The sequence below is a fragment of the Callithrix jacchus genome, chromosome 5 (assembly GCF_049354715.1).
Source record: "Callithrix jacchus isolate 240 chromosome 5, calJac240_pri, whole genome shotgun sequence".
Classification (NCBI taxonomy): Eukaryota; Metazoa; Chordata; class Mammalia; order Primates; family Cebidae; genus Callithrix; species Callithrix jacchus.
In genome coordinates, this window is record NC_133506.1 from 127116597 (window position 1) to 127188685 (window position 72089).

A 72089-nucleotide genomic window follows, 5' to 3' on the forward strand; every position below is an offset into this window, starting at 1 on the left:
GAAATCTTTACAATATTAAGGGTTTACTCCATGAACACTGTCTGTCATCCCATTTATTTATTTTTTTAAAAAAATTTCTCAGTAGTGCTATCTATTTTTCTTAGAGATATTTTACTTGTTTGTTAGAATTGTTCCTTAGTACTTCCAACTTGTGATGCAATTGTAAATGGCATTTCAATAGTGTATCAATATAATATATGTCCAGAATATACATTCAAATATAATATACATTCAGAGAAATAAATATAAGTTTATACTTGATGTGTTTGCTCAAACTAAGTACACCCAGGAGACCAGCACATTTGTTTTTCTGTCAGTCACTACCCAACAAAGGTAACCTGTATTTTAACAGCATATTTTTTTTTTGCCTATTTCTGAGCTTTCTATAAATCAATTAAACCAAATGAGCTGTTTGAGTCTTCTTTCAGTTCTTTCATTATGCTTTTCAAATTCATCATATTGTTATGTGCAGTAGTTGTTAATTGCTTATTCTAATCGCATAATATTTCATTTTATAAATTTACGTATTTAAAACAATTTATTTAACTGCATTTTGATAGTTTCCAATCTTTGGTTATTGGGAATAGTGCTGCTAAGATTAATATATATATTTTTCAAATATATGTATGTACTTCTGTTGAGTACATATATCTGAAATTTGAGGGAAGTGGTAAATGTGTACATTCAGTTTAATTAGCTAAATCATATCATTTTCCAAAATAGTTGTGCAAATTTACACCCACATCAGTTGTATATGAGTATACAGTTTCTTCCACATTCTTGCTTATACACTTGGTATTTTCTATGTTTTCATTTCGGCTATCCCTTCAGGTGGCTAGTCTCAGCTCCTGGTGGTTTGGGTTTCTGTGTCCCTGATGACTAATGAACATTTTTTCCTCTGTTTTCCGGCCATTTTGATAGTTTCTTTAATGAGTTGTCTATTTAAGTCTTTTGATCCATTTTCTGTTCAATCGTCTATCCTTTTCTGATTGATTCATAGTTATTTTAAAATATATTCTATATGCAAATTCTTTGTCAATTGTCAATTTCTGTATTACAAATATATTCTCTCACTTTGGAGTTGTTGCTCCCTATTTTAGTAGTGTCATTTGATGAACAGCAATTATTTTAATATAGTCCTACCAACCCTGAGGTGGTATGTTTTAGCAACTGTTTACAGTTGTTTCTTGGGTGCTTAACAAGCGTATGAATGCTTCAGTTCATGGCAATATTCTACATGTGTTTATCAAGTGAGATTTGCTTATCATATCACTAATATCTGCCCTGTTGTTTCTGATGTCATTGTCTTCATGATGTAGCAGTTATTGCAATAGATAAGCAATAACCTCCCACTATAATTATGGACATGCCTATTTCACTTTTATCTGTGTTTGATCTGGTTTTAAGGTATCTTAAATCTATATCATTTAAGCCATAAATCATTTAAACTTAACATTTTTTTTCTGGCAAATTGAATCTTGTATCATTGTAAAGTGACTCTCTTTAACACAAAAAGTATTACTAATATAAAATCAATCTAGTCTATTTCTGTTATTTTTAAATTTATTTACATCTTTCCCCTCTTATTTTAAACCTTTATGTGTTCTTATACTCAAAATATGTACCTTGAAAACAATATATAATTTGCTTATTTTTATAATCTGGCCTGATTATCTTTGACTTTTAATGGAAACATTTTGTTTGTTTATCAAGACACGATTACTGTTATATTTGAATTTCAAAATAGCACCTTATTTTGTCCTTTAAAAGCAATATGTGGGCATTCTTGAGTCATAGGATGAGAATTCACTTTAGGGATGCAGTACAAAGTTGTCCAGGCTGTGCACTGCATGCAGGTACCACATCTAAATGGGCCACCAAGCACTTTACAGATGCCTTAAATTCTTGTACTTGTACATTAATTTTTGAGTAGATGCTAGGAATGTCTTGTGGGGGAAGAACTTTTTTAAAATTGGAACTCAGATACCATATGGGTAAGAATTTGCACTTGTTTCTGCTCTGTACCTGGAGTCATTCTAGCCCCAGATAGCTTCAGGCTAAATTCACAGCTTAAGGTCCCTTTTCCACCTTGGTATCTAGAAGCTGGATTGCAAAGTACTGTGAGAATCAGCCCATGACAACATTTTTTCAGAAATATTTTTTTCCTTTCAGTATCAACTACCCTACTCTTCCTGACTAAGGTGATCTTCAGCTCCCTGGGGGTTGGGAAAGGGCTGGTTTACATCTGTTTATGCTGCTCTGCATTGTATAGCCTGGGAGGTTCCATATTGATGTGAGAAATTTCCCTATTTGACTTCCTACTTCGGGCAGTAGGAAGGCTACTGCACCTTGACATCTAATACCCTTTCCCTGCCCCCGGGTGGTTGCCAAAGTTAGAGACCAAGTTTGCTAATGTATGCAATTGCCACGGCAAATGTGGATCCTGTGTCCTGGTGATTTGCATAGCTGTCTTGGCTCCTGCTTCTCCATTAATTTTGGTGATGCCACTCCTTATTATCTTATCATTGCTGTTCTGTTTTCAAGGACAACTAAAATAGTTATGTTTCTTCATATGTTGCTTTCAGCGAGTGATTTAGTCTCAACAACATAGCCTATTAATACTAGAAATGGAAGTCCACATTTAAATCTTTAATCTTTCTACTACAACATTTTACATATGACATAGAATAGAAATACTGTTTCATTATTTTTCATATGGGAAGCCAATTGCTTAGTGCTGTCTATTGACTAATTCCTCCTCCCAGGAACTGGCCAGGTCATCTTTGTCAAATATCATGATTCCGTATACAAGTTGGTTTGTTTCTTCACTCTACTTGTTCCATTGCTGAAACATATGTGATATGGTTTGGCTCTGTGTCCTCACCCAAATCTCACCTTGTAACAATCCACACATGTCATGGGTGGAATCTGGTGGGAGGTAATTGAATCATGGGGTGGGTTTTTTTCCTCTGGTGTTGTTCTCATGATAGTGCCTAAGTCTCAGGAAATCTGATTGTAAAAGGGCAGTTCTACACACACCCTCTTGCCTGCCGCCCTGTAAAACATGACTTTGCTCCTCATTTGCTTTCCACCATGGTTGTGCGGCCTCCCCAGCCATGTGGAACTGTGAATCTGTGAAACATCTTTCTTTTATAAATTACCCAGTCTTGGATATGTCTTTATTAGCAGTGTGAAAACAAACTAATACAATATCTCAGCACATTGCAGTGCTGTTAAGATATTAAGGAGTGACTGTGTCAAAATTCACAGGGAAGATAAACCAAGATAATTATCAACAAAGCCACTGGAATGCTAGAATGCGTTGCTGATGGCATTTACCTACATTGGCAAACTTGGCCTCTAGCTTTGGCAACCACAAGGGGGCAGGGAAGGGTGTTAATTCAGTAAGAAGTTAAAACCCAAAGCCTGTGGAAGGTAAAAAGTCAAATAGAACTTCTCTCATCAATATACAACTGCAAAAGGCTGTATACTCTGAGACAGACTACAGCAGATGTAAACCAACCACTTCCCCAAACCCTACTGCCTTAAATAATGTAGCTTTATAATAAATTTATATGTCTTTCAAGACAAACACTTATTCCTTTTCATATTGTATTATTATTGTTACTCTTGATTCTTTTTTTTACTGCCATTGAGTCAGATCGCCAAATTTTATGAAAACACCTTGAGATTTTGATTGAAAATATCTTGAATATATCTGAGGGAACTTGAAATCTTTAAAATATTAAGTTTTCCTCACTCTCCTTTTATTTAGCTTTTCTCAATGAAGTTTTATAATTTACTATTAAAAGTCTTCTGCATCTTTTATAGAATAATTTTAGGTTGTTAAGGTAAATAGGATAACTTTTTCAGAACTCTCATTCTTTGTTTCTAGTGGCTAGAAATGCAAATGATTTTTGTATATTAATCTTAAATCTTTCAAACCTGCTAAGCTCAGTTACTCCTAATAAATTTTTTCATCTATGTTTTTTGGACACATGTATGTGAAAGATAGTTCTGTGTGTTTTTCTAAATTGTATACCTTACCATTTTCCTACTTGTCTTACTTGTGCTATGCTAAAAATGTTAAACAAATGTGGTTGTGACGGGCTTCCTTTCTATACCTGATTTTAAAGAGGATAATTTGCATTTTACCACTAAATTTCTTTGCTATTACTCTTGATGTGTTTTAGTAGTTCTGTATGTCTATCCCTACCCTTCATCATTTTAGGGTATCAGTTAATGGAAGAGTGATTTTTAGGACATCTCTTTCTAGCATTGTAATTATATGTTTGATTGTCATTGTAAAGGGTCTAACAGGAATATTGGTATGCAGTAAGAGGAACTTTTAGAAACAGACATGTAATTATAGGGTCATTTATATGTTGCTGAATATAATCAATGTACAATCAGACTTTATTTTCTATTTTAGAGAGTTTTATATTCTTAACATTTAAATATTTCATACATGTCAATTTTAATTATCAAGCAGTATACTGTCTTTGGCTCAAGCAATTGTCTAATTATATGAAATTTCATTTTTCCTTTTTTTTAACTCTCCATTCTATAGTTATATATAAAGGATACAGTTCTATGTATTGAGAACTTTCAGAATTCTCTTCTAGCTGTTTGAAATGATACACTAAATTATTGTTAACTAGAGTAATTCTACAGCCCTATAGAACACTAGAATTTATTTCTCCCATCTTGCTGTAATTTTGTACCTGCAAACCATCATTTCTCTATCCCCCTGCCCCCACAACACCCCAACACCTCTTTTTTCCAGCCTCTAATAATCACAATTCTACTTTCCAATTCTATGAACATAACTTTTTAAAGCTACCATGTATGAGTGAGAACATTCAGTATTTGTCTTTCTTTGACTTATTTTATTTAATATAATGTTCTTCAAGTTTATCCATGTTGCCATGAATGACAGGATTTCATTCACTGATGGCTGAATAGTATTCCATTGTGTATATATACCACATTTTCTTTATCCATTTATCTGTTGATAGACATTTATGTTGGTTTTATATCTTGGCTGTTGTGAATCATTCTGTGATAAACATGGGGTAGAGATAACTCTAACTCTTCAACACACTGATTTTGAGCTATCGGTTTTAAACATATAATTTAAATATTTTATAGCATTTTAGAAATTTTGTCCTGGGCTATCTTAAATCTTAATGTTTATTAACTCTTTAATCGTTTTGTTGCCTCAACTCAAACAGAATTTTCATTTCAGGAAGTCTTGTGTTTTAGTCAAATCTAATTAATATTTGGAGTTCTAAATAAGCTACAACTAATATGCCAGTTATAAAAATATGTTATTTTTACTTCTTAGCCAAGGGGGAAAAGTTAGTCACAGAACTGTGGGAAGAAATGTTTTCTGTACATTGAAAGCAAATAAATGAAATTGAATATGATTCTTTCAGCCATAAAATTAGCCATGTAGCTTCTGAATACTTCAGCCATAGAGTAAAACACAGGTGTTTTTGAAAGGAAGTCAAAATATTATACCAGTTATATCAGCCTGAAAACAAAATCTGATAAAACGCCATATTCTTACTGTCTGAATCCTCATCCAAAGAAGCCATAAAAATCCCAAGCCTCTACTGGGGATTCTATAGAATATGGCTAAACATTTATAGATATTGAAGAGTTTTGTATGAAATTAAATTTGCTACTGCTTTTTAAGACAACGTTTCATAGAAAATTGTGCTCCATAGTTAAAATTATAAATTAAAATTTCTCAACTTAAATTGAAACATTTAAACTTGATGATCATCGAATCAAGTCCTTGATTAATCTATCTTTGCATTAAGAGGGAATTTTCTTTCCCCACATATGTGCACCTATCTAGACTTGCTTCCTTGGCCTTATTTCAACTTGTTTCTATTCAGTCAGAATATAAACTAACACTGTTTTGAGATTTTTCTGTTTTTTTTTTTCTGATTTTCATACAATACTCAGCTGGTTGTGGAGGAGAGTGAAGATAATGTATGAGATCATCGCTAGGCTATCGTTCAAATGATGCTTTCAAAAATCCTGAAAGCTTACATTTCTAAGCCCATTTCCTTATTCTTGATCAATGTATCTTTCTTTTTTATGATTCATGACAGAAACAGCATCTATATGAATGTTGCTGTTTGCAGAAACTTACATATACTTCATTAAATAAATTATACATTACATATACAACAGAATATTTTGTTTTCATGTAAATATTTCCACACAGATGTTTGCGTGGAAATAAAACAAGAAGAAAATAAATTATACACTTCGCTCATTGACGAATTTATTTTATTGCTACCTTATTTTATTTATGCGCAGACCCAAGTTTGTTTTCTTGGCTAAGTTAAAGGAACTGGACAAGTAGTTCTCTTCAGTGGAAATTTGGTTTTGCTTACGTGATACCACCCAGATTCCCTTCACCTCTTCTTTCCCACCATTGCTCTACTCACTTAAAGTGAGCTAAAAGATTTAATGGGTATGAGAGTAAGAACTCTATTTTTTAAAATTTTGTATAAAATAGCAGTGTAGTATTGGTTATGATCAACAGTCTAAGACTCCTTTGTAACCACTAAATCTAAGAAAAACCACAAATTACCATTGGAATTGAAGAGCAGTTGGCCTTGGGTTCTGGTTTCAATGGTCCCCTCCCCCTTAATTAAAATATCCTGCATCTGTGTAAATAAACATCTCTAGGTATATGGTAAGGCAATATTTAGCACAAATATGTTTCATACAAAATTAGCAGCAAAGAAAAACTTTAAACTTGTAATTACATGAAAAAATTAAGCCGTTAGTGTAATTAAGATGTTCCTTCTTTTTCCCTTAAACAGGTAGAGCAGGAGCAATCACTCTTTTGCATGAGTACTCTCATTGATGGAATTTCCAAAGCATTATTATTATTTTCTCTTTCTTCCATGACAATTTATAATGATACTTTTATTCTGGCAAGAAACTAAGTTCTAGCACTAAATGTTTATTGGCTCAATTAATGTTTATAAATGCTAAATTTAGAGTAGTATTTCTGCCCATGAGATGTAGGAAGTCAACAGATAAGCTTCTTAAGAGATAGTAGCTAAAAGTCTTATAATCTATTCTATTTATAGAAGTCAAGGAAGTGAATTCAGATGAGATAAAAACTGAGTTATTTAGCTCCAGAGAGTCTGTCTCTAGTTGTCACCCTCATATCTCCTGTCTTGATCATTGTTTCTCTCTTTCCAGTTTCCGAAGTCAAAATTGCTTTTTAAAAGCAACACAAAATTCTAGCATGATGGTTCTATTAGTAAGGCAGTAACTCATAAAAGTGTGTTTTCAAGGAAAATGCTCATGGGGGTATTCTACTCTGCCATCTTTCTTCTGAATTCTTGGAAATAATTATATCTTAATATCCTTAATGTTTTGAAAGTAATGAACAAGTAATTTAACCGGATTTTGGACATTTTTCCCTAGAGAATTCAGGAACCCATTGTCTACAGGTTTCTACTGCTATTCATGGAAGAAATGGCAGTACATGTTATCAATCTCTATTGCTAGAAGACTTTCAAGTTGTAGTGCTGGCGAAATGTATGAAAAATTTCCAAGATTATAGGAAAACCAGTGAGACTCTAGTGCTCTCACCTGAATATACAGATCACTGACTCTTCTTGGATCACCAATATGGTCAAAGCCTTCAATGGCTTCTTTTTTGTTGTTCGATAAGTAATGATTTCATTTTATTTTAAATTTTTCTATTTGTTTTATAAATTATTTCTTTTTCAAGTGTCGAATGTTTTTTATATTTGGTGTATAATATACTTTTTAAAACATTTAGATTCAGGGGTACATGTGCAGGTTTGTTATATAGGTAAATTGTATGTTGCAGGGCTTTGGGGTACAGATTATTTTGTCACCCACATAATAGCATAGTACAGGGTTTGGACATTTTCAGTCCTCACCCTCCTCCCACCCTCCATTCTTAAGTGGGCGCTGGTGGCCGTTGTTTCTCTCTTTGTTCCTGTATGTATTAAAATTTTAACTCTTATTTATAAGTGATAACATTCAGTATTTGGTTTTCTGTTCCTGTATTAGTTCACTTAAGATAATTACCTCCAGCTCTACCATGTTCCTGCAAAGGACATTATCTTGTTATTTTTTATGACTGCATAATATTCAATGGTGTATATATATACCACAGTATTTTTTTAATGTAATCTGCCATTGATGGGTAGATTCCACGTCTTTGCTATTGTGGATAGTGCTGCAATAAGCAAATGTATGTGTGTACCTTTATGGTAGAATGATATACATTCCTTTGGGCACATGCCCAATAATGGGATTGCTAGGTAGCATGGTAATTCTGTTTCAGTTCTTTGAGAAATTGCCAAGCTCTTTTCCACAATGGCTGAAGTAATTTCCATTTTCATCAGCAGTATGTAAGCATTCCATTTTATCCACAACCTCACCAGTCTCTGTTATTTTTTGACTTTTTAATAATAGCCGTTCTGACTGGTATGAGGTGGTTTCTCATTATGGTTTCAATTTACTTTTCTCTAATGATTAGTAATGTTGAGAATTTTTTCATATACTTGTTGGCCATGTGTGTATTCTTTGGAAAAGTGTCTGTTCATGTCCTTTGTCTACTGTTCAGTGGGGTTTTGTTTATTTGCTTGTAAATTTGTTTAAGTTCCTTACAGATTCTGGACTTTAGATCTTTGTTGCCATCAGCAGAATCACAACTGATTACAGACACACAAGGCTATGAAGGTCTTCTGCTCTAACCTCCTTATTTACAGGTGAAGAAATAATTGAGTCTCTAGATGGAAAAGTGGAGAGGGAATCACAGTTGGTGGCAAAACCAGAACTAAGACTCAATTCTTTTGATGCATAGACCATTTTTTTTCTTTCACATTTGTTAAACCTGTTTGGCCAATATACCCTACTGTTTTTCACATGGCCCTACGTGTGTTTCAAGATGCATCAAAACCTTGCTCCATCACTCTATTTTCTATTAGTCTCATAAAATGAAAATTTTTTGAGCATCAACTAAGCTTATTCCTTCTCTTTACCAGTGAACTTCTTTTTACTTTGTGCTAGGGTGGCCAAACATCCCAATTTTCTAAGGACTGTTTGGGTTTTGGCATTGAAAGTCCTGCCCTCTGGGGACTTCCTCTGTTCTAAGCAAATTGGCCTAGTTGGTTACCCTACCAGGCCCACTACTTGAGTAGATATTGCCTTGATCCTCTTCTCTAGAATTTTCTTCCCCTCATCTTTTATTCCCCATATTTTCTTCCTTATATTTTTATGATGATGAAAGAAAGTTCACATTTGGTGAATTTTCCTTCCCTTTGAATAGTCTTCAATTCTTATTCTCTAACCTTCAATGGGTCTGTTATTACACCTCACACATTTAAGCTTTTATTTAACGGCTGTCTTGGCTCTTTTGAGAATTACTTGAGACATTATCTTTCTTGCACAAAGCGGATGATAATCTGCTATCAAATAGAGGCATGGAGATAAAAATCAGCTTGTTTCCATAAGGTCAATTTTGTGAGCTAGGCATTGTACTCATTTAATAAATAACATACACTTTGAGAGAAGTATTATTACAACTATTTTATAGAAATAAATTAAGTTCATAGAGAGTAGCAATTTGATCATAAGGATTCAAATCTAGCCCTCTCTGAATCCTTCCAATACATCACACATACTGGATAGGAAATATGTTGATGTTTTGGAAATTCCCGCAAGTCTAACCTAGTGCTAAGCCCAAACTGCATGCTCAAAAAATACTTGCTGTTTTGTTCTAAATTGCTCTTCCAATTAGATCTACATGCTAATGATGGCAGGGAGGAGAAATGATTTCCATTAAGAATAATAAATCATAAAACATATTTTAGCCAACATAAGCATAATTGTATTTTATAGCCAAATGTTGTAATAATGATGAGTGTGTTCTCTTTGTCTTCTTATCCTTCTAGCCTTAAAAATAGTCACAAATGTTTAATATCCATATATTCACACACACACACACGCATACACACACACACACACACACACACACACACAGAGATAGTCTTGCTATCATCACTTTAAGTTTTGTCATGATCTAACTAGTTTTCGCTTTCTTTTCTGGCTTTCTTACTTTTCCTTATCTCATTTGTTAGATTTCAACTGCTGAATACAGTAGACACTAGTCAAGTGTGGCTTTTGAGCACTCAAAATGTGACTGATTCACACAGTGAGACATCTTACAAATATGAGATACAGCCAACTTTGAAGATGTAATACGAAAAAATAAAAATGTGAAATAGCCGATGAGTGATTTTTATGTTGATTATATTTTTAAATGATAATGGTTTTATATATTGAGTTAAATAACACACTCAAAATGTGACTGATTCACAGTGAGGCATCCTGTAAGTATGAGATACACAGCCGACTTTGAAGATGTGATACAAAAAGTAAGAATGGAAAATAGCTGATGGGTAATTTTTACACTGATTACATGTTGAAGTGATAATATTTTTATATATTGGGTTAAGCAACACCTGATTAAAGTTAATATTTCTTGTTTCTTTTTACTTTTGAAAAATATTTCACTCTAAGAACATTTAAAGTTACACATATGGCCTACATTATATATTTATTGGAAAGTTGTAAGATAAGGCCAGTAAAATACACTCTCACCAAACGATGGCTCTAAGCTGCTTTGTGAAAGCTCTTATAGGAAACAAAGTGCTCCACCCTCTTGCAGCTAATGTAAGGATTTAGAAATTATGAGCAAATGTGTTAATTATTTCTAAATGACATCACTTTCCACGGTCGCATTTCCAACAGGCTGATACAAATATCACAGCAAAGGATAAAAGGTAGGTTTATTTTGTGTGTGTGTGTGGGGGGGGGTGTATGTTTAAGGGGGATAGAAAAATGTCCTAATCCCTATTGTGATTAAATTTCCCAAGGACTTGTGTCTATTTACAGTAAGGACTTATGTCATATATATTGAAATAAGTATGTTACCTTAAGCCCAATAAATTTGTCTAGGCAGAAGTTTCTGATTATATGTAGAAATGTTCACAGTGATAACTTGAATTAGATATCTCCCCTTGTTTATTAAAAGATGTGCTTGAAATTAATGCTTTAAGGATATTTCTTTTAAAATGAAGCATCTGGAGCAAAAGGAATAATTTTTAATGCAGGAACTTCACATTTCTAGAACCCTGTTATTTGAAGTGTGGTGCAAGGACCAGAAACATCAACATCACTTTGTAGCTTGTTAGGATCTCGGGCCATTCCTCATCCTGAGTGAATTAGATTCTATATTTTAATAAGACTCCTAGGAACTAGCACACACAATAAAATTGCTGAAACTGTTCTGCGGATTCTATGATGTTGAAAGATATTTGTTCTTTTGCATGGACAGACCTAACTGTTGTACCTAGCAAAGTTCAGGTGCCCTGAAAAGCAAAAAGCAAGATAAGATTAGATATACAGGAGCTTTATGGGAGAAAGAAACATATGAATGTAGGGTGAGCTTTCCAATTTCAATACAGGTCTGACATCTGCGGAAGGAGACAGGAAAGGAAGAATTGGGCAAGAAAGGTCTCTGCTGCAGTTCAGTTTCAAGAAAGTTTTGACCAAAGCCACTGGGAAGTTCTCACACCAAAGTCACCTTCTGGAGAGTCCTACTATTGGTAGGAATGATTCTCTTAGTCCCCTCTGTGAACAGTCATTGGCTGTAAACAGCCCACAGCCACATCACCTCCATGTAAACATAGGGTTGGATTAAGAGAGTTGTCAATCAATAATGCTCCTTGTAGCAAGAGCTCTGAGTCATGCACTCATAGTCACCACATAAGGCAAAGCACAATTTAGTAAACCTGGCAGTGGAAGAAAAAGAGAAAAGACTTTGAAGTATTAAAACTGAATAGAGGACCAGGCGTAGTGGCTCACACCTGTAACCCCAGGACTTTGGGAGGCTGTAGCAGGAGAGCTGCTTAAACCCAGGAGTTTGAGACCAGCTTGGGCAACATAGTGAGACATTGTATCTACAAAAAATTAAAAAACAATATCGGGACATGCTGGCTTCTACCTGTAGTTCCAGCTATTCGGGAGGCTAAGGTGGGAGGATCAGTTGAGCCCAGGAGTTTAAAGTTGCAATGAGCCAAGGTTGTGCCACTGCATTCCAGCCTGGGCAACAGAGTGAGACATTTTTACATTAGAGTGTACTACTGGTGTACATTGTATGGATTTTGACACATGCATAATGACATTTGTATACTATTGTAGATACATTGTTATGCACAATCTAGATCTCAGGAGCCTTATCAGCAGAGTAGCATTTGGTAACCTGTTTGTTAAAAAACAAGGGAGAAGAAGAAACAATAAACTATGATGCATCCAGACAATGGGGATTTTATTCAGTGCCAAGAAGAAATGAGCCATTGAGCTATGAAAAAGTGTGAAAGAACCCTAAATGCATATTTACTAAGTGAAAGAAGCCAATCTGAAAAGGCCACCTCCTGAATGTTTCTAGCTACATTACATTCTGGAAAAGACAAAGTATGGCATCAGTGAGATCAGTAGTTGCCAGAGGTTACTAGGGAGGAAGGAATGATGGGTGGGGCACAGAGAATGTTTAGGGCTGTGAAACTATTCTATGTGATGTGACAATTGTGACAATTGTGTCTAGATTATAGATCATATATTTGCAATAGAGAATGAATGTCATTACACATTTGTCAAAATCCATAGAATGTACAGCGCCAAGAGTGAATCCTAATGTAAACTGTGTCAATGTAGGTTCATCGATTGGAACAAAGGTGCCACTCTGGTTTGTGATATTGATAGAGGGGGAGGCTATGCTGTGTAGTAACAGGGGATATAGGGAACTCTCTACTTTCTGCTCAATTATGCTTTGAACCTAAAATTGCCATAAAAATAAAATCTATGTGTTAAAAATGAATAGAGAGAGTGATCATTCAGATGATTTTATTTTAGCTTTGTTTGTGATGGGCTGAAGCCACCTAGCCAGAGAAACAAAGGTTGTAGAATCGCCTTTGCTCACTGAATGCATGCTCCATGACAGATTGGGTTTTCCTGCTCCAGAGACCCCAGCAGGTGCTACTATCTGTTTTAGTAGCAGGCGTGGCTTAGAGTTCAGTACAGCAGTATAGACAGCTTCCTTCTCTAGAAAGTTGCTCCCTTTCCCTTTTTATTATACTATTTGTTATTTAGGAGACCCCAAAAAACATTGATGTTTCCTGATTTAAAAAAGAAAGAAAAACCTGAGCGTTACAGGTGTAGATTGAGTCACTAAAGAAACAATGACTGTTGGGGTCATTAAATAATCTTAGAAACTTCAAAATGTTCCTTGTCAACAGAGACCCAGAGTAAGTATTAAGAGAAAAACACAGGTGCACGGTTCCCTCAGCAGCCTTATCAGTAGGGCGGCATTTGGCACCATCTTTAGGGATGTGGTCACATCACTCAGGCTCTTTGATCTCGGAACCTTCATCTTTAGAGAGCAAAGAAGCACTCATATTTACTTTTCACTACCTTGACACCTAAAATTACTCTCAGTACACTCATAAAATCATTAACGATGATAGCTTCCTGGGGATCAAACACTCCAAGAGCATTTAGAAAATAAAAGTAATGTGAATAATAATGTCATATATATCCCTTTCAAGAGCTGGGTGTTGCAGCAATTGAGATTTACGATGAGAATTAGCAACAGATTTTTAATTTAAGTGCCACGAGGTGTACTTGTTATCTCCATGATCTATTAGGCAGTCAGCTTCTCTTGCAGAACAATAAGCTGAGACACTTATTAAGTACTTACAGTGTGACATCCACATTGCTTGGTCCTTTGAATGCACCATTTTATCTATCTCACAATAGATTGATGATATTATCTCCATTTAGAGAAACCCTTGGACACGGGTTTAAGAAATTAGCCTAAGGTCAACATTTAGTAAATAGTGGAAGAAATAGGAACCAGAGAGAGGTGCTGAGTGGTTCTTCTGTGTTGGGCATGTACCAGAATCATGGAGAAAGTTTATTAAATCACAGATCTGTAGGCCAGCATTGAGGTTTTTATCAGGGTCTGACCATCTGACCATCTGATAAATTTAGAAGATTCTGGAAGGAATCTGATATAACTAAGAACATCAGAACAACTGATATAAGTCTGTAATACTAGGAGGTCAGTTTCTCCACCACTGACATTCTGCAGGTATTTGTTCTTGAATCTGATTTAGTTTTTTGAAAGCTTTAGTGAATGATGTGGACGTCTCTCTTTTTGGCAGTATATTCAATAGTTATCTGGTTTATATGCTTCTTCCTCTTGGCAGAACTCAGTATTCACACACTGAGTATTGTTTACTAGCCTCCTTGCATGGAGAAATTAATTACTTATTTCTGCAGCCTTGGCTTCAGTGATCCTCCTGATAGAACTCATGCCAGAGAATAAGTGTGAATCTTCCTGCTCAAATTAGAGGCTTCGGTTGCCCTGTAAAAATGACACTCTACTTTAGCCCTCCACATCTACAGAAAGGCTTTTCAACAATTTGTGTACACCTAATTCCGGCTCCTACTTCCTCTTCCAGTCTGGAGAAAGGGTAAAATTCTTAAACACCTGGTAGAGTAGGGCAGATTAGACAAAGGGAATATAACACAGGATGAGGAAATATAGTTGGTCACTTCTGGCTTCTCTCCAGCTTCCTTTTCCCTTTGTTCTTTGAGATGTAGAAGTATTGTGGGTTTAGATTCACGCGTTCTTGGCATTGTTTCCTGTTTCAAAGAAAAAGAAGGGATGTCAGTGGTATCTGATAGCAAATAATTTCACCAGAAGGGTGACTAAACTGAAAGAGTGAGTTTAGGCTCATTTTTCAATGCTTAAATGAAGAAAGGGAAAGCTTTAGATATCATTCATTTTGATCCAAGGCACGTTGACCAAACACCTATTAAGTACTTCTAAATGTTCCTGTTATAATGTGGGCTGCAAATACAGGGGTATTGAATGACTTTATTAGTGAACGCATTGTGTTGTATACAAATATGAATGAAAGCGGGTATTTGCCTTTAAGAGTTTAATCAGGGTTTTTTTTTATTGGGGGTAAAGGCAGATGTGTGCAAAACTTTTGGGCTACCAGCTCCAGCTTAAGGCAGAACGTGATATAATGGAGGCAGAGGGGACTATAAAGTTACAATAGGCAGGAAAATTTGTTTTGGTCAAAAGGTTGGATAATAAAGAAACTGGCTTTTGAGGTCCAAAATGAATTTGATAAAAGCTTCAGATAAAATATTCTCCTGGAATAGTTTGAAGGTTATTCTGACACAGGAAATAAGAGTTCTGCAGTGAGATAGAGAAGCAGGATAGGAAAGGAGGCTCTCAGAGATGTCTTCCACAGTCTATTACCAAAGGATCAAGGCTGTAACCTTCTGGCATGTGTCAGGAATCAAATAATTAATAATAATAATAATAACTCAAACAAGATGGCAGAAGATGCGTTCTTATCTAATCTAGGTGTTAAGTTTTTGATGCCATGGATTAATTAGATGTACAAGTTCCCTAGAGCTGCTGTAATGAAATACTGTAAACTTGGTGGCTTAAAGCAAAATAATAATAAAATAAAATAAATAAAAAATATTTCCTTGCAGTTCCAAAGGCTGTAGTTCAAAACCATGATGGCTCCAGGGAGAATCCGTACCCCAATCTCTGTCTTAGATTTTGATGGTTAACATCAATCCCTGGTGTTCCTTGGCTTTATAAATGCATACTTCCAATCTCTGTCACCATCTTCACGTGACATTCTTCCCTGTGTCTCTCTCCACTTTCGTATTCTTATAAGGATACCAGTGATTGATATAGGGCCTAGTGTTACCTCATCTTAACTAATTACATTGGCAAATACCCTATTTCCAAGTAAGATCACATTTGAGGTTCCATGTGGATGTGAATTTTGGGAGACAACTCAATTCAACTGTCTTAGTCTGTTTGCATTGCCATAAAGGAATACCCAAGATTGGCTCATTTTTAAAGAAAAGAGGTGTATTTTGGCTCACGGTTCTGCAGTCTGTACAGGAAGCCCAGTGCAGGCATCTGCTTCTGGTGAGGCTTCAGGAAGCTTTCAGTCATGGTGGAAGGCAGAGGGGGACATGGTATATCAAACGGCAAGAAGGAGAGAGTTGGGGTGGCTGCCACGCTCTTTTATACAACTACATCTCCTATAAACTCAGAGTGAGAACTCACACGTTATCATGAGGTGGGCACCAGACATTCCTGAGGGATCCTCCCTCATGACCCGAACACCTTGTACCAGGCCACACCTCCAGCATTAAGGATTACGTTTCAACGTGAGATTTGAGGGGCACAAACATTTAAACCTTTGAGGGGCACAAACATTTAAACCATATCGTCAACCCAGTCCATGGGGTCAAGTTTTTGAGACTGCAATTTAAAGACTATGACATTACTAACAATTTAGGCTGATTTCCAGAGTTCTATAAAACCTGGGTAGAGGGAAACAGAGACAATATCAATGTCTTAGAATAGACACCTGATTGAAATCAAAGAGATAAAAGCCTTTATCAAGTGCCGGGGGAATAAGGTCTCCTAGCAAATATGAGCCCACTACAGGAAGATGAAGAAATCTGTTTCATAAGACTTGATATAGAGGAAAAAATGGTTTGCACATAGGTAATGCCCTTGTCATTAAATCCAAATGCCTGTCTTTTATACCTTCACACAGATTGCTGATACAGACCTATCTCCAAATCCTAATGAGTCTGAGGCTTATGGATATTTCTACCATAATTTTCTTTATTGTGAGAAAAGGATTGAGTAGTCCTCTGTTTCCTGGTTATTTTTGGCAGCACCAAAGATAGAACCATAGTCATGCCTTCCTCAATGATGGTGATATACATATATTCTGAGAAATCCATTGTACAGTGATTTCATGATTTTGCAAACATCATAGGGTGATACTTACACAAATCTAAATGGTACATCCTACTACACACCTAGGTTATATGGTGTAGCCTATTGCTCCTAAGCTCCAAACCTAAGTATTTATGTATCTAAGCATAGAGAATGTACAGTAAAATATGGTATTATAATTTCATAATATTACTGTCGCATATGCAGTCCGTCCTTGACCACGATGTCATTATTCAGTGCATGACTGTAGCATAAAAATGGGACTGGCTATCAATCCAAGTATTGAAAAGTGGGGAGAATTTTATAAATAGAGATAGATGAAGGACTTCACCACTGAAAGATTAGCATATTTCCAGAGGTAAAAAGTGAACATTGTGTTCAGCCTTACAAATTTTCCAGCATAGCAAAAAATACACTCACGCGGTAAGATGTAATGAGACAGGATTCTGAGAAATTATGTCAGAGGCAGATAATAGATGACTTGGGTTGAAAGGCTAATAAAGAAATGTGACCTTTTTTTTATGAATAATGGAAGGTATGCTAGATCTTGAAGCGGGGAGATGCTATGACCAAGTCACCTGATAGACACATCTATGAAAGAAAAGGATGACGGCAAAGTGATGTATCAGGAAGGATTTGAATAACCTGTGTGCAGTAGGACCATGAAAATAAGACATTCTGAAGAAACTTGATAATTAGAAATCATAGGCCTTGATAATAAGTCATTGAGAGGAAAGGAAATTTAAAAATTACTTGGACTTCCAGTTGGATAGAAAGGATGACGAAATAAATAATAACGTAGTTATCCAAGACAAAGAAACCTAGGTGGAGAAACATACTTCTGTTGATTTTTATTATTTGTTGTAGGAGAGATCACACATTTAATTATGGCTATATTGAGTTTCTGGTGCCAGTAGAACATCCATATAGAGAGGTTAGAGTAGAAATTAAAATCTAAAAACTGGACTTTCATAGAAATGCCAGAGTTCAAATGTTATTTTGGAAAGCTACGGGAATATTTTAGCCATATCCGTAGAAATGTTTCTCAGAAAGAGGGTGTGAGGGACATGAGGGAGATCCAGGAACTTTCACTTTAGTAAAAACCTGCATTGAAGAGTAAATTGGAGGAGTCAATTAATTGGATGAAATGGTTACAGACAGTGAGACAGAGGATGTGAACATAAAATATCACGTCACAGAAAATATAGTGAAATTCTCAGCAGTTTCAAAGACCAGTGTGGTCAAAGAACATGGGGAGAGATGAGCTTTGTCACTTATTGTCTGTTGACAAATGAGAAAATCATTTTATATCTTTCATAGATTTTTTTCATTTATTAAATAAAATACTAACACAACTTCTGAGAATGAAATACAGTGTTTTATTTGAGTGTATAACATTATGAAATGCATTAAATCTTACTATTTACAGAAAGTTTTGGGCTGATTAACAGTGAGACTGGCACATTGGAAGTCTCCATGTTTGTGTAGAGAATATTTCTCTAAAGTGGCCCAAACACCAAGTTTCAGCAGGCTAAGGAGCAAGGATAACATGTGAAAAAGTAGAAAGAGTGAGTGACAGCCACACTCCTCCCTCCCTCCCTCCCTCCCTCCCTCCCTCCTTTCTTTTCTTTTCTTTTTTCTTTCTTTTTCTTTCTTTCTTCCCTCTCTCCCTCCCTCCCTTCTTTCTTTCTTTTTCCTTCCTTCCTCCCTCCTTCCCCCACTCCGTCCCTCCCTCCCTTTTCTTGACTTTTCTTCTTTCTTTTACTTTCTCTTTCTTTCTTCTTTCTTTCTCCTTTCTTTCTCTCTTTCTTTTCTTTCTTCTATTTTTAATATTGTTTTTCAGCTTTATTGAGTAGTGATTAAAGAATGTCTTACATTGCACGACAACATAAATCAAATTGATATTTTGAGATTTGTTTCATGGCCTAGTACATAGCCCTGTTTTTTTTTTTTTTGTTCTAAACAAGTTTGGAAAGGGATTATTTGTATTTTGGGGTATAGTGTTCTTTGTCCATTACATCAAGCTTTTTGTTTATTTGTTTGTTTGTTTTAATTATGGTATAAGTTCTGGGATACATGTGCAGATTTGTTACAAAGGTATACACATGCTATGGTGGTTTGCTGCACCTATCAAACTGTCATCTACATTAGGTATTTCTCCTAATGCTATCCCTCCTCTATCCCCCGACACCGACAGGCCCAGGTGTGTGATGTTCCCCTCCCTGTGTCCATGTGTTCTCATTGTTCAGCTCCCACTTATGAGTGAGAACATGTGGGGTTTGGTTTTCTGTTCCTGTGTTAGTTCGCTGAGGATGGTGGTTTCCAGCTTCATCCATGTCCCTGCAAAGGACATGAACTCATCCTTTTTTATGGCAGCATAGTATTCCATGGTGTATATATGCCACATTTTCTTGATCCAGTCTGTCACTCATGGCCATTTGGGTTGATTCCAAGTCTTTGCTACTGTTAACAGTGCTGCAATAAACATATGTGTGCATGTGTCTTTATAGTAGAATAATTTATAATCCTTTGGGTATATACCCAGTAATGAGATTGCTGGATCAAATGGTATCTCTGGATCTAGATCCTTGAATAATCACCACACTGTCTTTCATAATGGTTGAACTAATTTATACGCCACGCTTCTTAGATGTTTAGCAACAAAGGAAGGGAAGGGCATGTGAGAAGAAAGCAAGACTGAAGGAAAGATTTTTTAAACTCTAATAGATGTGAGGCATTAGTTAGATTAGAACATGTCTATACAGTTAGCAGAAGAAGTCTGTAAGAGATTAATTATAAAGCACAGAAGTTATGTAGAAACTAATCTGAGGTAACAGAGTGTAACTTGTAGTTAATAAGAAACAAAAGGGATTAAGGCCAAGCTAAAAGTTGGCTTTAAAAAACATTAAGGGTATATGTATATTTAAAATAAGAAACACAAAAGGTAAGAACTAAAAAAGACTCATAGGTTTAAGAAAAGATTTGTGAGAAGGAGAGAAGATACAGAAATATATTTCATAATAGATGGATTTTATGTTGTCAGTAAATTGAATAATCAAGGGAGGGAAAGATGAAATAAATGAAGACTTCTGGTGATATGATAGCATGTTTGAAATACTTGTCACTGGATCACAGTTGGGAACAGCCACATGAGATTCAGGAGGGCCAGAAGGCCTAGAGAAAAGAGAAGTTGAATGATTAGACATTTCCATTATTGTTAAGAACACACTGAGTGGGAGTAAAAAAGTGGGAGAAGTTAAAAGAGAAAATAATGTGCTCAGTCACATAAACCATTTATATCATTATTTGACTATTTTTTAATATTTTTATGTTTTATGCAAATGGTAACTGGCCTTTTGCTTTTAAATTTGCATTTAAAAAAACTGCTGGGCATTTGGGTTGGTTCCAAGTCTTTGGTGTTGTGAACAGTGTTGCAATGGGGGAGTTGAACAATGAGAACACATGGATATAGGGAGGGGGACATCACATGCCTCGGGCCTTTTGCGGGGGAGGGGGTGAGGGTACTAGGGGAGGGGTAGCATTCGGAGAAACACCTAATGTAGATTGATGTAGGTTGATGCGTGCAGCAAACCACCATGGCAAGTGTAGACCTATGTAACAAACCTGCACATTCACATTCTGCACATGTACTCCAGAACTGGAAGTATCATAAAAAGAAATTGCACAGTACTGGCTACTGGTCATACCAGGAAGATAGGCACCTGGCCCTAGAAAGCCCAGGAATTGCCCCAGTGCATAGAAACTGACAAAGTGGGGTAATGCTAAGTAGCTACAACTATCAGGTTAACTTTTTCTGGGAGTTGGATAGAAGGAATAGAGACAATCAGCCAGTTTGTATCAAGACAAAGATGGAACCCGACATACTAAGAGCAATTGAGATACCATAAAGAGACATCATACAAACCATGAAAAGAGAGGGAGAGTTGGTTTTGTAGTTCTGATCTGCATGTATCTTTAAAATAAACTCTATTTTTAAAGTAGTATAATTATGTTGCCAACTTTTCCTTACAGGGTTAAACATAAATACATGAAGAAGAGGGACCACAGGAGTTTGATGAGCCCCATGAATGAAGGCTACTTAAGTTGCATTTTGTCTGCAACTTAATTCTCCATGTGTGTTTGCCTCATGAGATCTTGGACCATTTTTCATCACCTCTACAGCAATCTGCTGCAGCTTCTAGGCTATATGTGAAACTTAACACACCTGATTTGAGCTTTAAACCCACAGCAACAGTACAGTATGGCAGTGCTTCCTGTTTGGAGAGTAATTAGCAAAGGTGTAGGTACTTATCTGCACAAGTACTCATTAGATTTTTTCACATTAGAAACAAACAGTATTTGGAAAATAGCACTGTTGAAAACCCAGTTATTCTTTTTTAACACTACAGGGATTTGGATTGTTATTAGCTAGAATATGATGTTGGAGTGCAGAATGAACTGCATTGACTCCCCTAGCAAAGCTAATATAGGGACCCGGGACATTTAATTTTTGCTTGCAAAGCGATACATCTGTAGTACTCCAAAGAGAGGCAAAGAAATGTAGAGGCTCTCGGATTTCTTTCTTTGTGCGTTTTTCCTTCCTGTTGAATGTTGGGAGGGGTTGACCAGCCTCCAGGGATTAAGACATTCAAAGTCGTCAGTAATTTCCATAATAGGATTCAGTGATCAGATTCAAAAGCAAAGAACAACTAATAGGAAAGGATAAGAAGGATGAATGGCTGCTGTAGAGAAGGCTCTGTAAGCTGAGAAATAGAGTATTCTTGAAGAGAGCATTTCATTAGCCCTCAAGACATACGCAAATACTAGATATTATGTGAAGGTGAGGAAGTTTTGATGTCTTCTTGTCTTATGGAAGAATTTTTATTCTAATAATGAGTTACAAGATGGAAAGAAGAACAAAGACATTTTGAATGGGAGGAAATGTGAAATAAAAAAATCAGCATTCATCTGTTGGAACAAAGTGTTGGAGCTCTCAGAATAGGCAGAAAGAAAGAACCTAGGCCAGATTCATTGTAGAGCTTGGCTTTTAACAAATCAGTGATGCATAGAGCCGTATTTACAATATTTTTCTGAAAAAAGTATTAGCTTATTTCTTTCATGGTGGAAATACTAAATAAGGGGTCTAGGTCAAAAATCTCTCTCTCTCAATCTAGCTCACAATTCTTGCTTGTTCTCTTGATCATACACTTATGTGCATTTTTATGTTTTAGGTAGTGATGTAATGTATGAATGTGTCTAATGTACAAGATAAAATAGGCCATGGCGACAGACAGACCCAGTTTCAACTCTCCATTTGTTGCTTACTAAGCTTTGCGATCTCTGTGAACTCGTTTAAATTTTTGAGCCTCGTGTTCTTCATCTGTAAAAAGAGAGATATAAAGCATACCTGGGGAGGATTAAAATAATATGAATAAACACATATACACATATATTCATGCAAACAGACATGTATGTATATGCATATACATACATGCACAAATGTTTGTGTGTATGCACAGGTGTGTGCATATAATAATTTTTATAAGGATTCCTGTTTACCTATCTCTCTGATCATTAGTGGTAATAGCACACTTCCAGCTTTTAGTTACCTGATTTCAGTAAATGGTAACTAAAAGCTGGCTGGGTTTTCTCCACGTCGGAGAAAGCAGTTGCCTTTCTGTACTTAGGCAAGCATTGACTATAATTCAAAGTGATTGGGAACTGCAAGACTTGATCTATCCATATCTTTTCTGTTTCCTACTATTATTGCCATTATCTTAAGCAAAATAGAGGGTAATTTTGTACCAGTGCTTGAAAATTTATTAAAGTTAACTTTTTGAAGTTTGGGAAATAATTAGGTCAAAATCTGTATAATATAGCATAAAATATTTGTCTGCATTGAAATGTAGTTGTTTTTTTTTTTTTTTTTAAGCAATGGAAAAAGGACTTCCTATTCAATAAATGTTGCTGGGATAGCTGGCTAGACATATGCAGAAGAATGAAACTGGCCCATATCCTTTATCATATACAAAAATTAATTCAAAATGAATGAAAGATTTAAATGTAAGATCTCAAGCTACAAGACCCCTAGAAGAAAACTTAGGAAACACTATTCTGGACATCTGTCTTGGAAATAATTTATGACTAAGTCATCAAAAGCAATGACAAAAAATGTCAAAAATTGACAAGTGAGACCTAATTAAACTAAAGATCTTCCTCACAGCAAAAGAAACTAGCAACAGAATAAACAGACAACCTACAGAATGGGGGAAAATATTCACAAACTCTGCATCCAATGAAGATCTAATATCCCGAATTTGTAAGAAATGTAAACAATTCAATAAGCAAAAAGCAAATAACTCCATTAAAAAGTGAGCAAAAGACATGAACAGACACTTTTCAAAAGAAGATATACAAGTGGCCAAAAACATGAAAATTACTTAACATTATTAATGATCAGAAAAATGCAAATCAAAACCACAATGAGACGTTATCTTATACCAGTCAGAATGGCCATTATTAAAAAGTAAAAATCAGCAGATGTTGGCAAGGTGGGGAGAAAAATGAATGCTTATACACAGTTGGTGGGAATGTAAATTAGTTCAGCCACTGTGGAAAGCATTTTGGAGATTTCTCAAAAAACTTAGAACTACCATTTGACCCAGCAACCTGATTATTGGTGTATATCCAAAAGAAAAAATTGTTCTACCAAAAAGACACATGAATTTGAATGTTTGTCACAGCACTATTCACATAGCAAAAATGTGGAATTAACCTAGGCTCCTATCAATAGTTATTTGGATTTTTAAAAAGTGGTATATATACATCATGCAAAACTACAAGCCATACAAAAGAACAAAATAATTTCCATTGCAGCATCATGGATGCAGCTGAAGGCCATTATCTTAAGCAAATTACTGCAGGAATGGAAAACCAAATACCATGTGTTCTCACTTAAGTGGGAGCTAAACATAGGATACTTACGGACATAAAGATGGTAACAGTAGACACTGAGGACTATTCAAAGAGGGAAGGAAGGGAGCAAGGGTGGAAAAACTACTTAGTGGATAGTAAGTATGCTCAGTACCTGGGTGAGGGATCATTGGTGCCCTAAACTGCAGCATCACACAATGTATTCACGTAACAAACCTGCATATGTACCTACCCCCGCATCTAAAAGTTGAAATTATTTTTTTTAAATGTTGTTTTTTTACTTCAAATTCTTTAAGAGTTTTATGAAAATTTCTGTTTACCTGTCTCTCTGAGCACACTTCCTGATTTTTGAAGTTTCACAAATGGCGTTTTACCTTAACTTGATTTGTATTTCCCTAATTACCAGTGAAACTGAACATCTTTCCCCAGTCTTTGAATATTGGAATTTATTTTTTGAAAAGCTTTTTTCAAATATGTTGCTCAATTGTCCTCCTGAGTTATTTGCCATTTTTCTCATTGACTTGTTGTTTTTAATACTGAATACTAATCTCTTACTGCTTGTGTATTATGGTTTAACTTTGCTTATGGTATCTGTGGTTATAGAACCATTTTAACTTTGAAATAGCCACATTTATTATTTTCTTATTTTATGCTTTAAGCTTTATTTTATGCTTTTAGCTGGAGATTGTGTTTTGGTATGGTTTTATGCAGTTCAATGGTTCTCAAAATTTAGCATGGATAGCAATTGTATGAAGTACTTGTTACAATTACCGAATCTCTGGCTACTTTTTCTTGAAGATTCAGGAATACCAAGGTGCACAAGAGCATAGAAAGTCACACAAGGTGATCTGCAAACACGCTTTTGGAATTACTGCAGTGCATCACAGTGCACCATATTGGAATCACCATTGGTCAGAAGACCAGAGACTGCCCTTTATTGAATTCTTGCCTTTTAAAAAAATTATTATCCTTGTCTGAACAAGCTATGAATATGGGAAAATGCTTAGAGATAAATGTACAGATTAATTTTGAGGGAATGATGTTTATTTTTCAGTCCTTCCCAATGTTCCTGAAACAAGGAGATACTTGAAGTCTCTCCAGCCCAATATGCCCAGTAGAAATAAGTCAATGTTGTAACAAGAATTGTGAGCAACCAGAATTTAAAAAAATTTTGCTAAGATGTATTTTCAGTATTTTATTCATGTCTTTTGGTGATTTTTTTTAAAGAAACAATTCCTCCAATCAGCCATTGTGCAATGAAACATAAGTAGAGCATGGAGTATTTAAGACACAGGTTTTTAATAAAACAACGTAAGGAACAAAAAAAAGTCAAAGAGCATTTTAAAAACCTGGAGCATCAGGAAAAATAGTTTTCCTAACTTGAAGGAATTTAAGGGGGATTGGACATAGGCATTTTCCTTGTTCTCAGCCAGATTTATTTCCCATTTGTATTTATGTGCAATATCAAATGTTTGAATGTTGTGGATTTGTCCTGAATGCCATTAATAAAGTGGCTTCCTGTCTTAGCTAAGGTAAGCTATTCACCCAATTTAGGAAATAACTGATCCATGTTTTGAGACAAAGCTCTTTTGTTTAAAGAACCTTAAGATTAGAATGACAACCAAGGGACATTAGACCCAAATCCCAGAAAGTCCTGAGCGTGGATTTTCTCTGTTTAGCACATTGCTTCAGTTGAAAACACTAAAACAGAAGAGAAATGTTCAGGAGAAAAACTCCCATTTACCCAAAAGAAGTAACAGAACTGATATATTCTTTCCAAAAGTGCTTTGTTTATACCCCTCGGAGGAATAGATGGATTCTAGTTAGGTGTTTTGGTCAGTTTTATTAGGAAGTTGACTCAGGTCGCAAATCTTTAAGAAGTGTTGAAAGCTGAGTCATTTCAGACATGTAGATCCTGTTGCAACAAACAGCACACATTTGCTTACCTTGGACAGTTATAAAAGAAAGACATTAAATGTGAATTGATTGTGAAAATGGAGGCAGAATGAAATGAATGAAAATAGCCAAGGCCAGAGAAGGATCTTTCTCTGCATTTAATATTATCATCCCAAGCTATCTTTTCTTTTCTTCCTTTTTTTTTTTTTGAGACGGAGTCTCCCTCTGTCACCCAGGCTGGAATGCAGTGGTGTGGTGCAATCTTGGTTCACTGCAAACTCCATCTCTCAGGTTCAAGCGATTCACCTGCCTCAGCCTCCCAAGTAGCTGGGGCTACAGGTATGCACCACCACGGCCAGATAATTTTTTTTTTTTTTTAGGGCAAAATTTTGCCATGTTGGCCAGGCTGGTCATGAACTCCTGACCTCAAGTGATCTGCCCACCTTGGCCTCCCAAAGTGCTGGGATTACAGATGTGAGCCGCTGCTCCCTGCCCATGCCATGCAATCTTATACATTCCTACTCTTCCCTTTCCCCTCCCATTCCTATCCATTAGAAGGAATCAGGGAGGAGCTTTAGGATCCTCCTACATGGACTCAAAGAGTAAATTATACAATTTGCTTGTTGAAGAAAGTGTTCCTTGAACTCTGAAATGAATGTGACCTTTATACTGAGAATGGTAAAAATATTCTACAAATGAATAATGTTTAAAGCTACATTATCTATTTTTGCTGTACTTCAAGTTGATATTGAAGATGAGGAATAGTTAGGTTTTGCAACTTCAATGTGATTTGAATAAGTAAATGAAAACAGAATTCCAAATGAACAATTTCATCATTACTTTTAACATAGACTCTTGAAGGCCTCAATTATATATGAATAGGTTTTTCAAAAGACTTTATAAAATTTTTAATTTCTGCTTAACAACTCATTGGCAGACAGAAAATTTTTCAGTGATCTATTTTTCCATGAACACAGAGAGCCAGAATGTCAAACAAAGACTAAAATTTAGGGAATCTGACTTCAGTCTGATCAGCTTAGCCCATAGCACTGTGACTGGTCACATGCCTCACCTTGCTCCTGGACTTTGACAGTAAATATTTGACTGGTGGAACCGGTGAGGACCTGAATAGTAAATATTTTATGAGAGGAAATAGGAACTCCCCTTTTCTCAGTCCTTCCCTTACATTAAACATATTAATTTATATTAACTGGGAAACATATAATTCTCTATTTACCCCTGTCAATAATTAGTCATCATTTGAATCCCGAATCCTGCTTCTATCACGAATGGGATTTCTTTTTGGCAGAATAATACATCTGAAAACCAGCTAACAATGCATGCAACATTTGACAGAAAAATCAGAACACTTAAATGATACACAGTGTGCATGGATAATTTATTCTCTGATAATAAGTGTATCAACAAATTTATTTTTTTCTCTCCTCCATCTCATCAAATTCCATCTTTCTTTACATGACTTAATAAGTGACATCCTAGGCTATTGACTCTCTGTTTACTCTGCTTTTAGAATATTTGGCGGAACCTTTCCTCTTTTTTCTCCGAGGGACCACAGCTGCTTTTCATTATGCATCAGATTATGATACACACCAAAACGAAAATGGTCCAAATGAATACAAAGTGAGCTCTGCTAATACTGTGGTTTGTTCTTGGGAGTGTCAAGGTGAAGAATCCATACTGTTCTGCAGAACACCGTAAACTTAATCAATTTCATCATATACAGGAGTGAAATTCAGCAGTATTTTGTTAAGAATCTTTGCTGCCCTTATTTACTGTGGGAGAGACGCCTTGGTTTTTCTTCTTCTTCCTTTGGTACAGCGCTAATGCATTTTATATGTCCTTAATCTGAGTTCCAGTTCTGTCAATATTTGAGCTTATCTTAAACCAAAGAACTCCAAAGGAGAGTCAAAGAAAGTAAATTCTCACCCCGGAAGACAAATAACAATTATTTCATTAAACATTCAAATCACAAAGCACACCTTGTACCAGTTCTTGATATAAATAAGGGGCTGCAGACTTTCCCAAATCTCTCCCCATGTGATGAACACATTCACAGTCCCAAGATCTCTAATATGGGGCTAGGTTTCCCAAAATGTGTTTCTCTGCTCACAAATCCAGTGACAAGTAACAGTAAAAATTCTAATCTCTGTATGCATCTGTCTTTGGAACGCCTGAACCTGAAAATGAGAGGTGGATAGTAGGGACTTAGGTATTGATCTGGGTTAGTCCACTGGGATCATTAATGAAATATCACTGAGAGGAGCAGCCCAGCATCTTATACATGAGACAGGCATTTAGAATGGCCTTTTGGATTCTTCACACTGTTAGCAGCCAAGAGTACAGAATCAAGTTCAGTTCACAATTATGGATGCTACCAGGGCTGTCACAGTTGCTCAGCCTTTTCAAACAAGTACTGGTTTCCTCATAAGCTTCACTTTCATAAACCCTGGAGGTTGTGTTTCCATGATAAAAGGGAGCCCAACCTTAGCAAAAACGTTGCATAAAGCCACACTTTTTGTTTCCGATACTGTAGCCGATTAAGCACTAGGCGGGAGATCAGGTGTAGCTGATGGGTATTTGCTGTTAAGCTGGGCTTCCCCATTCTCTACAGGGCAGGAAAACAGACATGCACACACACACACAACCATGTACACAAGCATATAATATTAAAGATTGAAAGACTGAAGTAGCTGGATGTTTTTCACATTTCCCCTTCCTTTTGGGTCCTAGCAGGGTTAGTAAAGAGAAGCAAACATTCTTTGAGCATAATAACTTCAGATGGCTGTTCATATGGACAGTGTGGACATTCAGTTTGTTTGCAGATTCCACACTCTGAGGGCAGATTCCACACATTGTCTTGACTCTTTTTCCTTTTCCTTCTTTCTACTTTTACGCCACTGATGACCCTGGTTCCATCCTGCTGGGAAGTAATTAGTACTGAAGGAATGACAACTCCAGAACATAAGTGGCAGGGCCATGAGGATGAGGAGCAGAAAAGAAAAAAAAGGAAGGGGCCCTGGGGGACTAAATAAAGGCAACTGGAGGCAGGGGCAGCTTCTTCTGGCTGCTGCTAATGAAATAGCCATCTGGGAACCCCAAAGGTCAAGTACTAAGATCCTGAATTTACATAGAAACCAAAAGAGTCAAATCTGCTGAAAGAGGAGAAAGCTGTGCTGTCCAGTGAAACGATCTTCAATGAGGCAACATTCTAGAATCTGCATTGTACAACATGGCGACCACTCATCACAGATGGCTAGTGAGCACATTGAATGTGGTTAGTGCAACTGAGGAGCTGATATTTTGGAGCAAAACCGAGTTTCAAAAAATAATTTCAATTAATTTGAATAGCCACATATGGCCAATGGCCACCATTCTGGACAGTGCAGGGACAGAGAAACTACTCACGATTTCTTTTCTCTTTGTGAGTCCCTTAGCAGGTTGGTACAAAGGACATGAACACCAGATAAAGGGTTGCTTATATGTTATTACAGATACTTTGTGTTTGGTGAACATAAAGAACATTTGGTACTTAGATTTCCCTTCAAGCCTGCAGTAGGCCTGAAAATGTTAATAATGCATGTATCCAAACAAAATAGTAACAGAGCTACCCCAACAGTAGGCATGTTAAGCAAAAGCTTTGGAATCAGATGGGATCGAGTTGACATCCTAGTCTCAAGACATTCTGGTTCTATGATCTTATACAAGCCATTGAAACTGTCTCATCCTTTGTTTTCTTGGCTGCCAAAATAGAAATAAAATGTACCATTCATTGGAATGTGATAATAATTAAAGGAGTTAATCAAATACTACAATATAGGGATTGAGTGTCACTACTCTGCAATGGCTACGTCTGGTGTTAAATCATAGGCAGTTTATCCCAGGAGTATCACGGCCTTAAAATGATAATAGTAAGAATAATAATTTAATAATAATGACTTTTGCTAGCCCTTCTTTTAATGTATCCTGTATGCATTGGTTAATTAGCTTTGCTATAACAAAAAAAATCAATATACAATGACTTCAAGAAGGAAGATATTTCTCCTCCACATCACTGCCCTGAGTTGAGCAGTTCAGGTTGATGGGATGGCTTGGCTGTATGAGGTTTGTCCCATGCTCCACTTTTTCCCATCTTTAATTCCCCCACTATCCCTAGAGCAGGTGTTGGCGAACTGCAACCCAAAGCTGAAATTCAGCCTGCTGTCTGTTTTTGTATAAAAAGTTGTATTGGAATGCCATCACACCCAGTTCTTTTTGTATTGTCTGTGACTCCTTTGATGCTGCAGCAGCAGAGTTGAGTAACTCAGTGACCTCATGGCCTCTAAAATATTTACTTTTGACCTTTTACAGAAAAAGTTTGGGAATCTCTGCCCTAATGTGCTGTGATCATCTGCATGCTCAAAGCTAAATTAACGTCTCAACAGGACAGCCTTGAGAGGCAGAAGTTGCACACTTTACTTATTTTTTTCATTCTGTTTGTTTCTGTATTCATTCATCCAATATTTGAACACCAATTTGTGCTGACCACAGCTCTCGTTACTTGGAACACATTCCATTAGTAAAAATTTAGTCACATGGCAACCTCCAGCCACTGGAGGGTTTAGAATAAAATGAAGCCTCCAAGCAAAGCTATGTGACCAGCTTAAGCTCATTATAATTAGCTTTCCACTTTGCAACTGTAACTTGTTACCTGGCAATAGGATTATGTGATTAAGAAAAAAAAAAATGGGGAATAGATAGTCCTGGAAAAGAACCAGGATGAAAAGCAAGACATCAAAACATTTCATACGATTAAGATTTCATAATTGAAGATTAGATTTCCCAACTAATAAATTTTTATGAAGTTTCTTCCATAAGCCAGACTTAGGGAATATAGTGGTGAAAAAGCCTTGCAATCTCCGTGAATTTACTACTTCATAGTCTAAGAAATTAGTGTGCAATGTCCATGTCCTTTTTAAGATGCTTACTTCATACGGGGCGGTGGGGGATGCTCTACTTCTCAACGCAGCAATCATTCTTCCATTGAATACGAAATTAGTTTTGTATAAAACAAACCTATATTAGCTTTCATCAGCTGTATTTCTCCAAAGTCTGGTCTTCACGTTTATTCTTTCAGGGGCAACAAACAAAATTCCATACTTAGGTATTGGTTCACACCTGATGCTCCAGGAAGAACTAATTAATGTTTTAGAAAAGGTATAAAGGATATACCACATCGAGTTCTATAATGAAAGGGAACCATTCCGCTAAATTTATAATCTTGCAGGCACATGGTAACTGTTGTTGTAGTTACAACAGTTACAAAATACCTAAACAACAATCTAACTGACAAGCATACCGACTGTTTTCATTTACAACAATTTCATTTAAAAATTATCTCATTTGATCCTCCCAGAAACCACAGAATATAGACATCACTTAAGAGATTAAGAAGCTAGGAAATAACTCTGGGAATCCTAAACAGATCTAATTCTGATCCTGAGAAGCATCCAGGTTGTTTGAAAAATGAAGACCATCAACAATGAAAGCCAAAGAGGAAAGTGTATGTAAACTGACCAGAGTAGAATGCTACGGTTTGGACGGAAGTTTACAAGAACAAAATAGGGCAGAAGAGAAAGAGGAAATCCGAGACTATAAGTTCAGTATTGTGTTTGCTTAATATCCAGATTCCAGTCCCAGTGAATCACAGTATAGGCAATGGGGCCTCAGAAACTGAGTATTTAATGAGCCACCTATGTGATTTTGATCAGTAGAGTAGAGGGCTACAGTCCGAAGAGTGTTGTTCTTGTATCCTTGGATGAAATAAAAATCATGGCACAGAAGCTGGCAGTGGCAATAGAAAAGAGAAAGGTTAGAGGACATGTGCCCACTTATCTACAAATATGTATTAAACATGTACAGTATCCCAAGCTCTGTGCTGGGTGCTAGGGGACATTGATGAGTAAAAGGGGGACAGCTTTTCTACTCATGAAGTTTACACTCAAGATAAAAACTCCTAGAGAGGCAAAGAAACCTACTATTTGATAGCACAACACGGTGACTATAGTCAGTAATAACTGCACATTTTAAAATAACTGGATTGTAATGGATTGTTTATAGCTCAAAGGATAATTGCTTAAAGGGATGGATACTCCATTCTCCATGATGTGCTTATTTCACATTTCATGCCTGTATCAAAACATCTTATGTATTCTATACATATATATACCTACTCTGTACCCACCAAAATTGAAAATAAAAACAAAAGCAAAGAGAACCCGTGATGCCAGACTGAAATAAAAACAGTAAAGCAGAAGATATTTTTTAATTGCTCTAAGATTTCTAACATGGAATATTGGGAAAAGCGTGGCTTCACTTAAATGAAAGAATTGGGAAATAATATTATGAAAAGAAGTATGTTTCCCCCAGTTTGGGTAAAAGAAGGTTTCAGCTGGTTTGAAGGCATGTTGAATCTAGGATACCTCTGAAAAAGTAGGAATGGAAGAAATTAGCCTGGGGATAGGCCTAGGAAAGAAGGTATTTGTGTTATCTGATGTTTTTTGGAAGCCGTGACAATCCATGAATGCATCCAGGAAGTGAGACTATGAACAAGATAGATCTGATTGTAACACTTTTAGCCTTATGAGTCACAGATAAGAAGCAAGGAAAGAGAGAAAATGATCATATTCAATGAATGCAGAAGGAACGATGAGAGCAGAAAGAGTCCAACCAGAAAACCACACCGTTGGAAACCAAGGAAGAATTTTGAGGATGACGTTGAGGGCACAAAGAGGTCAATGAGCATAAGGATTGAAGAGAGCCACATGAGTAAATCAAATTTAACACTTTGGAGAGCAGATTTAAGAAGATGATGAGAAATAAAGGAGAGATTTTAGAGTGCTTGACAGCAAGTAGACAGACACAACTTAGGGGCAGCGGATATAGGTCACTATGGAGAATAAAAGTTTAAAAAGGAACTCAAAGACAACTTAGGTTCAAGTTAAGAGGAATATATATATATATATGGAGAGAGAGAGAGAGAGACAGAGAGAGACAGAGAGAGACCTGAGCATTACTGAGAATAGGAGCAAAAAATCCCATATAGAGGAAGTAATTGAAAATTATAGAAAAAGAGTGGAAAATTCTATAAATGAGGAAGAAATGGCTCCACAGGAGTTTTAATAACTAGAAATAACATACAAGCTTTCAAGTCATTTTATTCTAGAAAAAAGATTAATTGTATCAATTTAAACGCAACTGTTAACTGTGTTTGCTTTCATTTAATTGTTTTAGATTCTGAACATGGAAGAGGTCAGTTTTCCTATCATTCGACACTGAAATGACGTTTCCAGGATAAAATCTCCAATTCATGTTTTATGTTGAGAGTGCTTATCCATGTTTTCCCCAGGTGACCATCCAACCCCCTCAATATTTTTTTCCACCAGGTGGCAATGCCCACTTACTATTGAGGAGCTGAAAGCTCAACACGATGAAAACAGCAAATAACCTGAATTTCTTAAAGAACTTTCTGACAATTGTCTTTGTTTAGAAAGTTGACATTTTCATCAGAGTTGCCTCCTGGAAAATCCATTACAGATTCCCAAACTGCTGATTATACACAACCTGAGAAGAAATCTAAGGGAAGGTGACTGGCTGCTTTATATCAAAAGAAGGTCACCTAATGTCTTAAGCCCAAAGTTAGGTGTTTTTTTTTTTTTTTTTTTTTAGAAAGGAGAAAAGGTTTTTAATAATCTGAAATTTTGGCAGCATAGGACAGAGAACAGAAAGTCTGATTTACTCTCAAGAAAGAAAAGATAGATGAAGTAATTGATTAAGAAAAACACAAAATGAGAGAGTGAGGGAAAATTTTAGGGATTGATTTCTATATATATATTTAAATTAGTAATGAATGAATATTTGATGAATGAAAGGAGAGAAGAGAGTCTCTGCTAAATGCAATATTTTGTGATCTGGGACTCCAGAAATTGTCAAAAGAAAAGGAAACATTTTGAGAAAAATCAAGTTTAGAGTATAGACTGGAACAGGGGTCAGCAAACGGTGATCCATGAGACTATTTTGGCTTAACACCTGTTCTTGCCAATAAAGTTTTACTGGAACAATCACATTCATTTATTCACGTATCAGCTATGGCTGCTGCCATGTGCTGTAACTGCAGAGCTATGTCTTTTCCGCAGAAATCCAGAAGACTTACTAACTAGCCCTTACCATGAAAAGTGTGATAATTTCTGAAGTAGTGTTTAAGGGCATGGGTTTTAGAACCAGGTAATTATAAACTTCAGTCCCAGTTCTAATACTTAATAGCTGTTTGACCTCGACTAAATTGTAAGGGTTGATATAGGTCCTGTTTTTAAAACATTTAATACCCTGCAGATACACAGAAATCATATTACTCATCACTGTCTCTCTTGTATAAGCTCAATGAGAAACTCAGGTAATTTCTTCAACTCCCATTAGTCCTCAAAAACCAACATTTTTATAATTTATAGGTAAATGGAGGAGAATAAATGTACCTCCTTTTAATTCTGGTGAACCTGCTTTCTCCAAATAACTCCTCTCTGTGTCCTTCTCTTTCAGTGGAGTCAAACTCTTGATCTGGTATTTAGCAGTTGGTAAAGGCCTAGTGTGCTGAGTTTGTACAGATCTGATGCTCTTCACAGTCTGTGACCGAAGGCCTGGATCCTAAATCTTACAAAATGCAATGGAATCTTGAAAAATAGATGTGGGGCAAGTATTCAAAACTTACTCTAAGTGCTTCTGACCCTGAATAGCTAAGGTTCAAATTTGGCTTACAGAACATGCAGTGATGATTTTGATGGTTTTTCATTCTAGTTTCTAACTAATTCAGTGTTTGGCTGCCAGTAAGGGCCTTTGGCAAACACCTATAGGAGAAGTGTCTAAAATATAAAGTGAATCACTGGAAATGGGAACTCTGTCAAAATAAGGGAATTAAGTTCATTAAAGGTGTGGTAGCTTCATTTACTGTGCCAGTTCATACTGATCAGGGTTGGCACTGAACACTCAGCTAGTGCAAACCCACCCATACTTGGCAGAATAAATGACCCCAACCAATCCAGCCTCTTGGCTTTCTCTCCAGGTTAAATGTGCTTGAATTAGTAGAAATTGGGTTTGGACTATGGGCCTTTCTTCTCTTCTAGTTGGGGGCTGTGTTGTATCAACTGTATGAAACAAACAGGAAAGACAACTTTGCTAATAGGGTAGAGTGATTGACATCTGCAGGTGAGAAAAATGGCCTCAGAAATCCTAGAGTCTTTGGAAACTGCATCAAATAACCAAGAGAATTTATGTTCAAATTTCGTCTACACACATTTCCAAGATGGCATTTAGGCAGATGGCCTCTTGGTAGAAAACTAAGTAGGTCCCTGGAGAGCAAGATGTGAGAGCCAAGTGAGACTGCTCCTGGGACCACTGTAACCATGTTGGTCATGACACAGAGTCAGGAGGTAGTGCATGGGATGTGACGGACCCACCTGCTGACATACAAACCTTAAAACCTAGATGAGCGGCCAGGCATGCTGGCTTTTGCCTGTACACTTTGGGAGGCCAGGTGGATCACCTGAGGTCAGGAGTTTGAGACCAGCCTGACCAACATGGAGAGACCCCCATCTCTACTAAAAATACAAAATTAGCTGAGTGTGGTGGCACATGCTTCTAATCTCAGCTGCTCAAAAGGCTGAGGCAGGAGAACCACCTGAACCCAGGAGGCGGAGGTTGCAGTTAGCCAAGATGGCACCATCGTGCTCCAGCCTGTGCAACAAGAGCGAAACTCTGTCTCAAAAATGAATAGATAAATAAATAAATCTAGATGAGGTTCATGGTTCATGTGGGCATTGGGTAAACATGTCAAAACACAATATGCTTGCCACTTCTATGAAGATTTGCCTCGCCATGGAAGTGGAGAGCTGCATGTGTTTCAACTGACACTTTCACAGATCAATCATGGAAATCTTATTTTGCATGTGATTTACACAGCCAAATTTATTCAAAGGAGATTTCTGTAGTAATTTGCTAAGTACCCTGAATAGGAAATGCAAGTGACCATCCCTGCCTTCATAGAGCTGATGTTCTGGTGGAGGAGACAGGCTTCTGCACGACTAGCTATAATACTATTTGAATAATAGCAAACAACAGGTAAGGTCAGGGTGCTAAACAGAGAAAGGAATTGAGGAGATTAAGTAATGCTTTATAAAATGGTGATGTTGGACCTGCACAGAGAGGGATTATGGAGACAGTAAAATGTGGTGTTATTCCCTGGCCCTGTGCCCTTTATTACGTTTTCCAAAAAGGGAACAGAAGATTTACTTAAAAAGCAGCAATAACTGTAAATGGATATTATTCTCTCCTTGTCCTCAGCTCCACATTTTATTAGAACTCTTGGATTTCCCTAGGACCCCAGTGAAACAATGACCCCAGAAGTTTGGATAAGAATATTTACGAAACATAACGTATCTCGGTTTCATTACATGTGGATTATTTCTTCAATGTTTCTTTCTGTCAGTTGGAAATGGACAGGTGAAAACATTACATAAACCCAAATATCAGTCATCTTTGTAGTTACACTAGTATTCCAGCCATTATTATTATTAAAAGAAAAAAAAGCTTGGGAAGAGACTACCACATTTAGTTAGAAAACAGTATAGTCAACTTCTTTTTTTAAAAAAAAATTGTTTTTATGATTTGCTTGTGTGCTTTTCATTATAAAATTCTTACTGTCAAATTAATTGCAAAACTTACAGTAATTGATGGCCATTTTGGGATGTCTCAACAACACAGCTGCCCTAAATCATACTTCCTAATGAGTAGAAGTGAGAATGAATGAATTTTTAAAGGTTATTTGTCAGGGTGGCTAATTTCATAAATATTTATTGAGCACTGTATTAGTCTCTTTTTCAGATAAAGGAATACTCGAGGCCGGGTAATTTGGAAATAAAAACAGGCTTGTTTGGCTCACAGCATTGTAGGTTGTATAAGAATCATGGTGCTGCCATGTACTTGGCTACTGGTGAGGCCTCAGGAAGCTTACAATCATGGCAGAAAATGAAAGGGGAACAGGTGTATCACCTGGTGACAGAGGGAGTAAGAGAGAGGAGGTGCCAGGCTCCTTTAAACAACCAGCTCTCCAACGAAATACAAGAGCAAGAACTCACTCATTACTATGGGGACGGCACCAAGTCATTCAGAAAAGACCCATCCCCATGACCCAAAGACCTCCCACTAAGCTCACCTGGGTTCAAGTCATTCACCCACCTCAGCCTTCCAAGGAGATGAGACTGCAGTTTTGCGCCACTATGGTCAGCTAAATTAAAAACAAAATTTTGTAGTGACAAGTGACAAGTTTTTTTTTTTTGTAGTGTGTTATTTAGGCTGGTCTCAAATTCCTGGGCTCAAGTAGTCCTCCCACCTTGGCCTCCCAAAGTGCTGAAATTACAGGCATGAGCCACTGTGCCACCATAAACATAGTTTTATTGCAACATAGCTATGCCTATTTGTTAACACATTATCCGTTGCTGCTTTTTCTAGCTGCTTTGGCCAAGTTCAGTAACTGTGACAGAGAGCAAAACATTTATTATCTTGCAGACTTCTGATTTCTAATAACGGTGTCTAACGTAATGGTAACAGAATTCCGCAATAGTATTTAAACAAACAGTGATATGACATTCTGTTTGATATTCTCCTGGAACAACAAAACTTCCCATTGCTTTCAGGAAAAAACCTTCCCAATATTTCTTAGGATCCAATAAAAATGCAGAAAAATAGCTACTGATCAGGGGCTTCCTAGAGGACCACTGTGTAGGGTGATCATGTGATCTATCTCCAATCTATAAACCAGAGAGGATAACAATACTATATTTGGACTGTCTGCAGTAAACTGAGATCTATAGTAACCTTCTAATGTTCAACAATCCAGTCATTATTTTCTAATTTTAACTAAGTCTCCAAATGCATTGTATTCTGGCAACTGATGTTCCAATCTTCTCCCTCTTCTGTACTTTTCTTTTCTTTTCCTCTCCATCTGAATCTTTCTCCAGAAAAAAGTTACTCTTATTCTAGAAAACAGGACACCCTAACTTGCTCCTGATCTGTCTTCACCTGCACTTCCTGTGTTACAAACCAAAATCCTGCACAATTTCACAGCTGATTTCTTGGATCCCCATGCCTTCTCTCATCATTCCTGACAACACTCTCTGCACAATTTATTCACTATGTAGTATATGAGTTTTATGTAGTGTTAGAGCCATTAAAGTGAACATTTAGGTTAAAAAAGGAGGGAAAAAGTCAAAGAAACAAGGAGTTTCTTTCCAAAGAATGCTTCATGGTGGCTCCAACTGGGCCCCTGCTCGGAAATGCTGAATCTTGTGTATGAACCAACCCTTCAGTGGCAAAGGAAAACAGGCCACCCTTATTAGAAATTTTCTACAGCTAAAGATGTAACATCATAGCTAAATTCAGTCGGAGACAGGTCGAGCAACAGAAACCAGGAGCCAAGGCAGTCTAGTCGGCTCTGAAATTTGATTCAGGCACCAGATTATGAATAGATTTAACTAGTTCGCCAAACGAAAATGTAGATTTTGGCACAGACTAAATTTTTTTTTGTGGGGGGTGGGGGTATTCTATATGTGGAGTCCCAGTACACACTGAGGGATATGAAAAAGAGCTTTTTATATTATATAACTATTCAGGGTATGTTAAGGGGGAAAAAACACAATTAACTCAATAAATGCCAAAAAAATGTTCAACCTCTTTTTACTACCTTATGCATCCAAACTTTCTTTCTTACCTTAATTTATAATGCAAGCTTTTTCATTATTCAAAATGACACAGCACCAGCCAGCCATCAATAACCAAGTAGTTACCTATGTAAACTTATTAAATTGTATACATCTGGTCCATTCCCTTTCTGCAGGAGCAGCGATATGACAAGAGCCGTAACTCCCATAGCAGGTAAGCAGCACTTTGTCAGTAAGGATGTGGAAATCAAAGTTTAATTGTCCTGAGGTTTCTCAGATTCCCTTTCCTTTCCTGGCAAGGGTGGCAATGTGTGCCACTGACACAATGCACTCTAATTTCCTTCTGTTTCCTTAGCATAGGACCTCAAAGCACCATTATTCCAGATTTTGCAATGATAAACAAATATTAAAACAAATAAAAATAAATGAGCTTATATGGGATACGTTTCTACCTCAACATTGCAACCTATTTCCCCTCAATTTCCAGTCTTGCTCTGCTATGCTTTAATAAAAGTTTCCAAACTGTTCTTTTTTAAAACACTTTTTTTCAACACACACAAAAAAACTAACTACATTCAATAATGGCTCTCATGTTGCTCAATGTGTACAAAACAGAATTCAGTAAAAACACATTTGATTTTAAAGGGACTTATTGCAAGACACATCATAAGTAACTTTTGATAACTCTCTTTTACTTATAACATGGTGTTTCTACATGGGTTGAAAGATAAAGTTGGTGTGTGTGTGTGTGTGTGTGTGTGTGTGTGACCCTCAAGTGGAGTTAGTCTGATAAGTTCAACTGAAGAACGTTGAGCAAAGAAGAGTGTCAGCCTCTGCGTGTTTAAAGGCAGTTTAGTGAGATAAAGGAAACCCAGGTTTAAGGATCAAATTCTGGCTCAACCATTCTCTCTGGCTGCATGGCCTTCACATAGTTTCCTAATTTTTCTAAAACTCAGGTTTCTATCTCAACATCAAAATAATGATGCTAATTTAATGAAATTTGAAAACATGGTAGTTATTCTGAGAAAGTTTCTCATTCCAAGCACACTCAATGCATGCAAGTCACTGAGTGAAATATAATACATGGGAAAGAGTTTTTACTCAAAAAAACTGACCAAGAGCAAGCCCACCGTTTCAGGCATTTGTGAGTTTAGTAAAGACTAATCCTCACAGAGTGGAGGAGTTTTCTTAGGTGTCATGTGGGAACAGTACTAATGGAGAAAGCTGCTTTGTCATCTAATTCAGCTTCTTCTTTAGAATGGGACATTTATTCCTAATAATACTGAGAATTGACTAAAACCTGCTTTAAAATAAAACTAAACTATATGAGTATGTCTACATGAATGGTACAATCTAGATATCTAATATATTGTGATAGTCAATCATATTTCTGAATTCAGGCAGTAAACCAGATTGTATCAGCATTTACTATGTCCTTAGTCATTTGGGTAAGCAGCATGGATAGTATGTCTATGCTGGAAGTAAATTATAGTATTATAGAGTTTTAGAGTTAGAAGTCTTTGTAGGGTATTTAATCCTGCTCTATATTTTGGTAAGATACAAATCCTAGCCACAGAGATAAAGTGCTGTACCCAAAGTAACGAAGTCAGGAAACAGAGATAAACACTATTCTCAGATTTTTTTCTAATTGCTCATTTAACTTATAGCTGACACTGAAATCCCTGCGCACTTCTTCCTATATTGTTAGAAACAAATGCTTGTTCCTCAGTGCTGAAAAGAAGAACTAGCACTCAAACAAATCATTTCCTTAGCAAGGCAATTTACTTCTATAGAAGGGTGCAGCTCACGGATGAGCAATGGTGAGAACACACCTGAACAGGGGAGAAGGGGTTCTTATCTTTGATGCAGGTAGCCTCTACTGCTGTGTTGTTCCTCTGTTGGCTCAGGCAGAACCACACAGTCAAAGTTAATTCTGATTGGCTATTTTAAAGGGAGCAGGGGTATGGGCCAGAGTGGCAGGGTGAGCAGTTTGGTGGGAAGGATGGTTACGAAACAGGTAACTAAAGGTGACTTAGGTCAGAGCAGGTGATCAGGGTGACTCAGATGAAAGCAGGTGACCAGGGGAACAGATGTAAACTACTGATTAGAACTGGTGAGAAAGTTGTTTGCTGAAACTAGAGGCAAGAGGGCAAAGAACCAGGAAGTTAAACTTTAAAATGGAGAACAAAGAATAAGAGAGCTGAACATATTGACAGACTGATTCTTTGAAGAGAAACTTGGAGCATGCTATATTTAACATATAAGATCAGACAGTCCAAAAAAAAATACTTTCTCCAAAAAATATTGGAATTCAGCAATATTTTGCAAATATCTAATATGTCCTAAGGTCTGAAGTTAGTTAAGACCTTTGAAGACTCTCACAATCTTTTAAATTCTCTTTTTCCTTTGGCAACTTTAGGTTTTCTTGATTTAAAAATGTGATTAGTTAAGATAAAAAATATTAGAAGATACTCTTAAGGACCAGTTACTAAGGACAAATGTGTAATTTAAGGCACAGGTAGCACAGAGTATAAGAAGAGAGGGTGTAAAACAGACAAGGAGTCTGAGGAGAATATCATCAGTTTTCTTCTTTGCATAAATTTGGTATGTTACTCTTGGAAGGATGCATGTTTGTTTGCTTAAATTACAGTAAAATATTATTTTAAAGAAAACAAATTTGAACAGTAACAACATTTTTATGGACTTTAAATTGGAAGATGGTATTTGTCAGAATGAATGTCTCTTGGTTGCTAGAAAAAGAATGCTAGCAAAATAGTACCAAATTTGTGTACCAAATCATGTACACAAACATGATTCTCCCAAGATTTTGTGGTGTCTCCAAATTAGAAACAAGCTGAAGTGAGGAAGCTGGGTAGTGGAAATCAGGAAAGCCAGGACCTAGCTGACCACTAAATGTGGGAGGAAAAACATTAGATTGTGGCTACCTCTTAGGTATAGTAGGTTTGGTGTGTGTGGGATTGAGTGTGTGTGCGTGCGCGCGTGTGTCTGTGTGTAGTGGGAGTACTATAAGGGATGCTCCTTTACCACATTCTGGATGTGAAAACTTTAAGATAAAATAGAAATTAAAGCTAATTTGGCTTAAGATCCCCTGAACATTCGATCCATACTTTATTGGCCTTGAGAAGTAAAACCTTTGCTACCACGGAAGCTAATGTCTTAAAAGGGTCAAAGAGTTCTTTACATAATTATTCAGAAGGAACAAGGGACTTATATTTTACAAAGAGTGTATTTAACTTTGACCAGCATTAGGTTAATAAACACTGAAAATTGTAAATCTATTTCCTAATTTCAAGTGAAGTGTGGGAAGGGAGAATGTGGCATTTCAAATACAGTAGAACCTACTAAATATGATTTAAAATTTTAACATCTTAGGGAGATTATTTTTCTCTTCATTCTTTATGCCTTGAAAGAAGATTAACAGGGACTTGATGTCCCCTTAGCAAAAAAGATATATTGGGGTTGCTCTTATTACACTAGCTATCTAAATAAGTGGCTTACATCTTATATTCTCCCTAGGACATAGATATACTGGCATTATCATTCAAACTATTATACATGCAATGATTGCAGAAATGCTGGTTGTCCTCATTAAAAAGTATATTTCTTTTTTTCAAATCCTCTGGAGGGTTCTGACAGTGAGACAGGACTCAGAATAAAGAAGTTACTGTCTTCACATAATTCAGTTAATAATAAAAACTGATTCTTAACACCATGCCCGATCTAAGACATCCACCATTGCCAATGAATTTTATGTGGTTTAAATATGTTTTTCTTTATTTGCAGTATGTGTTTATGGATGAAGCAAAACATTTATGCAAATAGATTGCCTCATGTATAGAGCTGAATGTATTTTCTGGAATAAGGAGATGTTTTTCCAAAAATTATTGAGCTGGATATTTTATCCATATATGCTTTTAAATACCACGAGTCTCTAGACCACACGTGTACAGATAGAAAAACAAACAAGAAACCTCTAGAGGTATATTTTGATTACAGATGCCAGTTACTTGTGGTTGAATTTCGCTCTGATTCTGTTCAGGTATGTGATCTAGGAAGTAGTAAAAGATAGATGTTTAAAAAGTAAAATGCAATAAAGAAGAAAATGTAAAGGAACAGCCGGACATATGCACATTTTCTATTAATGGAGAAATTGTGATGAAAAGGGTCTAAGTATTTAGGGTATTTTATTAGAAGAAAAAATGCACATGTCTTTCTTATCTTTCTTATTTGATTTCACTCGTGACACCACTGAGATTTTTAGCCCAAACATCATTGCCACCTAAAAGGCACTAGGGTGTAGTTACCAGGAGCAATATTTAAGAAGGCAATATTGCAATGCGGTTTTATCTACTACAATGAGTATGCACTGATTTTTTCGTTTTCTTTGAGACGGAGTTTTGCTCTTGTTACCCAGGCTGGAGTGCAATGGCACGATCTCGGCTCACCGCAATCTCCGCCTCCTGGGTTCAGGCAATTCTCCTGCCTCAGCCTCCTGAGTAGCTGGGATTACAGGCATGCGCCACCGTGCCCAGCTAAGTTTTTGTATTTTTAGTAGAGACGGGGTTTCACCATGTTGACCAGGATGGTCTCGATCTCTTGACCTTGTGATCCACCCACCTCGGCCTCCCAAAGTGTGATTAAAAAAAAAAAAAAAATGATAAAACGCCACCTCTACTAAAAACACAAAAATTATCTGGGCATGGTGGTGAGCCCTTGTAATCCCAGCTATTCAGGAGGCTGAAGCAGGAGAATTGTTTGAACCTGGGAGGTGGAGGTTGCAGTGAGCCAAGATGATGCCACTGCACTCCAGCCTAAAATAAAAAAAAATAAAAATAGATGGAAAACTAATCCAGGAATTTAAAAAGAAATGATATACTATGTTTTCTTCTTACCTATTACTTTACCAGGTTTTTGTAAAAGATAAACACAAACCTAAAAGAAGTGAAATTATCCTTTACCTCCACTTTTTAGGCTAAGTTAAGTGAAAATACTGAGTATAAAATAATTTGTTAGAACAAGCACTATGACGTATTTAACAAGGTGCAGTAATGTTACATAATATTGTAACATTGATACAGCTAAAGTACACATTCAATATGACATGCATTGTTAGTAAGTGTGAATGAGTTTAATATTTGCATGTATATATAACTTTTTTTTGAGACAGGATCTTGCTGTCATCTAGGCTGGAGTGCAGTGGCACAATCTCAGCTCACTACAGCCTTGAACTCCTAGGCTTAAGCAATCCTTCTGCCTCAGCCTCTCAAGTAGCTGGGACTACAGGTGCATGCTACCATGCCTGGCTAATTTTTGTATATTTTTGTAGAGAAGGGGTTTTTGCCATATTACTCAGGCTTATTTAGAATTCCTGAACTCCTCATCATTGTGAATTTATCTACCTTTGGTCTTTGATGCTGGTGACCTTCGGATGGGGTTTTTGTGTGGATATCCTTTTTGTTGATGTTGATTCTATTCTTTTCTGTTTGTTAATTTTCCTTCTAACAGCCAGGCCCCTTTGCTGCAGGTCTGCTAGGGTCTGCTAGGGGTACACTCTGCAGGCTCTGCTGGATGTCACCAGCAGAGCCTGCAGAACAGCAAAGATGGTTGCCTATTCCTTCCTCTGGAAGTTTTGTCCCAGAGGGTCACCTGAAAGATGCCGGCCAGAGCTCTCCTGTGGGAGGTATCTGTTGACTCCTGCTGAGAGATGTCTCCAAGTCAGGAGGCATGGGGGTTAGGGACCCACTTGAGAAGGCAGTCTGTCCCTTAGCAGAGCTCAAGCACTGTGCTGGGAGATCTGCTTCTTTCTTCAGAAACATTTAAGTCTACTGAAACTGCACCCACAGCCACCCCTTCCCCTAGGTGCTCTGTCTCAAAGAGATGGTAGTTCTGTAAGCCCCTGATTGGGGGTGCTGCTGCCTTTCTTTCAGAGATGCCTTGCCCAGAGAGAAGGAATATAGAGAGGCATTCTGGTTACAGTGGCTTTGTAGCACTGTGATGGGCTCTGCCCAGTTCAAACTTCCCATGGCTTTCTTTACACTGTGAGGGGAAAACCACCTACTCAAGCCTCAGTAATGGCAGATGCCCCTCTCCCCACCAAGCTCCAGTGTCCCAGGTCAACTTCAGACTACTGTGCTGGCAGCAAGAGTTTCAAGCCTCTGGATCTTAGATTTCTGGGCTCCATGGGGGTGGGATCTGCTGAGCTAGACCACTTAGCTCCCTGGCTTCAGCCGCCTTTCCAGGGAATTGAATGGTTCTGTCTTGCTGAGATGCCAGACACCAATGGGGTATGGAAGAAACTCCTGAAGCTATCTCAGTGTCTGCCCAAATAGCTACCCAGATCTGTGCTTGAAACCAAGGGCCCTGGTGGGGTAGGCACCCAAGGGAATCTCCTGGTCTGCAAGTTGTGAAGACCATGGAAAAAGTGTAGTATCTGGGCTGAAACACACTGTTCCTTATGACATAATCCCTCATGGCTTCCCTTGGCTAGGGGAGGGAGTTCCCCAACTTCTTGTGCCTCCAGGGTGAGGTGATGCCCCACCCTGCTTCGACTTGTCCTCTGTGGGCTGCACCCACTGTCTAAAGAGTCCCAGTGAGATGAGCCAGGTACCTCAGTTGGAAATGCAGAAATCACCCACCTTCTGCATTGATCTCACTGGGAGCTATAGACTGGAGCTGTTCCCATTTTGCCATCTTGCCAGCCACCTTGATCCTGTCTCTTAAAAAAGAAAAATATTTTAATAGATACAGATTTAAAATGGTTACAATGATAAATTTTATGTCATGCATGTTTTACCACAAAAAAGGAACCTTTAACTTAGGGAAGTTACTTTGCTCATTGAAAACCATTAAGTTCACTGTTACTGTTTGCATTTAGTTTGGGGGTTTCCCCCACCCTTGTAATTTTATTTTCTTTTATTGGATATGTAAAGCATGAACATACAATTAAAAGTCAAAATTATATAGAAAGATAACTCAGATAAACATCATTTACTCCCCTCACTTTCAACCCTACCCTTTCATCTCCTTCCCTAATTAGTAACCGGTTTCATTCATTTTTGTATTATCAGTCTTCAGTTTCTTTTTACAAAATTATACAGATATGTGTACATTTCTGTTTTCTGTTCTTTCCCTCACAAAAGATAGCATATTACATATGTTGTTTTTTATCTTTCACTTTAAAATAAATTCTGGAAACTTCTCCCTTTCTATTCATAGAGATGTTTCTCATTTTTTAAACCAGTTAATAGTACCCCATTGTATGCATATACCACTGTTTATTCAACCATCTATTATTTTTCTTATCTACCTTAATGCTTAAATTATCTCAGACTTGGCCAGTGAAAGCAGTATTCTTTATTCTACACTTTAGGTAGTTCACAATATTTTACAATGACAACATGGAAATGAGTAACTTTTGCATATACTTTTTCACATTGTTAAACATGTGTCTTTGGGGTATATTCTTAGATGTGAAATCCATAGGTAAAAAACAATACATGCATTAATAGTTTAGCTCAGTATTGCCAAATTCTCCTCCATGGGATAATAGCATTTTCTATTTCAACTAGAAATGTAAGAAAGTACCTGTTTCCCTACAAGCTTGCCAATCTCAGCAAGATTTTGGATTTTTTGTCAATCTGATAGGTAAAAATACACTAAGGAAAATACAAGCTTCAAATAAATAATAGATTATTTCCTAAATATCTCTCTATGTTAAGGAAAGAGATTATGAAAGATCATGTCTCTAATTTCAAAATCTGTGTCATCTGCATCTGTGGGTCTGCTTCTATAAATGCTTTTTTAAACTGAATCATGGATAACATTTCCCTGCTTCTTCATATGTCTGATACTTTTAAATTTTTATATAGATGTCAGAGACAGAAGAGAAGAGACTGAATCAAATTACATTTTTTCCTCAAAATGGTACATCTTTTTGTCAAACAGCTGAAGTGAAGGGATGATGTCTTCTATCTCACTAGGAGTTAAGCTGGGTAGGGGATCAGTAGCAGCTTTGGTTAGTTCCAGCTCAAATTGGTTCTCTTGTGAGTGAGATCAGGCCCATTCCTCCATCAGGGCTCTGCAAATGTTCACCAAGCTACTAAAGACTATTAAATTTCTTTCTCCTTTCCAGCTTCTTCAGGAGTTCAACTCTTTGATCTCCTTAGGGTATCATCTGGGTGGCATTTGCGGCTCTTATTTAATTAATTTAAGTTATCTTTTAGTTTCAAGTGTTTTGGAGGTGATGTCTGACCTCTCCCATCCATGACGCAGGCACAGTGAGACTAAGAGATAGCTCTAGCCACCACTAACTCAGAAAAAGTAGGAAAGAATTGTTGAATCTCGAGGGGCTAGCTTTACGTTTCGGGCTAGCTTTACAGGACCAGTTCCTCTGGCTGCTGTAACAAGTTACCATAAACTTTTTGGCTTAAAACAACACAGATTTGTTATCTTGAACTTTGGTAGATGAGAAGTCTGATGGAGATTTCAGTGGACTAATTTCAGGATGTCAGCAGGGTGCACTTGTTTCTTGAGGCTCTAAGGGAAAATCCATTTCCTTGCTTTTTCCAACTTCTTGAGCTGCATTCCTTAGCTCATGGTCCCTACCTTATTCCTCAGAGCCAACAATGTCAATGTGAGTCCTCACACTGCCATCTCTCTAGTGCATCTAATTCCCTCTTCCACCTTTAAGAACCTGTGTTATCACATTGAATTAACTAGAATAATCTCTGCATTTTCAGGTCAGCTGATGAGTTGCCTTAATTCCATCAGCAACCTAAATTCCCCTTTGCCATGGAACCTAATATATTCAAAAGTTTCATGGATTTGAACCTGGATATCTTTGAGAGGCCACTATCCTACCTACCCTGGTACTTTCCAGATTCTGTCTTGTCATTCCAGCTCAGGTTAAACCTTCAACTAGTTTCTTCTCATTGTGGAAAAATCTCTTTGACTGTGGAAGACCACTGCCCCATCCTTGCCACAGGTCGAGTCCCCTGGGAAGCAGGCTCTGAGATGGAGCCCAGTCTACGGTATGTTCATAGGATGTGTCCTTGGGCTCATACCTGTGGAGTAAGGTGTGTTAGTGTCCTGGGACTGCCATAGCAAAGTAATGCAAACCAGGTGGCTTATAATGACAGACATTCATTGTCTCATGAATCTGGAGGCCAGGAGTCAGAAATCAAGGTGTGGGAAGATCTGTTCTCCCTCCAAAGGAACACTCTGTGCCTTGCCACTTTCAGCTTCTGATGGCTGCCGCCATTCCTTGGCTTGTGGCTGCTACTTCAGTCTCTGCCTCCCTCTTCACATGGCCTGATCCTCCTCCCTTCTCCCTGTATGCCTCTCCCATGTGTGTCTTTCTTAAGAACATATCATTGGATTTGGGGCTTACCCATATAACCCAGGATGATTTCACCTCAAATTCTTAACTTAGTTACATTTGTAAAGACCCTTTGCCCAAAGAAGTTGACATTCACAGGTTCTAGGGATTAGAGTGTGAACTCACATTTTGGTGGGGCTTGGGGGGTAAGGACCATTCAACCCAGTAAGGGAGGATGGAAACCAGGACTGGACAAAAAAATTGAGCTGCAATACAGCTCCTACATTGTGCAAAAATGCCCAGATCTTCATACTCCTGCCTTAGTCAGTCATAAAATGTGGCTGCTTTGGGAAGGGCAAGGTGCTTCTGTAGCTGAGGCAACTTCTACAGGGTTGACAGCACTCCCAAAAACTGGAGCAACAATGCTTCTTTGAAAGGGAATCTGGAAGTCACATCTCCACCTTCACTGGAGTATGTCTTTGAGCTGCTAAAATCTACTTCTTCACATACAGTCAAGAAAAGCTCTTCCAACCTTACCTCTCATTATGGTAACATGCGCCAGGCTTCTGACCTGTCATCTATCTCTCTGGAGCCTTATCATCCCCAATGCTAGCAGTGCCTCTTTCTATAATGGCTTTCCACAGACCCTGGTCTGCCGAGAGGGGACACTGGACACTGCTGAGTTCCTTAGTGATGCATTGCATTTCTGATGACCTAAGCAAATAGCAGAACTTCCATACCTCACATCCAACATGATCATCTGTTGAGTTCCTTATCCTTACATAATTCAAGCAATTCTCTTGCCTCAGCCTCCCTAGTAGCTGGGATAACAGGCACCCACCACTATGCCAGGCTATTTTTTTTTTTTTTGTATTTTTGGTAGAGACAGGGTTTCTCCATGTTGCTGAAATTTCAGTTTTTTTATCTTTCTGTTAGAAAATCCCATTTAATTCTTTTTTTTTAATTTCAACTTTTATAAGTTATTGGATTACAGGTGGCATTTGGTTACATGAGTAAGTGCTTTAGTGGAGATTTGTGAGATCTGGGTGCACCCATCACATGAGCAGTATATACTGCACCATATTTGTTGTTTTTTATCCTTTACCCCGCCCACTCTTTCCTCCAACTCCTGAAAGTCTATTGTATAATTCTTACACCTCTGTGTCCTCACTGCTTAGCTCCCACATATCAATGAGAACATATGATTTGGTTTTCCATCCCTGAGTTACTTCACTTAGAATGATAGTCTCTAATCTCATCCAGGTCATTGCAAATGCTGTTAATTCTTTCCTTTTTATGGCTGAATAGTATCCCATCATATATATATATGTATATATATGATATATGTATCACATCATATATGTGTGTGTGTGTGTGTGTGTGTGTGTGTATCACAGTTTCTTTATCCATTCATTGACTGATAGGCATTTAGGTTGGTTCCACAATTTTGCAATTCTGAATTGTGCTGCTATAAACATGCATGTGCAAGCGTCTTTTTTAAATGACTTTTCCTCTGGGTAGAGCTTCCAGTCTGTGCTGATATTCACCATTTTGTCGTTTAATTTCTTGAGTGCTTTAATCACTATTTTGACATTCTTATCTGATTACCTAAAGAGAGTGGGCGCAAACAGTATGGAAAGATTGGGGTCAAGGGAGAGGTCATTAGAGATGACAAGAAAGTGACATTTCTCTGAGCGTGCCTTTTTGTATATACATATCCAATGAATCAACAAATAAAATCAACCATATTTTTGGAATGATTCCAAATGGAATACAAAGAGTAGCAACTGAAACTAACTGTATTACTAGTAAATGACATAACCACAATGAATGGGGTAAGAAGAAGAGAACTAGCTTCAGTAACTTGGGAAAGATTCTTTGACCAAATACCAGTAATGTAAAGCTAAAGACAAAAGAAGTTTGCGCAAATGCTCTACTGTAGTTAGTAAACAAGTTAGTAACACTAAACCTATTTTATATGTATTCGAGGATTGAGAAAAATAGGTGAATTTGTTGTGGAACATTGGAGTCAGGTTTAACACTGTTGGAGAAATAAGTTATAAGTAAGAAAAGTAGGGAAGGCAAAAATAAACCTTGTGGTGTTGGACTGAAATCAGAGTTGTATAAATTCATTTAAAAAATCTAGACAGATAGACAAATTTGCATGTACATATACATATTCCTAGCTCCACCAACTAAGAGAGCCTCAAAACAATCAAATCCCAAGAGCAAGGAGTATGTCAGAGACCCAAGTCTTGGTTTTTAAATATCTAAAGTCCAAGGATAGGAAAGTACAAGATGAACCTGGAATGTCTTCCTGGGCTGAAAATACAGAGCTTTTCAAAGAATTTTAGGAGCATGTCTCATGACACAGGAGCCAACTGGAGGGAGCTCCCAATGGTCAAATCTGGGACATGATGAACGAAGTCATCATAGTGATGGATTATAACCCACGCAATAAATGTTGAGAAGTTCAAACTAATGTAAATAATTGAAAATATAAATAAGCAAAGGAAAAAGAAAAGCTCTTAATTACCATTGAACTCCAATTAATAAACATAGAAGTAATGTTGGAAATATAAAATCAGCATTTTGTGCACACACACATACCAATTGTTAAAAGCAAGAATCATTAATGGATGCTAAAAATAATAGGCAAAATTATAATGAGAAACAGAATGCATGCATAGTCTCAAGTTATTTTTCCACAATATACTTATTAGTTGCAAAAGGAAATACAGTAATCATAGTAGAGAAATCTGATAAATAACCTTTGCCAATTGTGTGTGTGTGTGTGTGTACAAATATAAAACAATATGTAGATGTTTATGTAATAATATGTAACAAGTTATATATAGATATATATGTATGTATATGTGTGCATATACAAAGTTTTATACATATATAATTTTATATTTTATTGTCATATATAATTGCATAATTATATATAGTATTTCACATGCATAAAACTTTGTATATGTGCACAGACATATACATATATGTGTGTGTATGTCTATTTAATAAATGTGAATCATATAGGCTTATGAGGGTTATCTCAAAGCTAATTTTATTTGCCTTTTTATATTATACCTATGGATGCTGATTGGTTTCAAAGAAGAAAATTGCAAAAGTTTGGCTTTTTAGCAAGCAGAAGTAGGGTAAGGGGGCATCTACTTTAGCTTTTAGCTCCTACTAAAGCCCATTGTATGATTTGTTTGAAAAATATTCCATAAGATTACAGTTTTTTGTTCTTCAGAATTTTTTTTCTTTTCTACTCTGCATTGAATCTGCTTATTTTTTGATAAATTAACCCCTTTCTGTTTTATCTGAAAAAAATTACAGGAACAACAAAAACCTTCCTTCACCTCTGTTTTCCATCTGTTATGAAGAAAGGGGCATAAGCTACCCGGCAATCCCATACAATTCCATGGTTGGTTGGAAGCATTTTTCCACATGCTTCTGAAGTTCACAGGGGCATTATTTTGATCCAGAAATTATCTCACTAACTTGGAAACCAGTGGTTTTCACACTGAGTAAGACTTCAGCACAGAGAATCCACTTGTTGATTTTGATATTCATTAATCATCTAGCTAATTTGTTTTAACATAGGAGTGCTGACAGCAAATGAATGTTATTTCAGCAATGGTGACTGCATAATCTAGACTATTATGGCATTAACGTTTATGAAGCTGGCAGGTCCATGTTCATATATGGTCAAGGTCGTCTTTCACTCTAATTGCAAATATATCTATATTTAATTCGCATCTGCTATAATCACTGGGTGGGCTAGATAGGGCCAGTGGGATAAATAGATTACAATGTTTATTTTTTTATTTTGTTATTAGGCCAACAGATATATTGAAATCCTGGGGTTTACAAATTTGATAAGTATATGGATTTTATTTTAATGTTCTTCATTTAAAAATGAAAGTAAATTTTTCTGTGTAATATACCATGTATTTATGGCATGAATTTTAGGTGTCTTTCATTGTATGGATAGTGAAGTTCACCCAAATGAGGAAAAGCTTTGACTATATAAAGATGAAGATAATAAACACATTTATGGATTACTCTGTTGGATTTCTAGAAACCTGTAATACTCTGAACATAGATTATAGATACAGATATTTTAGCTTTTCAAAATATCTTTCTCTTTCCTATATCACACACAATTCATCTTTGAGATTTGTCTTCTTTACGTTATCAAAATGGTGCTTAAACAGATTAAATAATTTATCTAAAGCCTTTTAACTTATTAGTGGTTAAATGGGACTCTAATGAATGGCCACTAATTCCCAGATTCAGGAACTATTCATTAACCAACATGATGTCTGTTTTAGGCACACTATAGCTTATTAGTTTTGATAAAATTCAAAGCTAAACCTGGTATTCACAGCACAGAGATAAAAGCTCCTTTTCTTCTTTCCGCAAATAAGTAACATGCATATTTGCTTGTCAGTGTCTTCTCAAAAAAACACTTCCAGGAAAGGAGATACTTCATTTTTCCTGAATTGTAATTTTCTAAGGTTGTTATCAGAAAGTATTTAACATTTTCAAAATTCAGTTTATTCACTGAGAGAAATATAGTCAATTCCTTTTATCAATTGAGAGACATAAAATGCAAGAGCAAAAAAATAAGCTGTTTGAAAGGACTCCTGTTAACTGCACCAAACTACAACTTTTACTCAGTAAGATAATAGAGGAAATAAATGGTTCTTTGCCTGAAATGTTTACATTGTTATCTACAGTCTCTTAAACAGTAGCAGAGTTGTGGTTCTCTTGATTTGCTCACTCATTCTGTTATTAGAGAAATTCTTAACTTCTTCCATGGGGAACTATTTTTCTGTCTTCACTCTTTTCCTAGGGCCCGTTCCCAGTTTATCAGGACACTGTCAGAATGTGGAAAGTGTGTGTATACTTCTTTCTTCCCATATGTGGTGTGGTTGCTCAGTTATCTCCTATACCTAATGAGCTCACAGTTTTTACGCAGGAAAAAAGGCGATGAGACATTTCCAGTCAATTTGCTTCTGCAATGCTGGCCATACAAATGTTGAAATGAAGCACGTGCTTACAAAATTAAAGATATGTGCAATATAGAGAGAGGAAAATTTTTTCAAGGTCGACAAAATATATGCTTTTCCTATTGTGTAGATTGAAATACATTGATAAAACAGTGTGTTTTGAAAAAAATAATATTGACTCTCTTAGATATGAGTTGTAAATCTAGATTATAAGTATCAATATAGAGGTTGATATGCCTTATAAATTAACTAATTTTTAAGGATACTTCCTTAAATTAAGCCATTTAATTGAGGAAATATTGCCACATTGGAGCCTTGAGCTATCTCTTTTAAGGTCAGGGGAAAGTAATACTATTGTGTCTTAAGAAATACTAATGGAGCTCAGCTACGAAGTTGCTTAAAATGTATTATTTCAGAACCCAAAACAAACATTCGTCCCCAGTATCTAAGTTTATACCAAGCTTGTCCAACCTATAGCCCACGGGCTGCATGTGACCCAGGGAGGCTTTGAACATGGCCCAACACATATTTGTAAACTTCTTAAAACATTATAAGATTTTAGGGATTTTTTTTTTTTTTTTTTTTTTTTGCTCATCAGCTATTGTTAGTGTTAGCGTATTTTATGTGAGGCCCAAACAATTCTTCTTCTAACATGGCCCAGGGAAGCCAAAAGACTGGATACCCCTGGCTTTTACAAATATATCCTTATTTCGATTTGGTGTTTAAACCAAAATTCAGCTCCTTATAGCTTATTTATTTTGTATTATTAGTCTTCACTAATCATTTAATGATATAAATGTAAGATATTTTTAATGGGCTCAAAGTTAAGAGTTTTCTTATAGATAAATAAAAAATAAAAATAAAAATAAAATTCATAACATTATTTGAGTTTATGTCAGTTTAAGGTACTACCATCTTCTAACAGAATGAAACTGCTCCTGTGTTACATACAAAGTTATAAGGGCTATTTGGATATGATACCTTTTTTGTTGATTAGCAATACTTAAATTTTACTTTTCTGTTATATGAGATAGAGTATGCACCAGATAATTTGATAATAATTATTAAATAGAGAAAATAATTATTTTAAATTATATTTTAGAGGTTGCAATTAACATCTTATCTGGGAATTTGAGTATTATTATTATTTAATTTACTATGTAAACATGTAATTCAGTACATTTATATAATTTGTTTAAGTAAATTACTCTTAAGAAAATACATAGAATATGTGCTTTTGTCTGAAACCAGACAAGAATATCCTCAGGGCAATTTCCAATGTACTTACTTCCTTTCTTTCATCTAGAGCCCTAACAAGGAAGGTATCCTAGAGCACTAGTCCTTCAAAATTAATCATAAATCAAGGACAAAGGACAGGTCTCTATTGTAGTATGTGAAGAAAAACTTATTTAAAAATCATTCTGTAGTGACATTATTTGGCTTCAGGGGCAAGACAGAAACCAAGGTGACAAGGGGTTTTTGAAAATAAAATTTGTTTTAAATATATATTTTATTGCGTTTTAGGTTTTGGGGTACATGTGAAGAACATGCAAGATTGTTGCATAGGTACATACATGGCAATGTGGTTTGCTGCCTTCCTCTCCATCACCTATATCTGACATTTCTCCCCATGTTATCCCTCCCCAAATCCCCACTCCCCAATGTCTCTCTCCTAGTTACCCCCCACAGACCCAGTGTGTGATGCTCCCCTCCCTGTGTCCATGTGTTCTCATTGTTCAACACCCACCTATGAGTGAGAACATGCGGTGTTTGTGATTTTCTGTTCTTGTGTCAGTTTGCTGAGAATGATGGTTTCCAGGTTCATCCATGTCCCTACAAAGGACACAAACTCATCGTTTTTTATGGCTGCGTAATATTCCATGGTGTATATGTGTCACATTTTCCCCATCTAGTCTATCATTGATGGGCATTTCGGTTGGTTCCAAGTCTTTGCTATTGTAAACAGTGCTGCAACGAACATTTGTGTGCGTGTGTCCTTATAATAGAATGATTTATAATCCTTTGGATATATACCCAGTAATGGGATTGCTGGGTCAAATGGAATTTCTATTTCTAGGTCCTTGAGGAATCACCACACTGTCCTCCACAATGGTTGAACTACTTTACATTCCTACCAACTGTATAAGAGTGTTCCTATTTCTCCACATCCTCTCCAGCATCTGTTGTCTCCAGATTTTTTAATGATCGCCATTCTAACTGGTGTGAGATGGTATCTCAATGTGGTTTTGATTTGCATTTCTCTAATGACCAGTGATGATGAGCATTTTTTCATATATTTATTGGCTTCATATATGTCTTCTTTTGTAAAGTGTCTGTTCATATCCTTTGCCCTCTTTTGAATGGGCTTGTATTTTTCTTGTAAATCTGTTTTAGTTTTTTGTAGATTCTGGATATTAGCCCTTTGTCAGATAGGTAGATTGCAAACATTTTTTCCCATTCTGTTGGTTGTCAATTAACTCTAATGATTGTTTCTGTTGCTGTGCAGAAGCTCTGGAGTTTAATTAGGTCCCATTTGTCCATTTTGGCTTTTGTGGCCAATGCTTTTGTTGTTTTAGTTATGAAGTCCTTGCCTATGCCTATGTCCTGGATGGTTTTGCCTAGGTTTTCTTCTAGGGTTTTTATGGTATTAGGTCTTCTGTTTAAGTCTTTAATCCATCTGGAGTTAATTTTAGTGTAAGGTGTCAGGAAGGGGTCCAGTTTCAGCTTTCAGCACATGGCTAGCTAGTTTTCCCAACACCATTTATTCAACAGGGAATCCTTTCCCCATTGCTTGTTTTTTTCAGGTTTGTCAAAGATCAGATGGTTGTAGATGTGTGGCATTACCTCCGAGGCCTCTGTTCTATATCATTGGTCTATATCTCTGTTTTGTTTTATATTGTTATTTATCCATTTAGAAAAATTGCATTATTTGTATATACATAAAATAATATTTTTGGCCACACCCAGTGGCTCACCCCTGTAATCCCAGCACTTTGGGAGGCTGAGGTGGGTGGATCATCTGAGGTCAGGAGCTTGAGACTAGCCTGGCAGTGAAGCCCTGTCTCTCCTAAAAATACAAAAATTAGCTGGGCGTGGTGGTAGGTGCCTGTAATCCCAGCTACTCAAGAGGCTGAGGCAGAAGAATCATTGAACCCAGGAGGCAGAGGTTGCAGTTAGCCAAGATCACGCCTCTGCAATTCAACCTGGGTCACTGGAGTGATACTCCATCTCAAAAGTAAGAATAATAAATTTTTTAAACAATTTACTTTGATCATATTATGGCTCTTAATTTTATTAAATATAATAATAATATCAGAACTAACATTTATTATTATTATTTAAGACAGGGTCTTACTCTGTTGGCCAGGCTGAAGTGCAGTATGACAGTCATAGCTCAGTATAACCTTAAACTCCTGGGCTTGTCTTCTTCCCATCTCAGCCTCCTGAGTATCTAAAACTACAAGCATGCAGCATTACACCTGGCTAATACTGTTATTTTTATTTTTTGTAGAGTTGGGGTCTTGCTATGTTGCCCAGGCTGGTCTCAATCACTTGGCCTTAAGCAATTCTCTCATGTTGACCTCCCAAACTGCTGGGAGCATAAGCCATACCACCTGGCCTAGCATTATTATGAATCAAAATATATATGTTGATGTGATGATTGCTTTTCAAAATTATTGATACTCTCTAACACAACAATGCTGAATTTTCACTCCTGATGAATCACAACGAACTTCCTATTTGTTAAGTCCTATAATCACATGTGGAAAAAAGTTGGTCGCTAATACAAAAAACTAAAAAATGTTTAGTTTTTCTTAAAAACCATCAATCAGTTTCATATTTTCAGCTTAGTATAAGAGAAAGGCAAAACAAATCAACAACAACAACAACAACAACAACAAAAACTCGAATGACCTATCGTGGTTCCAAATAATACCTGACAAGGACTTTTCTGGAAAATCGTAGCCTCTGTGTCCATAAACTCATGAATCAGTCCTCAAAATTTCTACAATAATTTAGGTTTAATTTTTCGGGAAGAGAGCTAGAGAAGAATACTTTATCCAAGGCTGTGAATGCCTAGCAATATTATGACTTGCCTTTCTAATAGTTTTTCCTAAGGTAATTGGTTATGTAGACATAAGGGATTTCTTTGATAACCTAAATTTATTTTGTTTGCATTTCCAAAAAAAGTAAGGCAAATATTCTACCATATTTTAAGTAATTTAATTTTATTTATAGCTATGTAATTTAATAGTACATATAATTTCTAAATAAACTTATGTCAAATATTATGCCATTTTTTACTACAGTGAATAAACAGTGTAGATTTCTACTCCTCCTAGATCTACATAAAATGAAAATAAATAATTAATTAAATAAAACTGTGTAAACTATTTAACTTCAAATTCACCTTCCCCATATTATTCAGTCTATAGTAGAAGCATATTCATATTTTAAAAATGATTTCATTTATTTATTTATACCACATTTTCTATTTCAATGAAGCAGCATAAAAGACATCCTAGTATATTCATCATATGGTAAATGTAAATGTATATTTTTTAATGTCCTCAATATATGTCTTGAAACTTTAGCAATAAATAGGAGACCCAAAGGAGATTTCCAGATTTTGGCAGAGAAATTTTGTAGATTATTTAGATTTGGCCATTTGACAGAGCGAGAATCACTTTAGTACACACCCATATAAACCAGCCAGTGAGTGCAATTCAATCAGATCCATAATTTACTTTGAAAAAGAGAAGTTTCTTTTTCTGTAAATTTAAACCTTGGATGATTTAGTTTATGATACACATCTAGTTTATGATACACATGAGTCAGAGGCCCTGTATGTCCTTCTTAGAGATGATTTTGCTCATTTTCATTCTCTGATTCTTGTTTTTTTCCAGGACTTATGTAATACACAAAGTAAGTGGATAAAACTGACCAGAAATGACATCAAAGTCAATATTTAAAAGCACCTAATAATCTCTAACACATTTATAATCAAATTAATCAAGTTAAATATTTAAAGAATTCTCATCCAAGAGTGATAACCCTAATCAATGAAATAAAGGAGAAATAAGAGAGATTTCTTGTAATTTATTGCTAGCTCGGTTGGAGGGAGAGAGAAAGAGAAACTTACTTGGAGAAATCTCCCATGAGAAATGAGAACACAGTCTCCTGATATTTCTAACCTGATTTCCAGGCCAGGGAAATTCTGATGGATATTCAGACTCTGAATGGCTATGCAAATCAAACTTATGAACCTATGGAGAGCCATCCTTCATTAAGCTTGACTTCGGGGAATAAGCAGTAAGAACAGATGGGTTACTAAGGCAAAAGGTCTCCATGCAAATCATATCAAGAAATACCAAAACGAAGCACAGGATAGCCATCGTAGATTCATGATTGTTTCAGTCTGCCAAAATAAAAGGCTTCTCAATGGTTTATCAGAGATGACAGCTGATTTTTAAAGAAGTAGCTGGATTTTTCTGTATATCTCTGCACACAAAGTGAACACAGTTCATAGGTAAAAAACAAAGCATCCTGTCTCATAGCAATGATACAAACGTAAGGGATCCATTTAGAGAATTCTTATTATGGATATGATTAATTGTGTGGGACCAGGGTGGAATTAAGGAAGATTAAACTTCAGACTCACTTAAGAGAAAGGTCAAAATGAGAACCAGAGAAAGGGGACCCAAAGAATACGTGCGTACAATTCTGGGTGATAAAAAGTGAGGCCTGTCATCAAGCACAGGCTACCAGCTGCGTTGTGGAGTTTACGAATCACGAAGTGAGTTCAGCAGAAGCTTCCCTATATGAATAGTTTATGGGAGGCATAATAAGAACAGGCAAATCTCCTTGAGTTTCCACCAACTGTTTTTCATGGCAAGCATTGTAAGACATGCCAGTTCCTCAACAGAAAGTCATATCATAAAACTAGAAATAAAATGTAAACTAAAATCACCGAAAGGAAATTTTCCTTGTAGCGTAAGTGAATTAAAACTTACAGTCTTTCGTTTTCCAAAGTAGAATTGATTGGATCCCAAATAACCTAAAATATTCCTTTACTGATTGTAAAATTAGTTCACCAAACACTGTATTTTGTCTTTGTATTCTTTTCTTCTGCATTTCACAGATCAGTCATTTGACAAAAGACACCTTGTTCTATACTCTACACCAAGGATAGAAAAATAATTTTGTTCACTTTCCCCTATAGCAATCAAAAGGAAACAGAAAAATAATAAATCAAGAAACAGTATTTATCAGTGGCTTCTTTTCCTCACATGTTATTTATTCTTTTTCTTCCTCACATTCTTCCTTTTCCCCAATCTATTCTCTTCCCTTTCTCTTTTCTCTCTTACTCTCTTTCTTTGTTACTCTTCTCTCCTTTCCCCTCTTCCCTCTCTGTTTCTATTTCTTTCCATTTTTCCTCCTTTTAAAAAGAGAAGTTATATCTTTAATGACCACAAAAATCAAATTGCAGACCTGAACACTGGAGTCCTGTCTCTCTCTTTAGGTTCTTTGCCAGGAAGAAAATGATTTATTTATTACAACAGGAACAAGAAAAAAATAAGGGAAGTGACTTTTTGTTCAAACATTGTTGATATGATTACTTGACCTTTAAGATAGGCTAAGGAATAAAACAGAAGGATTCTTTCTAAGGGTTTTCTTTTCAAGTGTCTGACACCAAGTGTAGCTAATTGTTCACGGCATTATGAAATTCTAAACCCATTCCATGAACCTTTAGTTAGAAGCAGACTTTGGCCGAAAATGACTCAAGCAAACTTTCCTTCTTCCCTCCTCCCTTTTTCCTCCCTGGCTTTTGGTTGTTTTCGCTTCATCTGTTGTATGACATCCAAGATTTCACATGGAAACACCCCATGGCTTGTTTTTCATTGCAGGTTAAAATCAATTTTAATTTTGTTATTTTTCCCCCTAAGATAGCGCCCATCCCATTACCATAATTAGGCTTTTCTTTTGAATCGTTACCTGAGGTAAAAATCTAATTGGCACATTGGCCCTTGAAAAAAAAGGCCAAAGGCAAGGAGCTGTGCCCGCCAAGCTGATGCATGGCAAGCCGTCAGGGCATGGGCTCGATTTCACACCATGATTTAAGATACTGGGTGCTCAGCTCGGCTCGGATGATAAAGCTTCTGAGGTTGTTAAGAATTAGAAAATAAAACTGTGTTTCCTCAATAGAGAGGAACTAACCAAACCAACATTAAATACCACATTTATGTGCGTAACAGCCATATATCGAATGACAAAGTGTTTAAGAAAGGTTCCTGCTAGGGAGATGTTGAGTATCTGGTTTAGCTGACTTCGAAGTGTTGTGCTGCCTTTTGTTCATTATTGGAAGCCCTGGTATTGCCAACAGGAGCTACAAAACCATCCACTTAATAGTATAAATGAAATTATGTTTCACAGACTGGGTTTCCAATGTTGTAATATGATGCATACAATAATGGTTAAGTAGAAGACATAGGGGGAGATGTAAATAGCACCTTCCCATGCTTTCTTAGCAGAAAAAGGAGCACTGTATACTCAATGGAATATTATGCCTCAAACCAATCAGTGATTTAAAAAGTTGTTTTTTAACCAGACTGGAGTAAACGTTTGGCCTACAAAAAAAAAATAATTTATGTAAAAAAATTAAGCAACACTAGTGAGGATTAAAAGAGCAAATAGAGACTAAATTACATAAAAAATATTTATTTTTACTTTTCCACTCTTTGTAAAACTCCACATCAGACAGTATCAAAGACAATCCTGGGATGGCTGGGCACAGGGGCTCACACCTATAATCCCAGCACTTTGGGAGGCCGAGGTAGGCAGATCACTGGAGGCAAGGAATTTGAGACCAGCCTGGCCAACATGGAGAAACCCCATTTCCACTAAAAATGCAAAAATGAGCCAGGCATGGTGGTGCAGGCCTGTAATCCCAGCTACTCCGGAGGGTGAGGCATGAGAATCACTTGAATCCGGGAGGTAGAGGTTGTAGGGAGCTGAAGTTACACCACTGCACCCCAGCCTGGGCAACAAAACAGATATAATCCTGGCACATCTGTCTTTGCAGTGGTAACTTCTAGATATTAAGGCATGAATTCTCAGTGTTTCCATAAGAGAAAGTTAATATATGTGCTATTAATAGTAGGAATGTCAGGGACTTAGAAAGGGAATGGATTTCAAGCACCATGAAATCAGGGTTATTTCTATTCTTGGCCTTTACAGTATGTAATGAAATTGTGTTTGATCCTTTTTCTCTCTACTAAAACACCTGATGTCACTTGGACATTAAAGGACTCCTCCATTGAGTAAGAATAAAAAGGAAGGCCGGGCATGGTGGCTCACACCTGTAATCCCAGCACTTTGGGAGACCGAGGTGGATGGATCACCTGAGGTCGGGAGTTTGAAAGCAGCCTGACCAACATAAAGGGACCCATCTCTACTAAAAATACAAAATTAGCCAGGTGTGATGGCACATGCCTGTAATCTCAGCTACTGGGGAGGCTGAGGCAGGAGATTCACTCGAACCTGGGAGGCAGAGGTTGTGATGAGCCGAGATTACACCATTGCACTCTAACCTGGGCACAAGAGGTTAGACTTTGCCTCAAAAAACAAACAAAAAAAGAATGAAAAAGAACCGAATTTTCTGTTGGCTCTATGAATATATAAAGAGAAATAGAATAATCTTTCCAGAAGCAGTTTCCTGTGGGCACAGACTCACTACCCCAGTGAAGAGAGGTTCTTAAACCAGTACAGTTGAGAAGGCACATTGTCTTTCAGTGATGCATGTATCTCAGTATTAGAAATGTCTCCCTTTGGTCCATTCTAATTTTTTCTTGTTGCAAACTAAGTTCTTCCGTGTGTGTGTGTGTGTGACTAAATAACTCCTCTGAAGCTTATTTAGTCTTCACATCAATAAAGCAGGATAATTTGATGAGTACCATAAGAATCCACATCAACCACCAGCTGAGTCCTTGGCATATATTGGCCGCAATAACAAAAGCAATACTATATAAAAAACTGTCAATGCCTGTAATAATCATTTTTATGCCGTCGCAAGTTCTGCGTTGGGAATCTAGAGTAAGCTGTTTTTATCACAATAATAGTTATCATTAGAATAAATGACAAACTGTCTAGTTTCCAAGTGTACTAAAAATGATGTCTTAAGCATAGAGCTTTGTGAGTTCCATTTGGTTGGCTTCAAATTTGGTTGGAATCCCTTTCTTCTATTTATGTAATACTCCCAGAACTCCCCGAAGAGTGTTGAACAGGCAGGAAGAGAAAATTTGCCATGTAAACAGACTTAGGTCATATCACTGATATTTAGTAACAACAACCATGAGCTAGGACCGTGAATGTCCTTAGTTTTCACTGTGCACTAGACTATAAGTACTTTGGGTTTCTTGGAAATGTGTATTCAGAGAAACCTCCCCCCACAGCCCCAGAACTGGGGTGAGGCATTGCTGGCTTCTGCTATGAACAATTTCTGCCTCAGCAGCTTAAACGTGTTTTTCTTTAAACAAGCTCTCTCATTTAATATCATGTTGACACATTGCTATTGCATACATTTTACAAAACAACTTTATCTCAAATGCCCACCCACTGATGAATGGCTAAGCATAATAGGTATTATGATAAAATACTTGTTTGTTAATTTAAAAAGGAATGAAGTATCTTTTTACTTTATTCATTAACTTCATACATGCAGCCACGTAGATGAGCCTTAAAATCATCATGCAAAGTAAAAGAAGCTAGACTCAAAAGAGTATTTAGCACATATAGAAATTGTGACTCTATAGAGACAGTAAGTTAGAGATTACCTGGGAAGGATAGAGGAAAGGAGGGCTGCCTGCAAATAGACCCCAGGGATCTCATGGACATGATAGGCATGTTTTATAGTTGGATTGTAGTGATACTTGCAGAATTTTATAGATTTCCTAAAATCATTGCATTGTACACTTAAAATTGTTAAACTTTATGGTGTATAAAATATGCCTCAATAAAGCTGTTCAATAACAATGAAAATCTCACATTTGTTTCCTTTTTTTAGATTTAACACCAATGAGAGAAAACACTACCCTTTTTTTTAGCATCGTTGTCCTAAGTTTTTTGTAGTGGCAAACCCAGGGTAACTTATAAAAGGCAAATCATGAGGAAAGCATCAGTCATTAGAGGCATATGTGTGATATCAGATTTGCTGAACTGTTGCTTATGGAGTATCCTCACACAACCATGCAACTCTCAGCTGGATAGCATTGGAGCAAATGATGAGTGAAGAATGCAGGTTCACAAAGCTTCGAGCATCCATTTTGGGACTTCTGTGTAAATTATCTTCATTCTTGCTTATGTTTAACTGTCTAAAATGTTGACCCAACACAAAGCCATAAGGGAGAATCATGGAGGATTATTTATTTATTTGTGTTTGCCGTGCCCTCTCTGCACCATCAGATGTTTTACAGATTAAGAAGAAGGGAGGGGAAAGTTCTGCACCAGGGAAAACAAAACTAAGGCTAAGTTTTCTTTCTGTCATTACTTTCCTCCTTTTCCCTTCCCTCTCCTTTTTTCCCCCAGCCCCTTATTGCAACTTTGACAAATGACAATGCAAGAAGAGAATTTATGTTGGGTCTTGGAGATTAGCACATTATCACAAGCAAAACAGAGCCCTCAGCCTTCGCCACTGGGGAGCAATTGAAAGAGTCTTTGAATGTGATGCATGGGTCAAGACCCATTTCTGACGAAGTGGGGATGCTGTTATGCCAGGACAAGTCTGTGCGAAAACCCTTGGAGAGCCAGGTGAAGACACTGAGCATTGGATGAGGAGCATTTAGCCAGAAAGCTCATTCTGGAAAGGAAAGAGGAACCGGGTAGCTCCCTGAAGACCTCTGTGTTGAATGATTTAAGGCTACCTGTAGGAAATGCCTTCTGCTTTATTGCTTTTTAGTCTCCCTTCTTTTCAGGGGGAAAAAAGGAAGCACAACACAGACCTTTCCTTCCTTTGACTCGCATTAGTATTCCCCAGAATGTTTAAGTAGAAACTCCATCCCACTACCTTTCCTATAAGACTCTTCTATAGTATGAAGGCATTCTGTAGGTGAGGTCCCAGATTTGAGTACTCTGGGAGATCAAGGATTTCAATTTTTGAAAAATGTTCAATTATATGCACTTAAAATAACCTTGCATGCTCAGTTTACAACTTTGGGCTCCAGTATCTGAGAAAATTAGTCACAAAGCAATTTCAGGAACAAAACAAATACTGTTTGGGGGACTGAAATACACTCATGGTCTGTACAATATTAACCCATTCCTTAATGTATCAGAACACTGAACAAAATAATTCTAAGAATGTATTCAAAAGTTGACTTGTTTCTGAAAGCAATTTATGGCCAAATATGATTATTCTAGATATCAGACATATAGTTGGTTACTCGATGTTCACAACATATCATAAATAAAAAATAAGTCATGAAAAAAATTGAGTGGGAGATGATGAGACAGAATTCATAACATGACTTTTTAGAGACCGTTTATTGGTGTCTGACAGATCTACTTTAATAGATTAAGGTTTCTCAACCTAGGAACCACTGGCATTTTGGGTCCGGTCATTCTTTGCCATTAGAAATGTCCTGTGCATGGAAAATATTGAGCAGCATCCTTGGCTTCTATGCACTAGATAACAACAGCCTCCACCAAGCTAGGGAAACCAGAAGTGGCTTCGGACATTGTCAAGTGAATAATATGCTAATGGCTTGCATTTATTCTTATTTCCAAAGATAGAAAATAAAAGCATGAGCGCTGAAGAAGTCAGAAGCAAACTACCTCTGGTTTGCTTTCTAGGACCACTACTTCCCAACTGTTCAACATTGAGCAAAGTACTTAACCAAACCACTTTAGTTTCTTTCAATATAAAATGTGGAAAATGATAGAATCTAGCCTATGAGACTGTGAGAATTAAATGAGGTCACCCATATAAATCACTTAGAAAAGAGCTTATCTTTTGGTAATTGTAGCAAGCATATATTGCTTGCTTAGTAATATATACCTTGCCCTGTGCTAAGAGTCAGGGATACCCTGTTGGCCAAGATGGAATCAACTTTATACAGTTACATGTTTCTTATGGAAAGAGCACACTGGTGGCAGGACTACTAATGATTGAGGTGGGTTAGGTTGGAGACAGAGAGCCCTATTAGAAGATGATTTTGGAGGCCGAAGTAGGTGGATCACTTTAGGCCAGGAGTTTGAGGACAGCCTGGTGAACATGGTAAAACCCTGGCTCCACTAAAAATACAAACATTAGTCAGGTGTCGTGGCACATGTCTGCAATCCCAGCTACTTGAGATGCTGAGGCAGGAGAATGGCTTGAACCCGGGAGTCAGAGGATGTAGTAAGCCAAGATTGCACCATTGAGCTCCAGCCTGGGTGAGAGAATGAGACTCTGTCTCAAAAAAAAAAAAAAAGATGATTTTAATTAATACTATACATGAGAAATAATGAAGCCTGATCTAAAGCAATACAAGTGAACTGGAGAAGAAAAACTATGACAGCTACTTCCATTTGTTATAGGAGATAATTTAGAATGAAAAAATCTAGAAAGAATGGTCAGATTTCTATCTTCTTGCTCTGACGACATGGGAAATGCTGCTATTTATTTAACAAACACTGAAGTAGCCCTCATTGTGTGGCAGGAACCATGGCAAGCAATTTACAAATATTAACTCAGTTTATCATAGTAACAGTTCCTATGAAATCGGTTATTGCCATTATATCCCTGAAGCACATAAAAAAACTGAAGCATGTGGAAATAGTATCACTTGTCCAACACCCTAAAGCACATTAAAAAAACTGAATCAGGTGGAAATAATATCACTTGTCCAAAATTCATATTACTAGCAAATGACGACTCCTTGGATTCAAATCCAGTCAGTGAGGCTCCAAACGTTATGACCCACTACTAATATTTCCCAGGCACATAGGAAAAGAGCAGCTTCATGGGAAGTAGAATACATTTTCTTAAGTTTGAGTTTTAAAGAATGTAGAAGACATTCTAGAAAGCATTCAGGTAGAATAAAATCAAATGTAATAGACCACAAGAAAATGTTTTTAATTTCATCTTAATAGTTAAAACCCAGAATCACAATAATAATTCTATGATTTGTTTGTTTCTAAAGAAAGTCTAACTCTGTCTAATAGACTGGGCAGGAGAGCAAAGTATGTCAATGTATTTTTTAATTTTGTAGCTTCCTTTTGGTGTCGTTGCTAGGCAGAAATTGCTACAGCTGTAAATTTCCCCCATTTTCCTACCGCCCCCCAGCCCACACACTTTCTAACACACACACAGTCCTTCTCTTATATATATTAATGTCTGCATTTATGTCTGTGTCTGTAGCATGTACATCTGTATCTATATCTAAACCCATCAACTGTCAGACTCCAGGCTTTTCTAGCTGCAGAATCACATCCTTTGTCATCAGAGCATCTCTATCCTATGTCAGATTTCTTCAGTGTTCTTCTTTCCTCGGATTTAACTAATCTGATGAAAGAATTCATGCGAGGACATCAGCAGAACTCTTCTGTTATCATTTGGTATGATACTTGAACACAAAAGTGTAGTACAAAAGAAGTAGAAATTCAGAGAACTTTGGCAGGACAGTGGGGCATATATTTTGTATAGAAGTACTTTAATGCCTACATTCACTGTAAAGATAACTCTTCACAGAGATATTTTATCCAGAACCATGATTCACTAATATTCCAAGATTGATCATTTAATTTCAAAAACACGGAAAAGATAATAGTATCCTAGATAACAGTTTCCAAACTTTACTTTGGTTGTAGGTGTCAATTGGAAGAAGTATTGGTAGAGTCTGTGAATACATAGGTTGGGTAAAGGCTTAATGATCTGATAAAAGCGTAGGTCATTTTTATAAGGACATGAGTGGTTATTAAAGCAGGACAATTACTGGCAGCTCTTTGAGTCTGAGAACACAAAACACTACTTGATATGGTTTGGTTCTGTGTCTTCACCCGAATCTCACCTCAAATTGTAGTCTCCATAATCCGCACCTGTCAAGCGCGGGACCAGGTGGGGGTAATTAAATCATTGGGTCGTTTCCCCCATGCTGCTCTCCTGAGAGTGAGTAAGTCTCCCGAGATCTGGTGGTTTTATAAGCATCTGGCATTTCCTCTGCTTGTATTCACTGTGTTCTAGTATCCTGTGAGGAAGGTGGCTGCTTCTCTTTTGCCTTCTGCCATGATTGTGAGTTTCTTATCTCCTCAGCTCTACAGAACCGTGAGTCAACTAACTCTCTTAACTTTAAAAATTATCCAGTCTCGGGTTTTCTTCATAGCAGTGTGAGAACGGACTAATATGCTGCTATAGAAAACGGAACATAGACGCTTTTCAAACATGGTATTACGAATTTGCTAACAATTTTGTCTTTGTAATGTACTAACCTATCTGGCCTGATATTTTAAACTCTTTGTCTTTGCTTTTTGTCTTTATGTGCGGTTCTGAAGAGGCACAATGCACATGTTTGCATTAATATTAATATGTTTGTGTAGTGGTGCATACACAGGTAGATAATTGACCGTCTATGTTATTTTTGCTTTAAGTAATGTAAAGCAGTCAAGTTTATTTGAAAATGTTCTCCGTATCAGAAGATGTTAAAAAACTAATAATTTACACCTGTCCTTTGTGAAGGTTAAGCTCATTCAAGAGATAATTGACTCGTCATCTAACATCTCATAAGCTCTGAATAAAAAGTAAATCAGTTTTCAGGAAAGTGCATTTGTGATTTTGGACTTTTGTGTTAAGAGGGAATATAGTGTGGTTTGTCATCAATCTCTCCGTGTGGCACAAAAGGGCTGACTTGTTGAAATTTCGTAAGTTTTTATTTACAGAGAAAACAAGACCCTGTTCTGCCCAGAGTCCTATCAGTCCACACTTTTAAAGGAATCACATCTGAAAAGAGACTGCTTAAATCAAAACCTTTATGGATAATCTAATCCATAAGGAGACCAAAATTACTTTGCTCCTGTGAATAAGAACAAAACCTAAATAATTTAATTATTTATGAATTATTCATAAAGATTTTGATCCTGGCTCAAGGCTGGGTTGGGAAAGAGAAACAATCAGAGATTGTTGCCTATCAGTGTTTTGTGGAGGAAAATATGGACTATTTCAGCCTCAGGACAATACCCCATATTTCCAGGTGGTGCTTTTTTTTTTTTTTTTTTAAAGAGGTGTTGCTAGAGACAAATGAACTTTGGATAGAAATAGAAATGAAAGCAGACCCTCTGAGAAAGAAATGGGATATGGACTGTTGCTGGGAAGAAATTATTGCAATGATGTGTGTTGTTTAGTTATAATGCTCAGATTATAAGTTACATTTTGTGAGAAACATATGGCCACATGCTAACTATCCATATGCCAAAGTGAATAATATTGAATTATGTTGATATACCTTGTACTACTGACCTTCCTTCGTGGTTGGAAAGTCCATAAATGTAGAACTGTAACACACACACACACACAATCACCGATGTATCTGGTGAATACAAGTAATTGACATATACTTACTCTTTGCTATGAATGGGTTTTGCTAAAGTTATAGAAATCAGAGGAGATCATACCCCAAGATGTGTTAGCTATGCTCTTACCTTAACTTTAGCAGGTAAGGGAGAGGCAGGGGATTGAGAGGTCCTACTTTAAATCAGACATTTGTGGAAGCCCTAGCTAACAAGGCAAGTGTTTCTTCTGAGATGTGATTAATGTGGAAGGGTCACCCAAGTGTGAATTTCAGAGAAGAGGGCTTCAGAGGAAAGAGAAGGTGTAAAATTCCCAAGTCTGGAGTGTGTTTACTATATTAGAGGAACAATATAAAGCCAATATATGATTATTTAGAAAGAAGAGAATAGAATAAGATGATTTAAAAAGGAGAGAATAGAAGAAAATGGTTTTAGAAGAAGACGATAGAATAAGATGAAGAGAAAAAAGGAGTCACAGAACTAGATCCCAGAGGTCTTTTTGGAACAAGGTGAAGAGTTTGAGTTTTTAAGCCAAGGGCAAAAAAAATACATTGGAGAATTTTCAGTAGGTAGATGAACTGTTGAGGCCCAAAATGGAAAAAGCCAGGAAAAATTTTCAGGCTATTCTAGTCATTTAGTGAAATAAAATGATAGTTAAGATATTAGAGTATCTCATTTTATTTCACTGAGTGAAATAAAATGGTTGTGATCAAGACAAAACTGTGAAGATGGAGGGAAATTGTTGGATTTGGTATATATTTTAGAGGTAGAGCTAATAGGATTGGAAGTAAAGAATGAGAGGCAGAGAGAAATTAAGAACTAGTAAACTGTATAAATTTGATTCTACCTTGGTCAATAGAATATCCCTGACTCTTAACATGGGGCTTAGTATGTATTTAGTAAGCATATAATAAATGCTTGCTAAATTACCAAATGATAAGGTATTTTTCTTTTTTTTTATTATACTAACTTCTGGGGTACATGTGCAGAATGCTCAGGTTTGTTAACATAGATATGCACGTGCCATAGTGGTTTACTGCATCCATCACCCCATCATCTACATTAGTTATTTCTCCTAATAGTATCCCTCCACTATCCCCCCACCCCTGCTATCCCTCCCCTATCCCCAACACACCAACAGGCCCCAGTATATGATGTTCTCCTCCCTGTGTCCATGTGTTCTCTTTGTCCAACACCCACTTATGAATGAGAACATGTGGTGTTTGATTTTCTGTTCTTGTGTCAGTTTGCTGAGAATGATGGTTTCCAGCTTTATTCATGTCTCTACAAAGGATATGAACTCATCCTTTTTTACAGTTTCATAGTATTCCATGGTGTATATGTGCCACATTTTCTTTATCCAGTCTATCATTGATGGGCATTTGGGTTGCTTCCAAGTCTTTCCCATCATGAACAGTGCCACAGTAAACATACATGTGCATGTGTCTTTATTACAGAATGATTTATAATTCTTTGGGTATATACCCAGTAATGGGATTGCTGGGTCAAATGGTATTTCTATTTCTAGATCCTTGAGGAATCGCCACACTATCTTCCACAATGGTTGAACTCATTTACACTCCCACCAACAGTGTAAAAGTGTTCCTATTGCTCCACATCCTCTCCAGCATTTGTTGTCTCTTGATATTTTAATGATTGCTATTTTAACTGGTATGAGATGGTAACTCAACATGGTTTTGATTTGCATTTCTCTAATGACCAGTGATGATAAGCTGTTTTTTTTATATGTTTGTTGGCTGCATAAATGTCTTCTTCTGAGAAATATCTGTTCATATCCTTCATCCACTTTTTGATGGGGTTACTTGTTTTTTTCCTGTAAATTAGTTTAAGTTATTTGTGGATTCTGGATATTAGCCCTTTATCAGATGGGTAGATCGTGAACATTTTTTCCCATTATGCTGGTTGCTGGTTCACTATAATGATAATTTCTTTTGCTGTGCAGAAGCTCTTAATTTTAATTAGGTCCTGTTTGTCTATTTTGGCTTTTGTTGCCATAGCTTTTGGTGTTTTAGTCATGAAGTCTTTGTCCATGCCTATGTCCTGAATGGTATTGCCTAGGTTTTTCTTCTTGAGTTTTTATGGTGTTAGGTCTTATGTTTAAATCTTTAATCCATCTGGAGTTAATTTTTGTATAAGGTGTAAGGAAGGGATCCAATTTCAGCTTCCTGCATGTGGCTAGCCAGTTTTCCCAACAGCATTTATTAACGAGGGAATCCTATTTCCAATTCTTGTGTTTTTTTCTTTTTTCAGGTTTGTTGAAGATCAGATGACAGTAGAGTGTGACATTATTTCTGAGGCCTCTGTTCTGTCCCATTGATCTACATCTCTGTTTTGGTACCAGTAGTATGCTGTTTTGATTACTGTAGCCTTGTAGTATAGTTTGAAGTAAGGTAGTTTTATGCTTCCAGCTTTTTTTTTTTTTTACTTAGGATTGTCTGGGCTCTGCAGGCTCTTTTTTGGTTCCATATGAAGTTTAAGGTGTTTTTTTTTTTCCCACTTCTGTGAAGAAAGTCAATGGTAACTTGATGGAGATAGCATTGAATCTATAAATTACTTTGGGCAGTGTGACCATTTTCACAATATTGATTCTTCCTAACCATGAGTGTGGAATGTTTTTCCATCTGTTTGTGTCCTCTCTTATTTCCTTGAGCAGTGGTTTGTAGTTCTCCTTGAAGAAGGCTGTCACATCCCTTGTTAGTTGTATTCCTAGGTATTTTATTCTCTTTGTAGCTAATTGTGAATGGGAGTTCACTCATGATTTGGCTGTTTGTTATTGGTGTATGGGAATTCTTGTGATTTTTGCACATTGGTTTTCATATCCTGACACTTTGCTGAAGTTGCTTATACATAGTTCATATATGCTATCCTGTAACTGAAAATTGGTAGGTATCCATTGAGTGATGGCATATTTGTGTTATGTGTTTATAATGCTTATGTCTATTGGGATTTTTCATAATGCCTGAATTCCAACACTAAGCAGTTACCTAGGTTAAAATGATTTTTAGAAATGTGATACATAATTATAATATCTGACTAAATAATAGAACTTACTAGTCTCTACATTCTAGGATGTTATCAGCAATAGATGCAAGGTAGTATATTTATAATATCTGAGGTATATTAAGGAAATATAAGTATTTATAACAATAACTTCATTAGTGATCCTTGAATATTTAACGATCACAAACAGTGTTCTAGGCAATACTCCATGCACTTTATGAGCATTAAGATAATCAATGCTCATAAGAGCCCTCTGAAATATGATCCATTATTTCTTTCCATTTATAGAAAGAAGACTGAGGCTCTGAGAATTTTAATAACTTGTCAAAGGCCAAATGCTAATCAGTAATAGTCTCTCTGTTATATTTTTTTCTGGAAGAAAGAAGTAACTCCCTGAGGGAATGAGATGGTGGGCAAATAAGTTTGGATGAGTAACATGTTTGAAAAATTTCAAAAAAAGGAGCCAGGGAGTCTGACCATGGAAGCACCATAGGCTTTAAGTATGTGGCGAGATCATCCCATGCTATGAGCATTGAGGGAGAGTACAGCATTCCATGCTATGAACATACAGGGTGAGCATCCCATGCCATGAGCATATGGGGTAAGCATCCCATGCCATGAGCATATGGGGTAAGTGTCCCATG